Genomic DNA, 71696 nt, shown 5'->3' with positions numbered 1-71696 from the left:
CTCACTCATTCTCATCCAAGAGAGGAGCCCTTCTGTGGTAGTAAAGAATAAACCCAAGTTACCAAGAAATGTTAACACCAACAGAGGGCAGATGGACAGATATACAAAGCATCGTGGTGGCACTGAGTCCCTGGTCTCTGGTGCATGCAGCAACTCCTTCAATTCCATAAACCACTTCGATCTAGCTTTGTTTTGGGATGCTTTGGGTAGGTTTGGTCACCTGTAACCGAAGGAGATGCAACCAGTCGGATGAGCCATAGGGGACGCTAATGGAAGCCTTGCTGAATGCTCACTATGTCCCAGGCACTGTCAGTCGTGTTTCCTGCGCACACTCCAGGCACTGTTCTAGGCACTTCAAAGTAGGCCAATTTTTAGGGTCAGCTTCACACTTCCCCTGCGCTGAGTTAACCTTCACCCCTGCCTGTGAGTCAACTATTAACGCCCCGTGTCTAAATTAGGAAACGGAAGCTCAGAGAGGTTAAGTCATATGCAGCCTTAGTTGGGTCTCCCCCAGAAGCAGACATGAAGCAAGGATTCAAGTACAAGTAGTTGATTAGGGAGGTGCAGAAGATACCTGTAGAGAAGTAGAGACGAGACCTAGGGAAGAGAGGCAGCCAACTAAAGCCTATTCTCGAGACACCTCCGGTTGTGGGCCCTGCCGCTTCACGGTGTTGGGAAACACGGTATGTCAGCAAGAAACACATGTCTCAGAGTCCTTCCAGCCATGAGGCAAGGGAGCCAGGTGTTTACCCACCTGTCAGTCATGGGCTGGGGGATGCTCTCAGGAACAGTAATTCCCAGATCCTGCCAGCCCGCCTTCTGCAAGGACAGAGTTGCATTCCGGAGCTTGGCAGGAAGCCCTCAGACGAGGAGGAGCAGATATACAGCCCCTGGAAGTTGACCAACCCTTATTGATGTAGCAAGGCTCGAGCAGGAGCGTGGTGGTCAATGTATAACAACGGGTTCCCCAGGGGCGCCTGGGTGGCTCAGTCAGTTGGGCGTCTGCCTTCGGCTCAGGTCATGATCCCGGGGTCCTGGGATCGAGCCCCGCATCAGGCTCCCTGCTCAGCAGAGAGTCTGCTTCTACCTCTGCCCGTCCCCACCAAACACTCATGCTCTCTCTCTCACTCTCTGTTTGAAATAAATGAGTAAAATCTTAAAAAAAAAAAAAAAAAAAAAACTGATTCTCCAGATTGGGGAGGAGGAAGAGTCCTGATTTGTAATGTTTGCTGATTCCTACGGTATAAATACTCCCAGGATGGCCAATTTCAAGCTACCAACATGATGTCCATTGGCCTGCAACATTCCTGAAAATGTTTACAAAACTCCTGAAAACTTACCAGTTGACTCTTGGGAGCCAGTACTCGCCTGCTCCAGAGCACAGAGAAGCCAGAGGGATGTGCGTAGAGTCACACAGCTATTGAGAGGACACCTGGGATACTTCAACACAGTAGGGTATGACCCCAAATCCATGGTCTTTACATTGTACCATGGCGGGTATTGTTCATCCTTATTCCCTTTCAGCCTGAGGCTGGGCATAGATGGTGGTGATGAACAAGCATTGGGGAAGATAAGGGAGTAGCTTGTGCTAAAAAGAGAGGGCCAGAGCTATATATTAATACAGAGAGGGAATATCTGAATCATCCAGTCTGACCCCACATTGAATGCTGGGCTCTTCCTGATAGCATCCCTGCTCAGTGATCATCCAGCCTCTACTTGCACAACTCCAACAACGGGGAGCTCACCACTCCTCCAGCAGAAGACCAGCCTTTGAAGAGTCCCACGTCACCAGCCCCAGATGGAATTCAAGCAGCCTGTTAAGGAGAAGTCATTTCACTGTGTCCAAGGCAATGGATGGACTTGGCGCTGGAGGAAGGCACTTGAAGAATGAGCAAGCTCCTGGATCAGACACATACAACAGATGAAGTGCCTGGTCCCCGACCAACTTAAGCAATGGCTCCTTTTGTCAAAGCCACTCACCAAAAGGGAGACTATTACATGATAAATGCTGGCCTGGGCCAGACCAATGAAGCATCACACGCAGGGTTCTCTCTCTGACAGGGCTCCGTGACTTCCCCCAGGCTGAGAAATGAAGGCAATGCTCCAACTTGCCTATACATGAGAATCACCAGGAAGCTTCCTGGGCCCCACCCCCAGAGATTCTGGCTCAGGAGGTCTGGGGCAGGGCCCGAGAGTCTGCATTTGTCTCAGGCTCCCAGGTGGTGCTGGTGCAGCATCCCCCTGCACCTTGACAGCACTGGCTAGAGCAGGGGCCGGGAGCCATCGCTGGCCTGCCACCTCAGGGAGCCCTGGAGCCCGAGCCCACACCATGCCCGAATGCCGTGGGGTACGGAAAAGAAAAAGCAAAGATCCCAAGCTTCAAGCAAACAAGCTTCTCCTAAGTGTTAATGTGAATGTGGTTCAAACACTTCCGCTGACATTTACGGAGCCCCTACTGTGCGCCAGGCACTGGACTAGGCGCTGGGAAGGGGGAAAATACAATGGTCACTGAGCTCGTGAGGGCTTCCCTTGGGGAGTTCACAGCGAATGGAGGATCTTACATTCAGCCCCTGTGTGGCCTGGCAGTGTGCTAAGGGCCGGGCATGCCGTGTTGAACAAAAGACCAGGCTCTGCTCTGGGACCGCTCAAACCCTTGGGAATGAGGAAGACTCCTCCACCCCCAACCAAGACTTGGAAATAAGGCTGAACTAGTTAACAGTAAGAAAGGACAGCCAATGGATCAGACAGAACAGAGATGTTCAAAAGTCACAGAAAGGCCCTTTAAAAGTATAAGATAGCAAGATGGTGCTGCAGGCTCAGAAGGAGTGACATCTTTGAAGGGAACATCAACAGAAGACTTTTTAGTATCAAGTGCCACCTGCCATCTTGTGAGTGAGTCCTAAGGCTGGATGCTTACCCAGTCCTCCCGACAACACCAGAGGTGGGGCTCTTGGCTGACCTTGGTTTACAGTTAAGAAAATTGAGGCCCAGAGCTAAGGGTGACCTGCCCAAGATTACATTACCAGGAAGTAGTAGGGTTTAGGGCTGTGTGGCCCCCAAATCATGCAGAGGCTGCACCCCTGCTGGCAGACAGCCTGGAGAGAACCCCAAGCATCAGCTGTAGGTCAGACAGGGTGAGAGTCCTCCCCAGAGCTGGGAGGTGGGGTAGAGCATCATAGCTTGTGACTGAAGTCAAATTCCTAGCCTTGTCACCCCTTAGCTTGACTCAGACAAATTACTGGGTCTTCAGGGGTGGAGTAACCACATTTCAAGCACCCAATTAGCCCCCTCCAAAGACTGTAATGTTAAAACTTTCTGTACTTTCCTGACTTTTCTCCAGAGTCATCTGTGAAGAACAGAAGGGTCCCATGGGCAGAGCAGTTCATGTCAATTCAACTTCCACAGCACATCCCATATCCATCTGCTTCTCTGCATTTCTATTTCCACCACTCTGGTCCAAGCTGCCATCATGTCTCCTCTGGTTTAATCCAGTGACCTCCTGGCTGGTCCCCCTGCCTGGGCTCTTAATCCTCTGCAGCAGAGATCAGCCAACCATGGCCCTTGGGTCAAATCTGGCCAGCCACCTGTGTTTGTAAATACATTTTTTTATTTTGGAACAAAACCACATCCATTCATGTATGTACCATCTAGGGCTGTTTTCCCACCACAATGGCAAAGCTGAGCAGTTGCCATAGAGACCAGATGTGGGGCATGAGGCCTAAAGTATGTGTGTGCTAGCCTTTGGCGGGAAAAGTTTTCCAATGTCTACCCTGCAGTCCTTTCTCCCACAGTCATCTTTCTGAAATGGCAATCAGATCATTTTCCTCCTGTGCTTATAGTCCTCCAGTGGTTTCCAGGGGACATTAGAAAAATCTCGGTTCTCTATCCCATCTGCAAAGTCATAGGTGATCTCATCCCTATTGATGTCACAGGTCTTGTCTTTCCTCACTCGTGCCCACCAGACTGTCCCAACTGCTATTTCTTGACCACCTCCCCCTTCTTATTCCTACCCTGGGGCCTCTGCATGTGCTGTCCCCTCAGTCTGGAATGTTCTTCCCTCCACTCTTTAGATGGCTGGCTCCTTCTCATCACATAGGGCTCAGGTTTGAATGCCACCTTCTCAGAAAGGCCTTCTCTGAATACTGGCCCCAATCTAGAATAGCCCCAGTCAGCATCCCATCACCCAGTCCTGTTTTCCTCTGGGCACGTCTCACTAACTAAAATGGTTTCATTTATCTGTGTGTTACTTGACCAATGTCGGTCTTCCTACTAGAATATAAAGTTCCACAAGGGTGAGGTCTTTGTCTTTTTTTGATTCGCCATATGCCCGTGGCCTAGACAACTGCCCAGCACATAACAGGTGCTCCCTAAGTTTTTGTTCATCGAGTAAATGGTCTTGTCATTCCCAAAGACAAAAGAAAGGGCTAAACTTACAGGAGGAATGACTTAGGTCAAATACACACACACAATAATTCCTACCCAATGGTTCAGACCTGGAAAAGGCTATCATAATAAACTAAAGAACCATTTCACAACAACTGAATGAGAAAAAAAACTTCTGCACCCAAGGCTGACAACACTACGAGTATCTTTGTAGAAGGCCATGAGTCCTTTGGAAAGCAATAAGGTAATCATATTAAAAGCCATAAAAAAGCTCACTCATTCAACTTGGTATCCCCACTTCTGAGAATTTATAGAAATAATTCAACAGTACCAAAGGTTTTTTTGCATAAAGGTGTTTACTGTTTTATTATCTAAAAAAACCTGGAACAAGTTAACTGTCCAACAATTGGTGTACACAGCCCATAACCATGATCATTAGGAAACTCAGTGGAGCCATACAGAAAAAGGATTATGATAAATGAAAGAAATAAAACTAGAATATATGTTATGGCTCTGAATATGAAAACTACTTATGAACAAGGACAAGAAGAGAACAAGAAAGGATGGTAATACTTATCATGGGCTGCCCATCAGCTTTGGTCCTTCCCTTTCTCTCAGGCATGCAGCTAATCAGATTTCCCAGCAGCCCTTGCACCAAGGGGGAGCCACACAGCAAGCTCGAGTCAATGGAAGGCGAATGGAACCGATGTGCCACTTCCTGTTCTGGTCCGTAAAATTCTACCACGTGTGCTCCACCATGCTGTGTCTCCAAGGTCACCTTAGAAGCCACATGTTGGGGCGCCTGAGTGGCTCAGTCGTTAGGCGTCTGCCTTCAGCTCAGGTCATGATCCCAGGGTCTTGGGATCAAGCCCCATGTCGGGCTCCCTGCTCTGGGAGAGGCCTGCTCCTCCCTCTCCCACTCCCCTTGCTTGTGTCCCCTCTCTCGCTGTGTCTCTCTCTGTCAAATAAATAGAATCTTTAAAAAAAAAAAAAAAAGAAGAAGCCACATGTTGGAGATGGCACGGACACTGTGAGCTTGTGCCCCACACAACTGTGTGTAACACAGACCAAGCCCTCCCTGTTCACCTGCGACCATCCTGAACTGTAACACGCATCAGAAAGAAACTTCTGTCATGTGTGCACCATTCGGTGTTGGGTCTACTTGTTACAGCAGTTTAGCCAACCCTAACTAATACCTTGATACAATGCTTGGTGGCTAATAACTCAGGCTTTGGGGTCAGGGACACCACTTAGGATGATTTGTGTGATCTTGGGAGGTCACCTAACTGCTCTGAAACTCAGTTCCCTCATCAGTGTGAGAATCAAAAGAGAAAAAGACAACAAACTCCTTAGTTCTGTGCCTAAGTAAAGAAGGAGCTCAGTCCTTGGTTCCAAGGGTTCCATCCGGAAGCACAGCTACATCCTGCCCTTCCTTGGATTTTGGAGACATTTGCCTAAGCTAGGTCGAGCTAGGTCTCTAACCCTTGCAAACATGAGGGCTGACTAATACCACACTGCTCCAGACATTCATGTCTTCCCCCAACCCAACCCCTGGGCGGAGGTGGTCCAGACCGGGCAAACCCAGAGAGAGGCTAGCTCTCCCCTAGTCAGGCTTAGGATGGAGCCAGTGGCCAGGAACTGACCCAATCTCCTTTACACCTTAGTGGCAGCATCAGGTCCAGAAACCAGGTTGACCCCAAAGCAGCCTGTCCCAAGACACGGCCCCCTCCCAGTGCTCACTCAGGTCAGGCTGTGCTGTTTTCCTGGATGGAGAAGTCACCAGCAGGCAGTGGTCAGTGGGCTGTGCCCAGGCTGAGAACATTTCCCAGACCAGATGGCATCTCTGGCAGGCCCTCAAAGCCAGCAGAGGCCAAGTGGTGCCCAAGAGGCCAAGAGGCCCAATATGGTGGGGATGGTCAAGAGTCCCGATGAACAAGGCATCCCAGTGCCCTCCTCGTTTGCCAACTGTCCACCACCTGAGAGTCCCGGAGCAGAGACAGGCTGGACCAGCCCAGGCAGATGCCCTGGGCCAGAGCGGGGCTCACACACACACATGCACACACACAGAGCTGCACACGTAAATGCATGTACACACAAATAGTTGCATTCACATATCACACATACAGATACACTCCTTCTAAACTCAGTGCCTTCCAATAGCACAACAGACAACAGGGCCATGGTATGGTGTGGAGGAAATCCTGGAGTCTGATCCCATTTTTTTTTTTTTTTTTTGCATGTTTCCAAGGACAAAGGTATTTGACCAAACCCTTGAGTCACACCCGCCACAGGGTCCCTGCCTGCCTGCAAACCCCACAAAACCAGTTCCATGCAGATGACCCCTCAGACCCTTCCTCACTCGGACTCCAAGGTCCACCACTGTTGTGAAAGATCTAGGTCTGTAACAACAAGACACTGATGGTCTTGAGCCAGATTTCCTAGAAGCAGAGCTGCAAATGGACTTGGGCATTTGTGGGTTTTTAAGGGAGGGCACTCAAGAGAAGGGAAGTGAAAGCCACAAGCAGCAGAAGGGGGAGGAACCGAGAGAACCGGCCTCGCCTTGGTGTGATCCCCCCCGGGAGCCCTTTCTCAGAGACTGCGCCACCGTGAGTCAGGGGCCAGCAACCCCTATTGCTATATCGGTTAGTCACTGGAGCATGGCATCCCCTCCGGGGTGAGGCGGCTCCCACCTGAAGAGGACAATTCTCTGAAACAGGGCCCAGCTGTGAGCTCGTAGCACCCAGCGCTCCCAGCAGCTAGGGAAAGGTGGACAGGTAAAGGGGAGCTGGGTTCTAACTAGGGTCTGCACTCGTGTAGACCAATGAAATTGTCTGAGGATCTGAAAGGAAGAGGAGAATCTGTCTCTCCCCAGGGATGATTTCCCAGATATTGAACATCTGTCATGGCATGGGCACGGACCAATCAGCCCCAATGGCTGGCTGTAAAACATGGTCACAGCTACACCAGCAGATACCAGCCGAATGCCATCCCTCTGTGAAGGAATGATACCATGCTGCAAGCCCCGTATGCAGAACAACCCGTAGCGGTTGTTCTGGAAGCATCACTTGCCCAAATCCTCAGAAGCACCCTGCACTGCAACCATCATCCCCATTTTACTACAGAACAGCCTAAGACTCGGGGACATGAGGTAGCTCAGCCAAAATCAAACAGCCCAGGAAGTAACAGACACAGGACTTGCACTCGCATCTGGCTGGCTCTAAAGCCAGTAAAAATTTCTACCCTGCCTCACTGGCTTGAAAGAGATTTAAAAGGAAAGCAAGCAAAAGGAGCCCTGCTTCCAAGGGACACGAGGGTCCCTCAGAGATGCTGGGATAATGATTTTATTATGTTCAGAGGGGAGTGAAAGGGACAGGAAACAAGCAATGTGTGATCTCCTGTCATGTCAAGAGACGTTCTTTTCAGAGAAATGTACATTTTGCAGAATCAATAGGCTCCGAAGCCTCAGAAAGCCAATGAAGATATACAGCCCCGACCCCTGCACGTGGGAGCTCTGTTACGACAGACAGGAGAAATTAAATTGAATCATCTGGAGCAAGTAGGTTATAAACATTCAATATTAATGATCCATTTCAGTCCCAAAGAACCTTGGGCTTTGCCTAGCTTGTGCACTGTTTTTAAAAGACCGACTTGTCCCGAGATGGGGATTCCTCGCCCTTCCTGCTTAGGGATGATGACAGAACCTGGGTCCCCTCTGCAGGACTAGACAGTAAATATTTTGTGGGCCATCCGATCTCTGTTGCAACGACTCAGTTCTGCAGCTGTCACTCAGAAGTAGCCACAGACAATACAGAAGTGAATGAGCACGGCTGTGTTCCAATAAAACTTTAACAAAAATGGGTGGCCAAGTGGATTTGACCCTCAGGCTATAGCTTGCTGACCCCTGCCTCTCTTCTCCTTGGCATTTTCGGGGACACCAATGCACGCAGTCTTCATGTTGGGCCATTTCCTGACTTTGGTTTTTTGTCTCTTACTTCGGGGCCATTGGCTATGGGAGGGTCAGGTGACAGAGCTTAGATGGCATGATACAAATTCATGCTCACAAACTAAACCAGGTAACACAAGTACTAGGTCCAGCATATGACACTTCTGGTATTCAACCTTTTTTTCTTCAGCTAAGACAGCAGAAGAGATGATGTATTGTATACGTGTTACATTCAGCCACAAATGAAAACAGAATTAGTCCCAAAAGTCACAGGTCCTGGGCAAAGGACCAAAAGGGACTGTTTTAGCATGAGCAAGGTGGGTGTGTCAAAGGTGGTCATTGCTGGGAGCCTGGGTGGCTCAGTTGGTTTAAGTGTCTGACTCTTGATCTCAGCTCAGGTCTTGATCTCAGGGTCAATCAAGCCTCACATTGGGCTCCACGCTGGGCATGGAGCCTACTTGAAAAAAAAAAGGGGGGGTGGTCATTGCCTTCAGATAGTGATGGATGTTGTTGATCCATTGAATCAAGTTCTAGAAAGTAAGCATGCAGTCCAACAATTTGTCCCAGCGTCCCTGCCCCTGGCTTTGCTTATTTCTGCTTCTGTAGCACAAGCTACTGCTTTATTTGAACCTCTGCCTCCTCTTCTTTTTCAATTCAGCCTGTGCAGTCGCTTCTTCCTCCACTTGGCCCTCATGGTGTGGAGGTTTCCAAGAGATGGCGCTAGGCCATCTCTTTTCATTTTACAATGGTTTCAGGAAAATGGTGAAGATTGCACAGAGTTCCCGTGTGCCTCACATATTGATGCATTATTATTATTATTAACTAAAGTGCCTATTTATTCAGACTTTCTTATTTTTTACCTAATGTCCTTTTATTTTCTATGCTAGGATACCACATTGATGACCTTGACACTTTTGGGGAATACTGGTCAGGTGTTCTGTTAGAATGTTCCTCGATTGGGATTTGTCTGATATTCTTCTCATTAGATGAAGACTTGTGTGTTTTGAGGAGAAAGATCCCAGAGGAAGTCTCATTGACATCACTTCGTATCCAAGGTGTGCACTCCCAAGATGCCTTACGGCTGTTGACCTTCACCTTGACCACTTGGCTGAGGTTGTGTCAGTTTTCTTCACTACAAAGTTATTCTTTGTCCCCCTTTTTCACACGGTCCCTTTGGAAGAAGCCATTACAAGAAGTCAACACTTGAGGAGTGGGGGTTATCCTCCATTTCCTGGAGGGTGGAGGAGCTACATAAATTTGGAATTCTATTACAAGATAGATTTGTCTCTTCTGTATCATTTATTTACTTCTTCAATCATTTATTTATATCAATACGGAATCATAGGTACTTTATACTTTGGATTATAATCCAATACTACTTTATCTTGTGTTCAGACTGTTCCAGCTTTGACCATTGGGAGCTTGTTCAGTTGGCTCGTATCCCTGGGACATACCCCCATCAATGTGGCGTTTTGGGGGCGCCTGGGTGGCTCAGTTGGTTAAGTGTCTGCCTTTGGCTCGGGTCATGATCCCAGGGTCCTGGGATCAAGCCCTGCATCAGGCTCCCTGCTCAGCGGGGAGCCTGCTTCTCCCTCTCCCTCTGCCTGCCGCTCCCCCTGCTTGTGCTCTCCCTCTGTCAAAGAAATAAATAAAATCTTAAAAAAAAAAAATGTGGCTTTTTGTTTTGCTTTGTTTAGCACTTCCTTTTATGCTAAAGGAAAACGCAAAAAGTCGGAAAGCACCTACTTTCTAACCCTGCAAGATGCTCCTGGCTCATCTTATGTATTTCCTACCCCCGTCCTAGAATTAGACATTTCCCAAGGAGTCCCCATTCCTTTTATTGGAGAGTGGTGTTTCCTAGAGAATGAAGATCTGGGCACTAGGTGTTGGGTACTACTGGGATGTCATTCCTTCTAGCCTCCCCTCAGCTAAAAGAGCAGGGAACTAACCTATGTGTACGCACATTTCTATGTGCAACCATCTGTGTATATGAAGATAAACGTGAGTTCATACTGTGTCTCCAACTCTGATCCATTCCCACACGGATCATTCTAGCTCTCTCTTTGTAGCCTGTCACCTTCTACTCCAATAGTGAGAAACCTACCTCCCGCCATCCACCAGCCATTTATTTAATTTCAGTATACATGTATGGTGGGTTGGCTATTCAACCATTTTTGACCTAAAAAAATGGCAGTTTCATATGGCTCATCCTGAAGAGAAGACAAGCATGAGTTGCTGACATGGTCTCCATATGAGTCCATGTGGATTGATCATGACCAGTAATATTACTGAGTATTCATTCATTCATCACTAAGTGGATGGAGCACCAACCACTCGCCCGCTACCCTCTCCTGGATTTACCCTCCCTCAGGGGCCACTTCCTCTTGGTTTCTTTGGCAGTTCCTTCCTCCTGCCCATCCTCTAAAGATTAAACTATCCCAGGGCATGGCCTCTTTGCTGTTCCTCAAACTCATGAAGCTCATTTCCTCTTCAGAGCCTTTGCAATTACAGACCCCTGCACCTGAGCAACTCTTCCTGCAGATCGTGGCATACCTGACTCCTTCTCTTCTTCAGAACTCGGCTTAAAGCTCACCTCCTCAGTGGGGCCTTCCCTGATACCAGTCACCCTCTATCACATCACCTGTTCCACTTTAATAACACTTACCATTATCCAAGAAATCTCATTTACTTGTTCATTGCCCCTCCCTTCCATCAGCATTATGCTTCAGGAGAGGTGAGGCCTGGTTGCTCTTTCTCACCCCTAAATCCCCAGTACACAGAGCAGTGCCAAGCCCAGGCTAGACGCTCAGTTAATACATGCTGAACAACTTAATGACTCCCCCTAACGATCAAACTTTACAAAGCACCCACTAGACTAGAGGTCAACAAGCCTTTCCTTGAAAGGACTAGATAGTAAGGATTTTAGGCTTTGTAGGCCATACAATCTTTGCCACAACTACTCACTTCTGCCATTGTAGCCATGGACAATCTGTAAATGAACAGGGATGGCTGTGTTCCCATGACGCTTTATTTGCAAACACAGGTGGAAAACCAGATTTGGCCCCAGGGTTATAGTTTGCAGACCCCTGCACCCAACCAATCCAAGTCTTAGAGCTCATCTTCATATGTGAACAGATCTTTGCCACTATAATTGAGTATGAGTCATCACTTAGGTGAGGCACTCTTGCAAGTGTACAAGGAATGAAGCATTTTTAGTAGGCAGGAAAGTGTTCTTTCTCCCTATTCCTGCCCACCCCAGCCTAGGAAAAGGAGGCAAGAGAGGCCCATCCCAATTTTGACCACTCAGCTGCTGTTGGCCACCTCTTCCTCTCGGCTCAAAGAGCCATCACAGGGTGAAAATGCAGCAGCTGTGGGCCTCCTTCCCCTTGCCAACAGCTCGCCTGCAGAGACCAGACAGGGAGGGGCGGCCAGCAGTCTCCAGAGGCCTGGATTCTGCACAGATCTGGGGACCACTTGTTCTAACGCATTCATCTGTTTTACGAAATCTTCAAATTCCAAAAAGCAAATGCAAGGGAGGGTGCTGTTTTCATCTACACAGTGGAACAGTGAAAAAAATTCATCCATCCAAAAGGATATGAAAACAGGTGGCATCTTAAATGACCCCAGGTGTCTATTATAGCAGGAGTGTATTTAAAATGTTAATGATCAGGGCACCTGGGTGGCTCAGTCATTAAACGTCTGCCTTCGGCTCAGGTCATGATCCCAGGGTCCTGGGATCGAACCCCACACTGGGCTCCCTGCTCCGCGGGAAGCCTGCTTCTCCCTCTCCCACTCCCCCTGCTTGTGTTCCCTCTCTCGCTGTGTCTCTCTGTCAAATACATAAAATCTTTAAAAAAAAATGTTAATGATCTAACCACGATCCCACCATTGTATCATGAAGCATGATACACTGAGAAGCAGGGAGGGAGAGGTCACATCCTACCTTCCCCCACTCCACCAAGTTCCAGGGTTGGAAAGGAGCCTCTTGGCCTAGCACACAGTAAGTCCACAGTTGGATTAATTTCTCCCTCCTCTATGTCATGATAAGGTCTTGGTCATTTTGCTAATGAAAAGATAAAGCCCAAAATCGTGGGTGACTTCAACCAGGCCTTGTCATCAAGTCTTAAAGAAAGTGGAGCTGACTTCTCTTGGTTTTGCTCATGCAACACCTACTTCTCTGGGAAATGCAGCACCCCAGTCACGGTGGCTGCCAATGGCATGATGTAGGCATGGCTCAGGTCTGCCAGGCCCCAGCGATTCTGTAATTCGCCGCTTCCCCAGGACTGACACGTGTTGCCTCAAGATGAAGTTCTCTTTCTGTCGGGCCTACAAATCGGGATGATGTCAGGCCTGACACTCCTGGGTGTCTGTCTTCTATAGAAGCACGACAGATTGGCAGAAACCAAAGGCCAGTTTCCCAGACTCCACTCACAGTTAACTGTTGTCCTGTGCGCCTAGCGCCTGCCCCTGCCCCTGCCTCAGGGAGAGCAGTGACTGAGCAAATGGCCTGGGGCCAGTTTAAACCGTCTGTCAGTTTCCACAAAGTGGTCTCTCAGAGCCCATCGCGGAGTCCTGCTCATACAGCCTTGATGGAGCAAAAAGCAAGGTCAACACAGAAAGGGGAGCAGAGCCAGACAGACCCTGGATCCAGCCATGCATTAAGCCTGGATTCTTCAATTACATCATCAATGACATGGCCCATGTTGCTTAAGCTAGTTGGAGTTGGGTTTCTATTACTTGAAACCAAGAAAGCCTAGACTAACACACAAGCAGAAATGCATCAATCTGCTGGGAGTCTCTCAGTCACCGTGGAACAGTACCGGCTACGTAACACTGCAGAACAAATTACCCCAAAACTTAGAGGCCTAATACAATCATGTACGGTACTCACAGATTCTGTGGGTCAGGATTTGGGAGGAGCTCGGCTGGGCAGCACACATTTGGGGTCTCTGAAGTGGCTGCAGTCAGATGTCGGCTGGGGCTGCATCATCCAAAGGCCTGACTGGGGCTGTAGGGTCACTTCCAAGGTGCCTCACACAGGTGGCTGGGAGGCTGGATGGGCTACTGGCCACAGGGCTCAGCTCCTCTCCACAGGACTGCATGAGGACCCTCACGCAAGGCAGGCAGGCTGGCTGCACCCAGAGCCAAAGTGGGAGGCATGACGCCTTTCCTGACCAAGCCTGAGAAGTCACACATCACCCCCCACTTCTGCCTCATTCCATTGACCACACCAGGCCAGCCCCAATTCAGCACAGGAAGGGACCACATAGGGTCACTGGGGCCCCTCTTGAGGCTGGTACCTGTCCCAAGTGCCTACCACGTGCCGGGGGCTGGAAATGCAGGTGGCTAAGATATGGTTCTCACCCCTCATGCACACTCAGCCTCAGGCTCAACGGAATGCAACCACTTTGTCCCCCAAGTCCTGCCCAACTCTTCCCTTTGGGATGCTTCAGCTTTTAAGGAAAGGGAAATCCTATTAAGGAACTGGGTTTAAGTGTCTAGTCATACAGTTCTTTGTTCCCAGAAACAATGCTGAGGTCCCTCCATGACCCAACCCTCCGTTGCACACACTGCTACATGTCACCAGGCCGACTGACTTTCCCACAGGTACGCCCACCTCTCCCGCACACGGCATTCCTTCTCTAAACCCCTGAACTAGCCCCAGACAACCCAGCATGGAACCACACCGTTGCTTTTGTGTAGCGGGGGAGCAACAACTCTTGGTCCTGGGTTCGACTCCCAGCTCTGCCACTTAGTAGCTGTCAGATCTTCGAGTCTCAGTGTCCTCCTCTGTGAAATGGGACTGAAACACGTACGCTTCACAAGGTCACGAAGATCCAACGATCCATGCACGCGGTGCCCTGCACATGGTGGCCACTCAAGGAAGGCGGGTCTTTCCTGCTGGCGCTCTTCCCCCAGGACGGCAATCACTCACCTTGGCCTACTCTCATGAATCTTCTTTCCTCACAGGAAGACCGTTCAGAGTTAACACAGGACTGCCTCTTCCCTCTGCCCACCTGCGCACCTTCAGCCCTTCCCATCCCCCCATGCCCAACAATCCTCCTCGCTGGTGGCTTGACAACATTCAAAACAAGAAAACCCACAGGAGCCAAGGGAAGCCAGCACCTGAGAATGACACTTCCCTGAAGGTCTTTGGGGGTGTCCTCAGTGAAGTTTTATGGCCGCTTCAATAAGCAAAAATGTGCAAGCAGTGGAAGTGAAAAACCCATCGTTTTGGATACTTAAAAAATTTCCCAGGGTAAAAAAAAAAAAATTTCTCGGGGAACTTTGGTCCCATTCAAAATTCTCTAACACCATTAACCTGTCCACCTCCCAGGGGGAATCAGAGGAATTCTGTCCCGAGGGTGCCCGAATATGAGAAAATTACAGACAAGAGTAAGCCCACCTTTCAAATGGACTGAGAAATGCATCTGCTTTCTCCCCCCACGGGGAGCAGAGCCCTTTAGAAGCGTGGGCACAACCCCGGGTGACCCGCGGCCAGTGGCGGGGGAACACTGCCACTTATCGGCGGTGGCCGGAACTGGCTGGAACATAGTGACATTTAGTAGTATCTTTCACAAGCTCTTAACCTTTACACCATGTCAATAAAAAGCCCCATTAACATTTAAAAGGGATGTTTCTGGGTGTCCACTTGGAATAAGAGTTAGAAAACACTCCAAGAATTGGATTATGTAGCTCATCTGTCCCAGATCTCCGAGGGCTGACTTCCTGCATTGGCAAGTGACACCTAACAAGACCTTGCACCCTCTTTTTCCTCTCTCCATTCCCTATCCTTCCCGACTTAAACATCACGTCCAGGAAGCCCCCTGTAAACACTCAGGGGGACCAGACCCCTGCTCTGCACCCTCGGGCCCCCACGGCCACTTGAGCTTCCTCTGCCAGGAAGCCCTCAGGTCACCACACGGTCCTTGTCCCCTGAGCGACTGGTCTTCCACTCAGTGATGGGTGCGTTCTGTGAAGACAGGCGCCGTGTGCCCACAGATCCGTGCGTGCATGCACTTGTTCACTCCTTACACATGCTCAGTACACGCTAAGAGCTGGGGATACAACAAGAAATGAAGCAGATGTGGTCTCGGCCTGAGTGTCACCGGCTCCCCCCACCTTCACATCCCCAGGGCAGGTCAACTGTGGTGCTCAGCAAATGCTGGGACTTCCTGTGGACCCCTTATGCAAATGCGCAGGCTTCAAGCTTCACCCATCCCACAGATGCATTTTGTTCGGTTTGTGTGGTTTTTTTTAATAAATTGAATTGGTCACGAACATTTAACACTTCGGTTTCACCCAAAATGTTGTCTTTCTGGCTTCGCTCCCCACATTCCAACAGAGCACCGGTGAGCTGGAGCCCAGACGCTCCGGCTCCTTTAGACGGGGTGGGCACACGCCTCATGTTGCCACAAATCCTTCCCTCCCGTTCTCCTACCGCTGAGACCAAAGACGGCTGCCGTGGGCCACCTCCCCCTTGCTAAGGACTTTCTTGGCCCGGCCCTTCCCTCAGGACCTGTGTGACCCCTGCTTTATGCCAACGTCACGGAAGACATACATCCGAGATGTGCTACAACACACATGAATGGGTGACTTTATTGATTTTTACCTCCTCACCAACCCTCCTAGTAGTAGTTACAGGTTGTGCGGTTTCCAGCAGGGGTCACAGACGCAGAGGGAAGTTAAGGGACAAGGCAAATCCGACAGGTCCTTCATGAGCAGACCGAAAACCTGTAGTTTACTGGAATTCTTGCAAACTGAATGCTGAAGATTAAGAGATACATTCTCACACCACTAGCACAGCTTAAATACTTTTTGACCAAAAATAATAATAATAAATTATCTTCAACTCAGAAAATAAATTGTGCTCAGCAGAGTGACAGGAGGGTCTATTCATGGCACTGCACCGAGGGGCTGGGGGCGGGGGGGAAGGCAGGCCCGGGCAGCAAGCGCAGGGCAGAAAGCTCGGGCTGAGCTCAGTCAAATGCACGCTTGACACCAAGGGCGGCTGGTGGCCCCTTGGCGGTGGCCTGTCCTGACTGAGATTCACCTGCCCCTCTTCCTCCTCACGTCCGCCTTGTCTTCTGTTTCTTGGCTTGTCTCTTCGCATCTTCTGGGCCGCTGTTGTCAGAGGCTGTCTGGCCAAGAGCTCGGACGCCCTGCAGTCGACTTGTCAACTGCAACAGCAAGGGAATGAGCTAGAAAGAGAGAGAGAGTGAGAAAAGGGGATGCCAGGAGAACACTTCTGCGCACAGGGACACTGGAGCCTCACATGTCCGTATACCTCCTTCTTCTGCCAGGCCACCACCCAGGTTCAAGACAAAGCCGAGACCTTTGCACTGGGGAGGGTCAGGAGAGAGAGGGCGACTGAGGATTAGGGAAGATGTCACAAGAGGTTAATGGCCTTGAAAGGAGGCCTGGGATTTGACAAAGTACAGCACCCCTTCTTGATAAAAACCCTCAACAAAGTAGGGCTGGAGGGAACATACCGCAACATCATAAAAGCCACATACAAAAGACCCACAGCTGATATCATCCTCACTGGGGAAAAACTGAGAGCTTTTCCTCTACGGGCAGGAACAAGACAGGGACGTGCACTCTCACCACTTTGATTCAACAGAGTCCTGGAACTCTTAGCCACAGCAATCAGACAACAAAAAGAAAAAAAGGCATCCAAATCGGCAAAGAAGAAGTCAAACTTACACTATTCACAGATGACTTGACACTCCATGTAGAAAACCTGAAAGACTCCACCACAAAATTGCTAGAACAGATACACGAATTCAGTAAAGTCAAAGGATACAAAATCAATGTACAGAAATCTGTTGCACTTCTATATGCCAATAATGAAGCAGCAGAAAGAGAAATCAAGGCATCTATTCCATTTACAATTGTACCAAAAACCGTAAGATATCTAGGAATAAACCTAAACAAAAAGATAAAAGACCTGTACCCTGAAAACTATAAAACACTTATAAAAGAAACTGAAGATGACACAAAAAAATGGAAAAACATCCCATGCTCATGGATTAGAAGAAGAACAAATATTGTGAAGATGTCAATGCTACCTAGAGCAATCTACACATTCAATGCAATCCCCATCAAAATACCATCAACTTTTTTCAAAGAAATGGAACAAATAATCCTAAAATTTGTATGGAACCAGAAAAGACCCCGAATAGCCAGAGGAATGTTGAAAAAGAAAAGCAAAGCTGGTGGCATCACAATTCCGGACTTCAAGCTCTATTACAAAGCTGTCATCATCAAGACAGTATGGTACTGGCACAAAAACAGACACATAGATCAATGGAACAGAATAGAGAGCCCAGAAATGGACCCTCAACTCTATGGTCAACTAATCTTTGACAAAGCAGGAAAGAATGTCCAATGGAAAAAGGACAGTCTCTTCAACAAATGGTGTTGGAAAAATTGGACAGCCACATGCAGAAGAATGAAACTGGACCATTTCCTTACACCACACACAAAAATAGACTCCAAATGGATGAAAGACCTAAATGTGAGACAGGAGTCCATCAAAATCCTTGAGAACACAGGTAGCAACCTCTTCGACCTCGGCTGCAGCAATTTCTTGCTAGACACGCCTCCAGAGACAAGGGAAACAAAAGCAAAAATGAGGGCGCCTGGGTGGCTCAGTTGGTTAAGCAACTGCCTTCAGCTCAGGTCATGATCCTGGAGTCCCTGGATCGAGTCCCGCATCAGGCTCCCTGCTCAGCAGGGAGTCTGCTTCTCCCTCCGACCCTCCCCCCTCTCATGTGCTCTCTCCTTCTCTCTCTCAAATAAATAAATAAAATCTTAAAAAAAAAAAAAGGCAAAAATGAACTACTGGGACTTCATCAGGATAAAAAGATTTTGCACAGCAAAGGAAACAGTCAACAAAACTAAAAGCCAGCCTACAGAATGGGAGAAGATATTTGTAAATGACATATCTGCTACAGGGTTAGTATCCAAAAATCCATGAAGAACTTATTAAACTCAACACCCAAAAAACAAATAATTCAGTTAAGAAATGGGAAAAAGACATGACTAGACATTTTTCCAAAGAAGACATACAAATGGCCAACAGACACATAAAAAGATGCTCAACACCACTCATCATCAGGGAAATACAAATCAAAACTACAATGAGATATCACCTCACACCAGACGAATGGCTAAAATTAACACAGGAACCAACAGGTGTTGGCGAGGATGCAGAGAAAGGGGAACCCTCGTGCACTGTTGGTGGGAATGCAAGCTGGTGCAGCCACTCTGGAAAACAGTATGGAGGTTCCTCAAGAAGTTAAAAATAGAACTACCCTACGATCGAGGAATTGCATTACTAGGTATTTACCCAAAGGATAAAAAAAACACTGATTTGAAGGAGTACAAGCACCCCGATGTTTACAGCAGCATTATTAATAGCCAAATTATGGAAGCAGCCCAAGTGTCCATCAACTGATGGATGGATAAAGAAGATGTGGGTTGTGTATATATATCTATATCTATTTATATCTATATACTTATCTATATAGATATATATACACAGCAGAATACTACTCAGCCATCAAAAAGAACGAAATCTTGCCATTTGCAACAACATGGATGGATCTAGAGAATATAAGGCTAAACGAAGTAAATCAGAGAAAGACCAATATCATATGATTTCACTCATATGTGGAATTTAAGAAACAAAACAGATGCACATGGGGGGAAAAAGAGGCAAACCAGGAAACAGACTCTTAACTATGGAGAACACACTGAGGGTTGCTGGAGGGGAGGTGGCTGGAGGGGAGGATGGGTGAAACATGTGATGGGGATTAAGGAAGCACTTGTGATAAGCACTGGGTGTTGTCTCTAAGTGATGAATCACTAAATTCTACACTTGAAACTAATATTACACTACATATTAACTAACTAGAATTTAAATAAAAACCTGAAACATTAAAAAATAATAAAAAGTTAAAAATTTAAAAAAAAAAAAAGGAAGAAAGGAAGGAATCTGGGGGACAGGACTTGAGGCCTTCACAGTCGCTTCTGGCCCTGAAATGTGCTAACTTCTGTAACAGGGGACATGTCCCAGCTGTGCGGACGGCGCCCCCGGCACACGGCACTGTCTCACCAGGCCTCTGGGTTTCCTACCTTATCGTGGTTGTAGCCGGCCAACAGGACAAGCAGCGTCAGAGGTAGGGCGATGTAGGACCCCTGCGCGATGTCTTGCTCAGGCAGTTTCCTCTGTGGACACCAAGAGCACCGCTTTACCGGCTCTCCGCTCCCCGCCGCCCACCACCCTGCCGCCCATCTGGCCCAATCTGGCCCCCCGCGTGACCCAGCCCTTGCTCTCCACGGGCAGCAAGGGCAGTGACCTGGATACATTTTCAGGTGAATCCTCTGCTACCCAAACTCTCCTGGCTTGCTCTCTGCCGCTCTGGGGCAGACCGAGGCTGGTAACCAGGCATGTTTCCTCTCCTACCTGAGGAGAGCAAGAGCTGTGGAGAGCAGGCCCCGTGGCTGAGGAGGGCCTCCTCGGGCCGAGTCCCAGCCACACACAGGGGCTCTTTCCTACAAGGGTGTACCGGGAACCCGCCGTGCTAGGCTCCGGCACACAGTGACCAAGGACATGGTCCCAGAGATCAGCGCCGGTGAGGAGAGGAGGCAGGCTGCTGCTTGTGTCCCAGTGGCCATTTGCCCCTTCTTCCAACAGAACCCCCAACCTTCACCTGGGCCATCAGACTACATGCACTTCCCGGCCTCCCTTGCAGCTGGGACAGCCACGGAATTCTGGCCAAGGCTACACGAACGCAAGTGTTCGGTAACACATCCAGGCTGTTCCCTAAAAGGGCAGTGGTGTGTGTTCCCATCCTGCCGGCCAGGCGTGCCATCTATGAGGAAGGGGGAGATGCTGGGGGATGACAAAGCCCCAAGGGGGGGACTGGGTCCCCGATATCTCGGGGCTTCCATACCATCCTGGACTGCTCAGTCCCCGATGCTGACAGAAGACAGAAACTTCCATCTTCCTAAAGCCCCTGAGATGATGGGTCTCTGTACTAGCCAACAAACCTGCACCCTAGCTCACTCAACCCGCACAAAGGAAACAAATAAATGGAAACTTTCAGAAAATGACAGAACAAGGGGACAGAGCACCGGTTCTCAAAGTATTGTCTGGGAACTCCCTTTCAGGAGATTTTTAAGGTGAAACTATTTTCATGACAATGCTAAGATATCATGTGTCTTTTTCGCTCTCATTCTCTCGTAAGTGAACGGTGGACTTTTCCAGAAGCTACATGTGATGACGTCGTCACTCTAACAGCTAACGGAATATAATAAATAAAGATAGATTACACATATAAACTAAAGCTCTCTCAGACTCTCAACAACTTTGAACAGGGTAACAGGGTCCTGCAACCAAAACATCTGAGAGCATCTGGGCGGGAGAAGGGCTATGGGGCCATTTTACCCAAGACGGTTGAGGCAGAATGGAATGGTCTCTTAAAAATGAAAGAATCAGGGTGGAAACAGATTTCCACCTCCCACTGCCTACATGTCTTGGGTCCCAGCACATTCTCGCCGGAAGTAAATAGTTAATGGGGACGCTGCAGAGGGATGAAGACAATGAGGCTCATGTCTCGGGTCTGGCCACGTGACCTTGGGCAATCACGGGAAGACTCGGTTCATTCACTATTAAGTGGCGCTGATCCGAACGGCACCCACTGCAAGAGAATGTGAGGTTCAACGAGATTAGCTATGTAAAGTGCCAAGCAGCGCATCAAATATGGAGTAAAAAAATCAATGATGTGGTTCTGGGTTTGCATGTCAACAGAAGAGTAAAGTGGAACGCTCATAAATGCACAACGCTGAGCCACCCATCAGGAGGCTGTAGTGTTCTAGAAACCACGTGATGTGAGACAAATCACAGCATTCTGAGTCCTGGCTCCACTGATTAACTGCGGGGAGGTAGCTTATTCTCTCTGAGCTTCCGTCAAGTGCGAGGAACGGCACATCCCCACAAGGTCTGTTGTGGGGATCAGCAGCAGATCCCCTGCATGGCAGGGGTGGGCACGCTCTGTACTTGTCACTTGGCGCCCTGGTCTCACATGCAACGAAGTGACAGACGCATTTCTGGCAGCAGCTATGGGGCGTGGTGGCTGCTTGGCCGCCACCCAGCAGCATGTCTCTTCCCGCCACCAGCTGGGAAGTGTCCCAAGTATCTCCCTGGATCCAGATTGGGGGGGGGGGGGTGAGGGAATGTCGCAGACGGCCACCATTGGTGCCCTTCATGGGGACCCTCTGCTCTCGCTGGGCTGGCAATGTGCCTCCACGCAGGGACAGATGGTCCCTACATGCTCATCTCTTTGGCACCTCTAACCAGGTCTCCACCCTGGGCAACGAGGAAAGTGCTTCCTTCTGGAGTCATCAGAAAAACTCTACTTCAGGTAAGATCGTATTTGCCAAGTCACTGGGCACAAGCTCCTCGTCAGAGACGCCCAGAAAGCAGCAGAAGAGCTGTGTTCAAATCCTAGCTCTGCTGCGCACGAGCTGGTGACCTAGACGGCTGTCTCTCCTTGGGTCTCATCTCTAGATGACGGAAAATAATTCCTACCTACCTCCCATCTAGGATGGTGTTTGAAAAGCACAAAATGGTAACTTGATTGCATGTGGGAAAGATAAATTTGGAACTATTCTTCACACCCTACACCAGGAAGAACCCCAAATGGATAGAGATGGAAATGTACAAAAGGAAACCATACATGTACCGGAGGAAAAAGAAATTCCTCTAAAAACTGGGAGCGGGGGAGACTTTCCGAACTATGACTCAAAATTCAGAAGCAATGAGGAAAAGACTGACACATTTAACATAAAAAGTAAATATTTGCATAATCAAAATGAAAAAACAAATTGGGAAAAATAGGTACAACACATACCACAAGGGGTGAGAATCCCTCATAGACAAAGGGCTTCCAAAATAGATGAAAAAGACCAACAACTAGAAAAAAGTCAACAGTTCCCAGAAAGGGAACACAAAAATGGTTCTTAACTACATGGAAGGATGAGAAACGCAGGGAACAGCTACGTGGAGATGCCATTTCTCATCCACCAGACTGCAAACACTCTTTAATCTGACCACATACTCTGTTGGGGAAAGGGGTGCTCTCATACATTGCTGGTGGGAATGCAAAGAGGACATCCCCTGGAGGGCAAGTGGCCCCGTCCAGCAAGATTCCAGATGCACTGACCCTATGATCCAGCAACTGTACCTCTCAGCGTCTATTCCAAAGATGGACTGACAAGCAAACACACGCATGCATGAGGCCGATCACTAACAGGTTATTTGTAACAGCAGATAACCAGCAATAATGCGAATGTCCATCCAGCAGGGCTAACTGAACATATTATGGAACAGCTACGCAGAGGAGTGCTATATAACACAGCTGTTCAAACATACTCCTCTGCACAGTTATCTTTTTAAAAAAATAGAATTCTGACCCTTCACGCTGAAAAGGCCTACAACAGTGACCAATGCAGTAGCTCGGGGGCCAGGCTTCTGTTTTACTGCAGATCCGTGGGCTCTACTCTCACTACCTACCAAGTTCAGAACCGGCCGGTGTGAGGTTGGGCCCTGGAGCCCATTTTTGTGGCTGCTGTGTGTTTAATCCTCAGGTGATTCTACTGCACGCCAGGTTTGGGAAGCACTGATCTAAATAATCATCTCATGAATGTGTGCCTTGTTTGTTCTGTTGTTTTTAGTCTGTTTGATACAGGATCCAATGAGGTCTACTTATTGCAAGTGGCTGATAAAACGAGCAAGTTTCAGGGCGCCTGGGTGGCTCAGTCGGTTAAGCGTCTGCCTTCGGCTCAGGTCATGATCTCGGGGTCCTGGGATCGAGCCCCGCATCGCGCTCCCTGCTTGGCAGGGAGCCTGCTCCTCCCTCTCGCTCTGCCGCTCCCCCTTCTTGTGCTCTCTCTCTCTCTCTCAAATAAATAAAATCTTTTTTAAAAGAATTTAAAAAATTATAAAAATAATAAAAATTTTTTAAATGAGCAAGTTTCTTTTAATCTACAGGTATCCCACCCTTGTTGTTTTTTTTCTCTCTTGCAATCTGTCAAATAAATCAGGTTCCAGGTTAATGTCCCACAGTTTCCCGCAACCTACACTTTGTTGACTATATCCCTGCAACATCCTTTATATGCTCTTGTGTCCTCTCTATTTCCTGTAAACTGGCACCAGTTTCTAGAAGTTTGGGCAGGTCAGGTGTCCCGTGCCTCCTGCTGAAGGACCACAACACCCCCAATCATGACATAGGGGTGACCCTTCTCCCAAAAAGTCACACCTGAGCCACTGACCTAAACACATCCCCTCCCCTCATTGACAGCTTCCTCCCAACTGAAGGCATCAGCACTCGAAAAAGTAGAAAAGCATCTAGGGAAATCCAGAATGCAAAAGGGACCGGAGTTGGGGGCCCTCAAATAGCTGTCCTCCCTCCACTAATAACCCGCAGCAAAGGTTGTGAGGTTTTCCTTCTCTCACCGCCCTGATCGGCTGTTTCTAAACTCCCCCTTTTCCTTACCGTGGGATTAAAAATCAGGGTGATGTGTTTATGGTAGCCCACTGCCGTGAAAGAAACCTGAGGCAAGACGTAGTCATACTGGGATCTGGGGAGCGTGGAGTCCAACAGCACAACGTAGTTCTGTGCACAAGCAAGAAGAAGTTACTTTTATAAAGGACTTTATGCTTTTAAAGAAATCCCCAGGTTTATGCATGCAAACCAAGGTTGCTAACTTCAGAAGAGGAAGCTCAGTGGGCTGTTCCATCAGGGACAGCCGTGTGTCCCAGCATCTCGGAGAGAGCGTCTTCCGATAAAGCTTTCAAAGTCTGCGGAACTTCTGTATGAGCATATTCAACTGCGACATAATTGTGGTCCTTTGAGGATCCGACTTTTTGAAACACAGAAAGTTATTACGAGCCACTTCTGATGAGGGAGATACATGATCCAACTGAGAAAGACTGCTTTCAATCCAAAATGAGGTTGACTTTTAAGGGAGGATACTTAAGTGGCCCGTTAGCTGGCAAGTTCTAAGAACACAGCATCTTTGGAACCGTCCGGAGCCCCAACGGTGTGCTAGGCACCGTGAGCACTGCACAAGGCAGACACCTGTTCTGCTCTAAGCCATGGGCAAGGTCGGGTTTACTGCTCCCATCTCAGAGCAGGCAGTGAGCCCAGGTGGAGTCTGACCCCAAGCCCATGCTGTTTCTGCAGAGCCGTGCTGCCTACGGCGGCCCCTGCAAAGGGCGTCTCGAGAAATGGGAAGCGACTCCAAACGTCCATCGCAACCTATTTCATTATTTTACAGCCATTTCATGCCCCAAAAGGGCCACAGTTTATCATCCCTGGGGCAGGTGGTAAGAAGCCGGGACAGGGGTGCACTTCTGACAAACGCGTGCCAGGCCCACCAGGAAAGAATCAAATTCTTTGAAAAGTTTGCTCTCACCTTGACAACTACAATAGCCTGCTCTGTCCAAATACAATTGATAATAAACATTCTACAGTCAGGAAAGGATGTCCACCGTTAAGGGCTTGGTTAAATAAAGTATAGCATTTCCTATATTAGAGACTATTGTGCAACCATGAAAAACCATGTTATAAAGGTTTAAGGATGGGGAAAAGATTTCGGATATATTCTTCGTTGAAAAGTACAGGCTATAAAACAATGTACAGAAGAATCCTAGCCTTGTGTTATTAAAATAAATATATGTGTATACTTACATCTACACACACACAAGCACACACAATGAAAAAGACCAAAGGATACCTGTCAGCACGTGAACAGGGGTTATTTCTGGATGATGGGATTATATCTGATTTCCACCCCCCCCCAAAAAAATCTCCTGCCATGGATGTGTATTATTTTTGCAAAGAGATAAAGAACCAATTAAGAAAACATAAACCCTACAGAGCCCAACCTTGATTCAGAGAGCATGTCAACCGTTTCCACAAAGAGGTACTGGGGGTAGGGGGATGAGAAAACTCTTTCCTTAAACTCAGAAGTGGAGTTATTCAGATGAAGACACGGCTAGAAGGCAGCCCTGGGTGTTAGTTACCTGGCCATCTCTGAGCAGGGGCGGAAAATGGAAGAAGAGGGACTGGCCCAGGGAAACCGTCTGGATTGGGTTGTCAAGGTTTTCACTTTTGTAAAGCTTTACCTGGAGAGCAGAAAACAAAGCAGGGCGTGCTTTCGAAATTAAAATACAATAAACATTTCGTTTCAAACACTTCATTTCTTCTTCGGGATGGCTTAGCTCTTGGGGGGGTGGCGGGGGAAGGATCTTTGGGAACACAGATGTTTGAAAGAGAAACAACCCGCCCCCTGCTGGAATACATAACGCATTCCTCCGTCGCCTGAGACTCACAGTTCCATGACCTGCATAGAAATGTTAAGATTTTAAAATCGATTCCAGCAACTTAAGTTAATGCTCAAGATGGTAAGTTAGTATAATGATAATAGTAAAAGGAATAGCTTCTACTACAGCTATGAATGCCAGGCAAGCAACAGGCACTTCGTACATACGTCGTCACCAACCCTGGCTCTGAACAGGCATCATCATTACCCACAGGGAGGCCCCGAGCCTCCACCACCTAAAGTTGCACAGTTTATATGTGGTGGTGCCTGGGGCTCCACCCACGTCACTGAGGGTCTGGCCCCCCTGCCATGGCCTCTCCATATGCTGTACCTTCAACTCCACAAGTATTCCTTAAGCTCAAAACACATTCCCCTTTTGCATTTGGTTGTCCGGGCTGCTTCCAGAAGCAGTTCAGTCTTGTATTTCTAGCCTTTCTCTTCGGCCTGTTCTCATTCTCACTACCACAAGCAGTGGGACAGGCGAAGGAGGTACAGTCCTGGATGCCACAGGAGAAAGCCAGTCGCCCCTCCCCAGGGCCCAAGCTGACACTTGTATATAGAACACGCAAGTCACGAGGCATTTTCCTAAAACAAAAGTCATAGACGGGAGGCCAATGGGCCACATCCAAGACCACACATGCGTTCTTGTGCCGTATACGGTGTTCAGAGCAAATCTGAATTCACTGACCATGTTTAAAAACCAGGTGATTTCAAGTAACTCTACCTTCCAGCTTCTCTGGGAAGTTGGGAAGTGATCCCAACCCTGGGCCAGGATTCCAACAGGACAACAATCACGCGGAGACGAGGAGGGGGCGCCATTCCCTCCCGTCTGCTGCAGGTTGCCCCACAGCCCACCCAGCCCGCTCTGCTCGGGGCCTGCCCGCCCAGCCCCCACAGGCAACAACACGCTTGCAAACCTGGAAGGAAGAGCGAGTTCAGAGGGGAGTTAAACCCTCAGCGCACATTCTCAGCCAAGTCAAATGTGTCATCGTGCATAAAATTACAAGCGCCTCTGAAAAACACATTCCCGTGGCAATTCACGGACATTTTTCAAGGGGGATGCTAGAGCAGGGTATAAACATTTCATTAACTGCAGACAAGGAGATTTGGTTAGAACCTGAAGAGATCTTGAGAGGTCACTGAGTCCCAGCTCCCGTGTTTCCCAGAGGAGGAAACCCCAGTCCGCAAGATGGAGTGACTGCCTGTGGCAGCGGGGTGAGCAGGACACTGGTCAGACTGCCTGACTCCCGGTCCCCTGCCCACCACCTCCACCCTGGACAGAATTTTAAGTTACAAGGCACTCTGCCTTAAAATTACCTTTCCGCTTTAGACTCTAGGTTGTATGGAGCATTCATTAGGCTGCTACCACAACGCTTCCAAAGACTAATTTCTAAGCTAAACAGAGAGTTATATGAAAGTATGAAGCCTTTTCTCTTCCGGGCCGTCAGCAACCACTCTCCCAGATACATGCCGGGATCTCAGCCTCAGCCCTCAGCACTTCCACCATCTGTCCGCGCTCATGCGAGCACCGGGCAGGCCCACATATCCCGCTCCTACTCTCCTCAGAGCTGAAAAGAACACAACACTTTCACCGTAAAAAACTGGCCTTACCCATAATGTAGGGAGATACTCGGAGGAAGTGATCACGTTTCCACTTAAATCAAATTGATTGATCTGCCGGAAAACTATGATGCTTACATCATCGATGTCATTATTGCCGACCTAGAAAGAGACCAGGAACAATGTTGGTGGCGAGGAAGCTGGGAGAAGAGCTTCTGCTCTAGGTGGTGACATCCTAGGCGCTGTTTCATAGCAAACTTCACCTCTTCAGTAGTCCAAGTCCAAGGGCACAAACTGGTGGTAAGGAGGTGGGCACGGCTGGCCCAAGACACGTTTTGTTTGACTAGCACAGAATATTTTTTTTCTAAAATTCCATTATTTGCCAACAATTTAAAGAGAAATTTCACACACACCAAAAGCCAGACTTTCCAGCCTCTCGGGGAAAAAGAGACAGATGTGTTTGCCTGGCAGCCATCAGCAGGGGCTGAGGCAGAGCCACCCCACAGGTGGGTAGGTGCCCTGCCGTTTGTCCCTTTTTCCGTATCTGCCAGGCCGTGGTCCCCAGGACTGTCCGTGACCCTGGCCTTGGCCACCATGGCAGGGAAACATGAGATGGTAAGATGCCACCCTCATTTAAAATGCCAGATGCCATAAAGACATCAAGAAAACCCACTTCTCAGCCAGGTGGTCCTAAATGGCCCACCCCTCTCCTAAACCCTCATTACCTTCATGCCTAATGCCACCTAATCAAGCCACCAAGAGGCAGCACCGCCCATCTCACCCCTCCCCCCGCCGTCCCACCCAAATCCTCCAGTCTAGCCAATGAGTTACTCCGTGGGAGAAAAGCTTCACTTCAAATGATTCCCGGGCTCCTTCCTGTGACCTGGAGGGAGAGCCGCCTCCTTAGAGATCAATTAGCTAAGTCGTGATCCAGAATATCAAGAGACTCCACCCACCAAGTGGAAAAAACAAGGTCATCTGGATATAAGAAAATCGGTTGGCCCTGACACCGATTAAGCCCACGTTGTCTTTATTACCCTCCCATGATCTGAAATGCCACTTAGACCTTGAGATCCTCAACTTGGAGAATAATGATCAGTTTGCTGGGGGGAGGGAGGAGACAACAGCTCGAATTTCTCCTCCGGATTCACGACAGCAATGCTGCTCATTAAAACCCCACAGGAGATGCCGCGTGTGAAGCTGACACTATTCGAAGAGGACCCTTAACTAGGACCCGGAGCCCCCCCCACCCCCACTCCACCTCAGAGGAAAGGCAGCTAGCCAGAGCTAAAGCGTTTCGGATTGGGGAAGCGCTCATACCGCCACCCGTCCACTGCAGTTTCGTGACTTACCGCGATTACCCGGTGGTGGGGGAGGGCCCGCTCGATGTGGTCGTTGCCTTCTGCCTTGAGCTGCACGTGGTACACACATCCCGGCTGCAAGCAAACCCAGGGATCACGCCTCTAGAAAGGGGCTCGCTGCCCGGAACCTCATCCGAGCCTGCTCCGACCACAGGCCCTCACCACGACCACGCTGCCATCCCCACCCCGCCACCGGTCCCAGTCTGCAGCCTGCTAACCTTCTTAAGAGTCCCTTTTAGAAGCACCCTGATGAAGGAACATGTATCTGGAGCTCTGCAGTTCCTTCAATCCCCAAGAAAAATTAGATTTGGCTTCCTGCTTCAAAACTGCTAAGCACAATACGCTTATTCTGATAAAATCGTTCTCCCCTGGCTGTCCACCGCTCCCTTTGCCTGCATATATATGTGGAGTGACATCAGCCATGACTCCCGAATGCTTACAATGGACACGATTTCTGCCAAGTGAGATCTGAGAATTTCCTTCTTAAAAAAAAAAAAATCTGTTCTTTCTCAAGCTTTTTATTCTATTGCTCAATTTTACAGGCATACGTGAAGTTTACCAAACAAATCATTACTCTAAGAAAGCTTTCAGAGCAACCAATTTTTGATCAATAGCACAACTGACCTGCTCACACATTAGGATCTAAAGCATCGGGCCGAGTTCAGAGGGGTCTATATGCAGCTAACGGGGGCCAGCCCTAAGATGTGATCGTTTATTTTTAAACTAGCATGGATAAAAGGCTTCTGGTCTCCTAAAATAATGTGTGCTTTGATAGCTGCAGGGTGTGTTTCTTCCCTTTTAAGATTCTGCTCGTTGGGATATGTTGCTTGAGCTATTTTATAATGAGCACGTGGCACCTTTACAGAGACAATAAAGCTATTGTTTTTTTTGAAAACAGAACAAATTCACGATTGCCAGTAGACACATTCATTGACTTTACAGGTGAGTTAGGACTGGCAGTATCAGGTTCAGCTCAAAAGAGCCATTTGTACCCCAGGGAGGAAGGGATGTGAGCAGTCACTTGGGCAGAAAAGGGGACGGCACTGCCCGCTCGCTCCTGCACCTGGACCACCGGGGAGCCTGTCCAGGCAGCTGCTCCATCCCAACCGGCCCCCTCCTCACTCGGGGCCCAGCCGACTGGCTCAGGGACTCGCCCTCATCCTTTGGCCATGGACTCTAGTGCCGCAGCTTCTTGCCCAAGATGTCCTGACAACAGTGCGGGGAAAGGTGAAATGAATGAACGAGTCCTGCCTGGGGCGGGGATCCTTAGGAAACCTACAACAAAAGATCTTCAGCCTCATGTCCTCTGGGAGACTGGCAAACGAGAATCCCAAGCCCTGGCTGAGGAATGGCTAAGGATGTCCCCCCAGAACTTGTGGCCTGGCACATGAAGGCGTGGGCAGCCCCCAGGGTGACTCTAAAAACTACTGAGAGCACTAATAAATTACCACCTATTAGAAGAAACAGGAACAGGGGGAGGAGGAGGGTGTCTTCAGAGCATCAATTAAAATTGGAAATCTACTGCGCCGGAGAAGGAAACTATCTTCGGTTTAATTACACACAATGTGTTAAGCTGGTGAGATTAGAAGAACACGTCTGGGCCAGCGAGACGATGGGAGAACCAAGAAGGTGATGGAGATTTTGCGTCCCCGCAACCGTAAGAGTGAGGTAGGCCAAGAACACAGAGTCCACCCAGAGGAAGGAAGGCTCCTGCCCTACACAGGCACCCACCCAGATCCCTTCTCAAGCTGCCACCCCAGAAAGCTACAAACCAAAACCTGAGCTGGCAGCTTAGGTGAGGGCCGCCTCGGGGGAAGGTTTTGTTTGTCGACATTGTGCGTGCCACATACACTGACCTATTTAACACCCACAGCCGACCTCCGAGGTGGACGTCACTCTTATCCTACATATGACTAAACAGAGAAAGGATAAACCCCTTGCCTGAACATATACAGCTAAGCGATGACGGAGGCGGGATTCACACCCAGGCAGATGAGAGCAGAAGGTTGTTCGTGCAGCCAACAAAGGACGGAACTGCAAGGGCTAGGCTTGCACGGATCTCGTGAGGCCGAGGAGCTGGCTCCCACAACTGGACACCTCTCCCTGGGCCCTGGCTACAGTGGCATGAGGCCGTGGTGTTCCGCCTGTCTGTTCTCTGTAGAACCACTGTCACAGGAAGGGAGCGGGCCTGCAGGAAGCACATTCCTCAGGGGCAGTCCCCCCCAGCCCCAAGGCGGAGGACAGCGAGAAAGGAGCATCGCGGTAAGACTTGTGCAGACTCCTAAGCACGGCAAGACAACTGTCATCTTGACGACTCTGCTGAGAACATGCCAGACAGAGGGAGTGGTGGGCAGAGCGGGGAGCGCAGAGCCCACCCAGTTGGTATGCATCCAGCTGGACCATCAGAATTCTAGTCCTCAGCACAGCCAGGGAAGACACCCCCAAATCCATCCTCCTCAGCTTGAATACCCCAAGCTCACCAGGCAACCTTCAAACCTGCCTTCCAGGTACCCCAGGATCTGACACTGGGATGCCCTGGACATGAGTATTTTTGTTTTGGGGCAAGAACAGCTTTGCTCCAATGTACCTAAATAAACTGGGAAACTGGCTTACATTTCAGCTCATGTGATCTGGGCAAACATTAGCCTGCTGCGGAGTTATGCGTGCCTGTCTCTGCAGTCAGCTAGGAATATCCTGTGTGTGACTCTGAAAGCCCGGGGACCCAACCCCAGATCCAAGGGGCCCAGTCCAGCAGGTGTTGTCCAACCCACACTCTTGCAGTGACCACACAGTACACAGGCAGTGTCTGCTGAATGAGCAAATGCATGAATGCAAGAATACAAATTGAGGAAGCATCATAAACCCTAAACTGAATGTTGCAGCTGAGCAAAGGACAAATGAGTTGGTTGTTTGGCCCACACAACAAAGTTGTGGGTTTGTGGGGTTTTTTTAATTAGCTGTTGACACCTAAAAGTCAGGAGTTTTCACATGGAAATCTGAACTTCGGACTTGCCTTTTAACAATTCGAACGATCTGGCAGCACTGAGCCTATCTTCCCACGTGGCTACAAGGAGCTGGAATGGAGTGGGAGCTGTGCCCTTTGCATGGGCCCTGCCCTCTAGAGTTCACCACACTCCTCACCACTCCCTAGTGGGCACCCAGCATCCTTCGGCCATTCACACGCCTCTTCTGGCCCCACAGGCATTTGGTCTGAGAGCCCTGGCCTACGCCACAACCGCCTAATGCCGGGCAAAAGCTGCACCAGACCCACTGTTTTCCAACTTCATTTTGCCACAAAACCCCAACCCAATGTGTCAGCTCAATGAAAGGTAAACTGTGCCAGATAAGACAGGGATTAGGAGGGTTCCAGAGCCCTAACCCCCCAGCCCCAAACCCCTTGCTCTGCCCATTCCCACCAGTCTTGGGGGGCACAAGACACCTCTGAATCCAAGGTGAAAAGACCCACTAACAAAAAATGTCCAAAGTCTCACCAGCAATCCACGTAATCTGAACTTCCCCTCTTCATCTGTCACAGTGTCTTCCCCGTAAATACTACAGTCGTTCTGTCCCACTGCCTCCACGGCGACACCCTGCTCTGGTTCCCCATTCAGAGAAGAAACTGTACCATAGCAACTAGAGCAACAAGAGAAGAAACGGAACATGGTAAGTCCCGTGGTTTTCTGGAGCACATGAAGGATTTGTGGTCAAGTGTCCCGCGTTTACCAACAATTTACGGTTCCAAACAGCCCAGGGGAGAACTGTACCCCGATGACCCAGGCAAGTCAGTCCCGGCCGTGTCACTTCCAAATCCGGCCTTCCTGCCTGAAGGCTCGAGCCAGCCGGAAGGCTGTCACCGATTTCTCTTCTTTTACGTTTGAAGGGATGCTCCAGAAAATTAAAAATGGCTAAGCCTTATTTTATTCCATTTTATCTCATTTTCATTAAGCCGTATTTTAAGTAAGGAAGCATCCAATGAAATGAAATCAGTTTCTCTCTCATTCCACATATTCATTTGAAAATGGCCCATTTTTCTAAACTTTCTGATTAATCGATCTTTACCTCAAGTGCTTCCGTGTACTTTTACAAATACCTGTGTGTGGTGTGTGTGTCTATAAATAAACTTACAGTGTATTGTGTATATTAGCACAGCAGCATTTGTGCAAACTGTCTCCGGAACTGCTCTCAAACACTGGAAAACGTGAGCGGCTGGGAGACAAGGAATGGAGGAAAAGCTAACATTTTATCCTCTCTTCAACATTTTGAAGCCTTACTCGAGCGAGTTCATTTCCTCCTTTGTAACATTTAGTTCGTTTCAAGCTCTTGTAAAAATAAAACTTTTAAGCAACTAAACAGGCTCTCTCGGGCCAATTTCAGAATAGGAACTTTGTGACAGAATCACTAATTTGAGGAATCCGAAGAAAAAGGCAGCAGTTAGAACTCTCTGGACTTGCTATCTTATCTCCTCTGGCTCCTGAATGGGGGCGAGGTGGAGTTCCCAGGAAAGAGAGGCCTGAGGGGGACTCCCCAGCCCAGGCCCGGAGGACCGGGGAGCAGGCGGGCTGCGCACCTGTAGGCCGTTCGGTAGCCGGTCACGGTGATCTTCAAGTTCTGCCCCTCTTGAACCTCGATCATTTGTGAGGACGGTTCGAAACGGAATTCCTTCATCATGGGTTTGAAGTAATACTGGCCAGGGCTCTGCCGAGAGACAACCACAAACTGAGCCTCTGCTGCCACCTCCAGGTATGGCTGAACGGGGGGCGACTAAAGTCGTCAGGGACGAGAATGTGGCCACCAGAGCTCTGGGGCTTCCTGCACAGACAGAAACGGTGACTAACTCTCCAGTAAACAGGTGACAGCGACAGCAATGACAACTCTAACAACAGCCAGTGTGAGGTGCCCACAGTACTTTTGTGAGGTAGAAACCTATTTGAATGTTATAAAGAAACTGAGGCTCAGAGAGATCAAGTAAATTCCCAGAGATGACACAGCAAGTAAATAGCGGACGGAAGATTCGAAGCCACTCAGCGTATGATCTTTCAGCTCCGCCTCACTGCCTGCCGGAGACGTCCCCGTAGCCGTCACTTTATTCCCAGGACTCAAAGAACAGCCAAGTAACGTACGCTTCCTGAGTCTCCATTGGTCAGGGCCCCAAACGACATCTTGAGGGAGACGGTGCTGTCCTCCCGCCATGGGGACCACAGTTTGCAGAAGAAACACAAGCTAACCCCCAAATAAGGCTTTGCATTATCAACAACGCGAGACCACGCTCTCGCAGAGGGATGCCTAGGAGAGGAGTCGCTGCGGCCAGGGCCATTAATTACATTGTCGTCGTGACAAGCCGGCGGCCAGAAAACAAGATGTGTCGGCGGAAGGGAACATGAATCAGCAACATTAAGTTCTAGTAAGAGCAATACTCTAATTACATTTGGTCCCCTAAGAAACGTAAAACACTCCACACGGGGCTCTGTTCTCACATTGTCAAGCGCTACCTAAGTCACGCACGCCGTGTCCCCGCGCTCCCAGGGAGGGGGAAGACCGGCGGGCGGTAAATTACAGGACACCTTACCAGATTGGAGAACGTCAGAATGCCATTGTCCTGAGTCAAGAGGTTGGAACGAAACATGCCGCCGCTGAGGGATAACAGGACACCAGGGAGGGGCTGGTCATCCTCGGCCTTTATCTGGGGGTGAGAAAGGAACAGCAGAGCAAGGTAGACTCCTCTTACCCACTGAAGAGAACATTTCAAAGGTCAAGAGGTAACTCTTCTGGGTTGTGTTTTTTTTATTGTGATCCGCTGGGGGACAGAAGGTCTAGCCTTTGTCCCCAGGGGTAACTCATATTAAGAGTTTGGCGGGCAGCCTTCCAGAACTGCCGCTGTGCCCACACGAGCGTATAAGCATCACGGCTAGTGTTGACTGACTTCGCAGTGGGGGGGGGTGAATCAAGCATGGGGCCCCGCCACACGGCCCTGCACCCCTCTGTATCCCCTCAACCACCGGTCCCTGCTTCCCGCTCTGCCAGGCCACACCGCCTGCCATACTGTGTCCTCACACACAGCATCCTAAAGCAGGGGGCGGCCGGCCACGGCACGCACACTGGCCACCTACTTCTGGGACAGAAAAGGTGGGACCATCAAAGCGTCCTGGAACATGTATATCTATGTGCACTCACGGTTTCCTCTATTCTTAGGGAAACGGCTGGGACATCGTGCACTCTGAATTCAAAATGACGCCACCACGCTGCACACCAAAGTAGCTGTGACCACTTACAGTTCTCTGAATCATCCACGCACGGGGCCCTACTCGCTCTTCAAAAAATGGACATTGTCTTAATCACTGCGAATCTAACCTAAAACCCAGTGTTTCTATGGTAACTTCCTTTGCATTCCTCAGTCACTGCTGAAGTTGGGTGTTTCTCCTACATTTATCAGTCACTTGTATGACTTCTGCGAATTGCCTTTTCCTATACTTTGCTGTTCTTTTTTCTATGGGGTTGTCATTTTCTTATCGATTTGAGCAGTTCCTGGTAATCTGGGGTATTACTTATGGTATAAAGAGTTCTTCCCAGTTGGAATGTCTTTTAATTTGCTTTAAAATGCATCCTGCACAAGAGAATTTGAAATCTGTATGTGATGTCATCTGTGCTTCTTTTCCTTGAACCTCTATGTTGAAAATATTCACACTCAAGGACCTCCAGACTTGACTCTGGACATCACACAGCATGCTTCTTCCCAAGAACGATGGCGGGAAGACAGAATGACATCAAATACCACTCTAGGAACATTCTGTCCTTTTACACAGAACACAGTTAAGGATGAGAGTTTAAAACACTCACCAAAAGGTATGCAAACAAGCTAAAGTCAACAGGTCTCCAAATTACGCTGGGTGAAAGGAAGCCCCCTAAAAAGAGTACATCCTGTATGATTCCATTTATGTAAATTCTAGAATATGCAAACTAATCCACGCTGACAGAAAGCAGATCAGATCAGATCAGCAGGGAGGGACGGGGTACAAGGTAACTTAGTGGGGTACCAGATTGTCACTGTTTTCATGGGTGTACCCATATGTTGAAATGATCAAATTATATGGTTTATGTGCAGTTTACTGTATGTCAATTATTATACCGCAATAAAAATGATTTTAAAAACGTGTTACCTCAAAGCTTACGCCGGCCAAAGCATACGCCTTAAAGTCTCCTACGGTTCCTTCCACCGCGGTCAAAACGTAGCCTTCCTTCTGTGAGGACACAGTGTACTCCAGGTCGCTGTGCAGGGGCCCGACACTGGACAAAAAGCAAGCCGATGCTGGAGATGGCTGTGCATCACACCTGCGGGAGGCCTCGCCAGCCCCGTGGAAGCCTGGGCTCCCCGCCTGGTCCCAAGCAAGTGCTTCTTCTGCGGGGCTTACCTATAGGCACCTCTGTCATCAGTGAAGACTGTGATCAGGGGTGAGCTTGCCCCCTTTTCACTGATGACGATCTCAACTCCTTCCAACTCTGGGTGGATCTGGCCTTCCAGAAATAAGCCAGCTTTCCCATGGATCTCAATCAGCTTCCCTGGGCAGCTTTCTACACAGGGAACAAACAGAAGAACAGGACTTAGCTGTCGTGGGAGGGGGCATTCTGGTTGGCGGGCTTCCCACTAACGAGGGGCCTGAAACGGATAAGCTAGGTCCAAATGAGGTTAATACATAACAGAAACTGCAATAATCAGGGAACCCAAGCCTCCATCCCTGAAAGGCCTTGCTCAAGGGCTGGGAATGTGAGCAGATAAATCTAACAAAGGCTGGGTTCGCACTAGCCCTCTCTCTCCATTGTCACAAGGCCTTTCTGGCGGGTAAGAGGCTATGCAGCAGGACCCAAGGCGGAAGCTCACCCCAAACGGGCTGCCTGCCAGAAAGCCACGTTACTCAGTATGCCCTCCTTCCAAACACAGACCACGTAAATGCCCAGGATCTAATGAACCCATAACGCTAGAGGAAATGGTCGGAAGCCAAAAGACACTATTCCACCAGCCGTCACTTCTAATTGTCCGGTCCCAAGAAGACCCTCCCTCACCCCTACCAACAAGTATAAACACCATGAAGAGTTCAGACACACAATGGCTAATGCTCACATTTCAGTAAGTGAGGGCTTTGCTTTTTCACCGGCTTTTTGGTGGCAAACTAAAAATGCAGGGGAAACAGTCGGTAGCCCTTCTCCAAAGAGATGGCCCAAATTCTAATAACTGGAGTTACTTTCATCGACGGAGACCTTCCATTCACTCACTCACTCACTCGCCAAGCAGTGACAGTTCTATGCCAAAGGGCATTTCAGGAGCCTTACTACAGAAACGGCTTCGTGGGAACGACGACACGGAATACGTTTTTAAATGCAGGTAGAGGAACGGTTGCAGAGATGTGTCTGGGGCTCACTGAGTTGACATTTACCTCCGCTGACAGTGGCTTCCATGGACGGGGGGTAGAAGAGCAGCTCTTTAGACGAGGGTGTCACAGTGATTTTCTCTCCGGACCTAAAACGATGGAAATACTTCCATGTGGCTGGTTCGGCCCTCTGCTGGGAAGGCCAGCAGAACGGAGGACAGCACAGAGACAGGGAGCTTACCGTGCCCAGTAGGAGAAGTCATAGGAGAAGGGGCCCTGTAGCTCCTCCACCATCTCCTGGACGGGAGGCTTGGCCCTCCCTCCCCCCGCGTCTTCCCTGCCGCTCTTCTCCCGCTCCTGCTTGCGGCTCTCGATCTCGGCCCACTGCTGCTCCCTCCGCAGCTCCTGCACAGACTTCAGGGGGCCCAGGACCAAGGCGGGTTCACTGTCAATGGACGACCTGGAAGAAAGGAAGGAGCAGCCGAGAGCAGGTGGTCACCTATTCCTGTGGTCGGTGGCAATCCGACATTTCGAAAAGGACTCATCGGTAAGGAAGAAACCAAAGCCCTTATAGCGCCACCACGGCGACACACTGATCGTTTTTTTAAAAAATAAAAACTGAACATCTCTGTGATGGCAGCAGGATCGAGTAGCTCTCAGCTGGGATGAAGTACTTTGTGACTTGAAGAAAACGTCCAATTTCCCGTAGGACGTGGAAGTCTGCACGCCACCATCTTTTTTCATTCAACCCTGAGAACACTCTGCTGGAGAAAAGGTAAGCTGGACAGATGGCATTCCCAAACCAGGTGGAATCCACATTCCAGTGGGAAGAGGCAGACGATTAACAGAAAATGAGGTCAGGTAAGTACAACAGAGAAAAATAAAGCAGCGTGGAAGGAAAGAGTGCTGGGATGGTGGGGGTGCTGTTCTTTACTGGGCTCCCTGGCAGAGGAGTATGGCAGGCAAGGAAACAGCAAGTTCAAAGGCCTTGGAGCCTGGGCGGGAGCTCCCCTGGGGAGAGAGCCAGAAGACTGAGGTGGCCTGGGCAGAGGGACCCAGAGAAGAATGAGATGGGTCACAGGGTCACCGGGCAGCAGGTGTTAGACTAGGGCTTTGCAAGCCTTGGTGTGGACCCTGGATTTCACTCGGAGTGGGATGGAGAGCCACGGGAGTTGCAGGCAAAGGCATGACATGATCTCTACTTCAAAAGGATGAACTCTGCCTTCCGCATGGAAAACAAACTGTCATGAAGCAAGAACCCAAACAGGGAGGCCAGGCAGGATGGCTGTGGCAATGATCCAGGCAAGAGACAGTGGCTCAGACCAGAGTATGGAGGGGAAGTGCTGAGAAGGGACAAGATGGCAAGCATATTTCAACTGTAAAGCCAAAAATCTGCGCATGGACTGGTTGGGTATGGGATGCAGGAGAAGAGTCAAGGACCATCTAGAAAGATGGCTGGAGAGGCCAACAACCAGGAGTCCAGTGTGGGATCCGGTGAGCACGAGATCCCCGGGAGGGATCCAGGCAGCCATGTCCAGCTGGAACATGCGTCTCATACAATCCCCACCATAAGCAAACAAAACAAAAGCCCCTCTGAGGCTACAAAAATGAATTCAATAAAGACTGAAAATAAGGTAATACGGGGTCACGACTGGTAAGAATATGACTTTTTAGTCCCACCAGTAACTGCTATGTTCCAAGCAGAACAGTAAAAGGCATTGTTCCAGTACCAGACATAGTCCCGGGCCCGCAAGAAACACTCCCACGTCCATCTCCTAGACACCTGGCTACCCTGGGGAATGGGGTACCCCTTCAACCCACTCTCCTCAGTGAGAAGTCAAGGGCTGTCCCCGACACTCGTCCCACCTGACCCCACTGGTCAGTGTGTTGCCACATCCTGTCAATTCCATCTGCTCAACAACCCTCCCAGCCACCCAAGGCTCCCCAGCCCACTACCAACCATCTGGCTGAACCCCCATCAACTCCTACCGTCTGGCTGAACCCCCATCAGCTCCTTACTTGATCGTCACAGTGACATCAAGGAATGTCCACCTGTAGGCTTCTTGTACCTGCTCACTCAGCAGCGAGGGGGAGCTTTCTGAAGCAAAAAGTCATCTCTCTACTTAAAACACGTCATAGTGTCCATGTGACAAAGCAAAGACCCTTAACACAGGCTGGTGCTACCGGCCTGCCTCCCTTGCAGGCCCCCCCCAACCCTCACGGGGGCCAATACAAAGCCCTCATCGTAGGTGCGACCTCACAGTTCCGTGTGCAACACCCAGATGAGTGTCCATGTCCCCTGTGAGATTCGAAGTCCCACGAAGGCAGAGGCTGGCCCTGAACACTAAAGACTCTCCACAAACATTTTCGGCACAGGTGGATGAGTTGAAAAGGCAGTGGACAGAAAGATGGAGACACAGCTGAGAAGGTCACTTAAGGTAAGAGGAGGAAAAGTTACTCAAGGTTTCCACTCTCTCTCAGAAAGATGTTCATGTGGCCAAAATTCTTTCATTTCCCGAGAAAATTAGGGTGTCAGATGCACCTCACCACACTGTAAAAATTCCTCTCAAAGGGGACATTCGCATGAACCTGACCCTCAGTGAGGGACTGCCTTTCATATACTTTCTCCCTCACGACCCTGCGTAGATCAGGTGCCATCTCTACTTGCCCAGCCTTCAAGAAAAGGTCTCGAGAAAAATAGGCAATTTTTCTGAATTCGCTAAAACACCTGAAATACAGTGAACAAGGCAGAGATTTTTTTTTTTCCGCCTTTAGCCAAGGCAGGGAGTGTAAAAGGTTCAAACAAAAATGTAAGGCACAGAAACGAGCTGTCAGAAGGCTCTCCCTCAATCCGTAGTTAATTCCGGAATCATAAAAGGAGAGGACCAAGGCTGTGGTGAATTTACGGCTATGTCATGTAAGAGGGAAGGCCGTTTGTATACATACCTAGAGATAAGAAATCAAAAATAATTTCCAGAGTATCTGTTAGAGAAGTCCCCCAGCCTCGTCCACCACCACCCTCGCCCCGCGCCGTGCTCAGATCACCGCGGAGCACGAGCCTTACTTGATCGTAACAGTGACATCCATCATTTTGTCAGTGGTGATAGTTCCAAGGACATGGTGGCGAATGGCTGTCAACGTCAAGATACTAGGTGACGACCTATAAATTAAAGTGGGAAAAAAAACACCAGCAACATCCCCTAGTTGTTCTTAAAGGATCACAAACACACCCTTTATGGGCAACCGTTCTGACCCTGAAATATACTACACGAAACTGCTCTAAGTTTGGGGTGAGCTAACTCCTGACGTACCTATCAGTGTTTTAAAGAATCAACTAATTTTCCGCTCCAAAACTTGACACCTCCAATTCCTGGTGAAACCCTCAAGCGTGTGTAAAAAATGTAAAAATGGGAGGCTGGAGTTTGAGAAACTCCCACCACTGAGGGCTGGAAGATTTAACCAAAATGATATTTACACCACTTGAAAACCTCAGACTTCCATCTTGGGTTACAGAATTCTGGGGAAAGATCCCAGCTCCATTTCCTCAGTAATTTATCCAAGTGCTGGGGTGCCTGGGTGGCTCAGTCGGTTAAGTGCCCAACTCTTGATTTCAGCTCAGGGTCGTGAGATCGAGCCCCGTGTCGGGCTCCGCGCTGGGCATGGAGTCTGCTTAGGATTCTCTCTCTCTCCCACTGCCCCTCCCCACCCTCCACTCACGCTCTCACTCTCTTTCTAATAATAATAATAATGTATCCAAGTGTCTTAAAATCCTTACATGGAAATTCTTTTTTATACCTAACTTTACCTCTTCCAGAAAAGAACTTTCCTTTGTTTATCAGAAATAACTGAAGAAGAGGTGTGCGCCCTCTACTCCAGAGGAGGCTCACACACGCCACGGGGCGGTGAACACCCAGCTTACGTGTCATAGGTGTAGAACGCTTGCTCAAACCGGTGGCAGGAGCGAGGGGTCACCTTGTACACACCTGCGGCCAGGAAATCAGAAGTCATTTTCAGAGGAGGGTTTCTACCACACTGAGCACCTCCAGCCCTGAAAATCTACCGGCAGCGCCTCTCACTCGGACACACACACAGCAGATGCGCAATAATGGAACCCAAGATGCCTTCTCCGCTGCCTATGGCAGCTTCTTCCCAACAACCCGCTCCATCTCATGGCCCCTCACAAGCTCAGGATTTCATTTTCCGTAACTGAACAACTCACACTAGTTTCATCTGCACAGATCAAGCTAACAGGGACGTGCACACGAAGAACAGGAAGTACATTTCTACCACAAATGAGATCGAGAATTTTCCACTAAACAGATTCTATTAAAGATCCAAAAGATAACCACAGCCTGACCTCCTTCCTAGAAATATTCCTAAAACGGAGCACGGAGCAGAGGAAGGCCCCGAAATTTATGGAACGATTGCAGAGGACACTTTTATGCCACAAGCCTACGTAGGGTAATGATTAGGCGCCTAAGTCGTTTGCTGGAGGAATACAGTCAGTTTCAGGAAGGAGTGAAGCCTAATGATTTATTCCCCCAAACGGTCACTAACCCACCTTTAGGCCATGCTTCCTACAAAAACCTGAAATGAGTTCTAACTATCTCTGCTGTTTTCAGCCCACCGAGGAAGCCCTTATGCAACTACTGGCAGGCAAAAGACTTGGGCTTCTCCGTTCACTTTGTTCTTTCATCCTACAAATGTTGACAGAGCACCAGCACCCACTACAGGCCAGTTATCATGCCGGGAACAGCTACACGGTGGGGAAGAGCGTGTATTCTATCTCGAGAACCAAGAGAAGTCACTGAATTATTCACCAAGAAAATGCAAAATAAAACCACCGTGAGTTGCCACTTTACGCCCACCGGGACGGCTAAAATCAAAAAGACTGTAACGGATGTTGTGAGGAACGGGAACCCTTGTGCGCTGCTGGTGGGGACACCCACGGGCACACACGGCCCCTTCAGAAAACTGTTGGGCAGTTTCTTAAAAAATGACACATAAATTTACCCTATGACCCAGCAGCTCCATTCCTGGGTATCTAACCCAAAAGAAATGAAAACAGATGTCCACACACAGACTTGGATGCAAACGTTCACAGCAACATTATTTGTAAGAGCCAAAAACCGGGAAATGTCCATCAACCGGTAAGTGGACACACAAAATACTATCTATCCACATGAGCGTATTCAGTAACGACAAGGAACAGACCACTAATACCTACCCCAACATGAACTTCAAAACGTTATGAGAAACTTCAAAAATGTGCTAAAGGAGACAGACAAAATACCACTATAGTAGGATTTCACGTATATGAAATGTCCAAAAAAGGCCAATCCATAGAGACAGAAAATAGATTAGTGGCTGCCTGGGGCTGGGAGCAGAGATTCACTGTAAACATGCATGAAGAATATCACCAGGGGGATGAAAATGCTCTAAACCAGATTATGGTTATGGTCGCATAAATTGTGTAGGTTTACTAAAAATCCCTGTATGTTGTAAATGGGTGAATTTTATGGTCTGCAAACTGCACCTCAACAAAGTTGTTCTAAGGGGAGAGAAGCCACTGAAGGATTTTAAGCAAGGGGGCAGATGGTCCAATTTTTATCTTCAGAAGATCACTTTTAAGGAGAGGTCACTGGCCCGTGGTATAGTATTTTTCAAGGGGAATGGGCCCAGCCGTCTCTACCCAACTCAAACCCGGAGACCAGGAACGCTCTCCAGCCACCCCGCCCCGCCCCGGCTCTAATTCTCTGGGTCGAAACACCACTCCCTCCAGCGGAAAGAGACAGAAAAACCAGCGTACGCTAACCACAACCGAAATTGATAGCCTGACGCAAAGAGAATCCAGGGAGGAAAAAAAGGCCTTTACCACAATCCTCGGTGCCTTTCCATTCTCTAACTCAGAGCCCATCAATCCTTTCAGACTCACCAGGCTTGGACAGGCAGAATCGGTTGACTCCTTTGGAGAGGTTATAAATCCCCACGTTCTCAGGTCCATTTCCATCCTGATAAAATTCCTAAGGAACCAAAGCCAATACAATGACTTACTAGGGGAGACGGAGACACCAAGATGATTAATAATATTTCTGTTTCTGAACCAGTCATGTGTTTTACCCATTAATCATTTGAGCAGTTGGGTGCCACAGGAAAATTAAAAACCTTCAAAAACTTCCCACAAAAACATGCTCTTTTTCATTCAATCAACTAATATTTATTGAGCACCTGCTATGACAGACCCAGGGCTGGGCCCTGGTGGCTGATGTGGCTCCTGCACTCAAGGGGCTTACGTTCTAATATGGAAAGACAGAAAATCAATGTGGTCAACAAAGAAATGAGATTTTAGCTAAAAAGTAACAGCGCAGTGGGCTGAACAGCCAAGGAGGCAGGACAGAGTGGGAGCGCGGCAGGAGCATCTCGGCTGGCCGGGCTCAGGGCAGGACCTCTCCTGAGTAGACAACATTGGGGCTGCAGCCTGAATGATGAGAGAAAACCAAGCACACGCACCGCCGGGAAAGATGACTGAGGGAAGCGCATGTGCGAAGGCCCAGAGGAGGGAACGAGCCTGGTGTGGAGGTGAAGAGAAGGCTGGTGTGCCGGGGCCCAGGCAGCAAGGTGGAGAGAGCGGTAGAAGGCTGGGGGGGAGGAGAGGGCCTTGCTGGCCACTGTTCTGGAATGGGGATCTCGTCCGAAGGGAAACAGAAACCCGCTGAACAGCTGAAGGAAAGGAACAATCTCCTAAATGTCTACCACTTACTCTCAACTGGGTACCAACTAACCCATCTCCTGGAACCACATGGCTTGTGCAGTATTTGTCATGAAGCAGTTAGGGCAGTCGACTGGCACTGGAAACAGGCTGCCAGCCCTCCAAGGGTCTAACATGAGCGGTGGCTTAACTGCCGCTTGCCTCAGTTTCTCCACCGGAACCTGACAATGACATCTGCCATCACCAGAAGCCAAAAAGTTCTACAAAACTCATGAATGGACCGAGACGGGCCCACACACCTGTTCTCTTTCCTGAAACCCAAGGGGCACACTGCCTGTCAGGGAGATTCCATCGACAAGACAGTAAGATCCGAGCCGCTCTGTCCTCTGCCCCGGAATAAATATACCAGAGAAAGTGACTCGGTGGCACCTATTAATAATAATAGCAGTGTTCACCGGGGAAACCAAGTACAGAAGAGGTTTCCTTAAGCTTCACTACAACCCCAAGAAGTGGAAATTATGATTCCAGGGCTACAAAAAACCAATGTGCTCCACACGACAGCTGTCCCAAGTCACTCATCAAAGTTAGAATTTCATGCGGGGCCAGGACAAGAAAATCTCCCAAAGGCATCTTTCCACTAAGCGGTTTTAAAAAGCTCCCTGTGCTTTCCTGAATCGGGGGATGAGTGGAGGGCAGAAAAGGATATTTGACTTAACGATAGTTAAAATCTTCTTGGCATGCTAGCACCTTCCCGCTTTCCAAATAAGAGAACCCACACGAGGCAGGCATACCAGAGTGATTGCGTGAGAAAGGGAACATCGCAGCATGTAGCCCGTCTGCCTAAACTCAATCGTTGACACGTCGTCCTCCAGAACCTCCACCTCCAGACTCTTGTTTTTCCAGCACCAATCTTCATGCATGATGCTTACTGGAAAAGCCACAATTACAGACACACATGGGCACAGAGCACATCACCTCCCTGAGTAAAAATTACAAGGACTTAATTATTTTTAACGTGTATGCGCATATATGCGCACGCACACACACACGTAACTGGTAACGCTCAGGACAAGTAAATACTAAAGAGAAAAATGAAACCCATGCTCATTAACATCAGCAAGAAAGAAATTCGATGGCGTCTCAACAGCACGCTCACAAGTAAGATATTTAAGGGGCAGCAAACTTTTCCTGTAAAAGGCCAGAGAGTAAATATTTCCAAGTCTGCAGGTTGTGCAATATTCAACTCTGCCTTCATAGCACATAAGCAGCTGTCGATAATACATAAGCAAATGGGTGTGGCTGTGTGTGAATAAAACTTTATTTATAAACACAGGCAGTTGGGCCCCCTGCCATCGTTTGCCAACACCTGATAGAACAGAAAATATAACTTCCCAGATAAAACAGCCTACTTTATAAGCTATTCACTGCCAAGAGGCTCTAAACTGAGCTTTGAAAAAGCAGAAATACAGCCAACGGGTGGCTTCGAGAAGAGCAGGGAAAAGGGAAGCAACACTGGCCAGCACCTACTGCTTCCAGACGCTGTACACACTGCATTTCATTTGGTTTTGCACTCTCCAGAGAGGCCGTAACACTCCTATTTGAGAAGACGAAACGGAGTCTCAGGGACATCACACAGCTACTAAGGGGGAGGACACGTCAGTGCCATTTCATGCTCTCTATTCGGGCACTTAGACATAAAATGGCACGAATGAGGGCACCCTCCCCAAACAGCAGACGCGCGTGGGTTGTCCTGACAACGTGGCAGTGAGGGGCAGGAACAGCCATTCCTCCATTATCCCCCACTGCTAAATAATGCACGTTCAAGGTCAAGGGGCAAGGAAGACGAGTAAAAGGTATGCAGGTGCGGTGCAATTCGAGAGCTGGGTTTGGGAAAGTTCTGAAAGACAGGAAGTACGTGAGAGCCGCGAGATGCCGCCTTTGGGTCTTACTTTTGTATTTTCCAGGGAGCACGTTGTCAAAGGTGAACGTCATTGAGTTGACCTTGCCGGAGAGCTGGAGGCTCCGCTTCTCGCCCTGGCGGCTCACGGACTGCAGCGTCACCAGCAGGTCGCCGCAGGTGTCTGCAGAGCGGAGACAGGAGGGCCTCGGATGGCTGCCCTCGCCAGCCACAGCCCAGCCTCGAACCCTCCACCCCAGGGTGCTGCTTTCCACCGCTTATGTCCCGAAGGGCAGTGACAGCAGGCTTCCTTTCCAGCCAACATGCATCTGCTCGGCCCTAAGACGCCTCCCCTGTGCAGGTCATCAGTGCCAGACAACGGAGCCACCGATGGTGAAAGCCACCCCATCATCTGTTGCACAGCCCCGTGCGAGCACAGAAGACAGGAGAGGGAAAACAGTATTTCAGAGTGCCTGCTAAGTCAGATGGAAGGTGAAACGGGGGAAGGAAAGTATTTATGGAGCACCAGAAGCCAGAGAAAAAGAGAGAAAGAGGACAGGCACGCTGCCTGACCTGACCGTGTTAAAGCCTCACTAAGACCTTCTGAGAGCCGTAGTATTCCCATTCTACAGAAGAGAAAACTGAGGCTGAGCTTACTGTCTCACAGCTGGAAAGTGACCGAGCTGGGAAAAAAGCCACCTATTGTTCTTTTAGGAGCCAAAGCAAAAATACTGCAAGGGAGGGACACCTGGGTGGCTCAATTGGTTAAGTGTCTGCCTTCAGCTCAAGTCATGATCCCAGGGTCCTGGGATCGAGCCCCACATAAGGCTCTCTGCTCAGCAGGGAGTCTGCTTCTCCCTCTCCCTCTGCCTGCTGCTCCCCCTGCTGTGCTCTCTTGCTCTCTCTGGCAAATAAATAAATAAAATCTTAAAAAGAAAAAAATACTGCAAAGGAAACATTTCTAGTGACTTGCCATGTGGCGCTTACTCAGAAAGAACCGTACGCAATACGGATTTGAAAACCACTTCCAGGCGCGGTTTTGGCATTCACCTTGAACGCCACCTGACAGGGAAAAGCTCACCAAAATCCCACTTCCAAGAAACTATCTATTTTCGCTTTCACCTGACACCTTACCCAAACAAGAGACTTTCCCAGAAACTGATGCCAAGAACTGCACAAAGGCCACGTCCATCACAGGCCTATCGGTCACAGCAAGGGGGAACATCTGCGGCTTCAAGGTCAGCCCCGCTCTGGTCTCCGCCTCAGGAACCATCACCTGCAGGGCAGGGACACACAGGACGTCAGTATCTGCGTCAAGGCCGTGGCTCCCCCTGCCTACAGGGCACCAGAACATTCACCCAGGCCCAAGGCTAAATATTTGAAGGACAGAGGTTCACTTCTAGGCCTAGTTTTATAATCACAACAAATCCTCAAACAGGCCATGGGAAGAAAACGTGTTTCTCGAACTAGCCTTCAGCCCTGCCACAAAGCCCATGAAAGTCTATCTGGCATAACCCCACAGAGGCACATGGCTGTCATCGGTCACCTGTACCCTGGGTGGAAACCACACTAAGCCCCAGAAACTTCTCCTGGCTGAGGTCACTCACGACGTAAGCTATGAACCTGTCAACGCTATGTGGATGTCCCCCCTGGCTGACTCAGGCCACTTTCTTCTTCTTTTTCTTCTGTGTCCTTTCTTAGGCTAAGAGGGACTGGGGAAGAGGACAGAGATCACCTATGTCCTCCCTAGTAAAGATTACACCCCAAAGTTGCCCTTCCTTGGAAAAGTCCCTTATACTTTGAAAGGGCTTCCAAAGGCTTGTCAGCGTGGCCAACTTCACAAGAGCTGGCTGCCTGGTAAAGAGCTATGAGCTCACACACCGCACTGTTGGGTGGAAGCAGGGAAACCAATCTCCTCGCACCCCATCTCCTCACGGGGGGATCCCACCTGCTCTAGAGGAGAGCACAGTCTCGGGGGGGCCCTTCCCAGCCCTCTCTGTCCCCTCACCTGCCCTTTGTCAGGGAGGAAGAGCAGCTGACTGGACATGTGGGGGCCTGAGCTCCCAAGTCACAGTCTTCCCTGTGGGCAGGGCCATCACTGAGGCACAGTGGGCTGACCTCTGGCTCTCTCTCCTCTCTTGCCTGCCACCCCCACCTGTGCTCAGGCCTTCACCCTCACAGTGAGACCACAGGTACAGGGTCCCCCCAGCTTCTCCGCCTGCCTCAGTGGAGAAGTCAGATGGTGCCGGACCAGCCATCTTCAATTCAGGGCGAGGTGGAGAACCACCAGCTCTACCCTGGCCTCGGGCGCCGAAAGCCATGCACTGTGGGCTTGCCATTAATAAAGGGTTAATTTGGGGACTTATGGATAGTCTATAGTAGCCAGAAGCCTGAGAAGGTGCAGGTGTGATTGGCAGCCTGGAGCAAACTCCTAATAAACATCGGGCCTGGGAAAAAAAGAGGCCTGTGTATCATTTCCAAACTGGGTGCCCGTCTGCTCTACAGTGACATGCAGGAATCTAAAGACCTCAAAATAAGAAACTGGGAGTAGAAATGCTCCGTCACCCCAATCTGGCTAATAATAACCCTTTAAAAAATCATTGCCTCTTTTTTCAAATATCTTAAATAGAACAAAACTCATCATACCTGGACTTTGTAGGTCCCTGGTTTTGCTTTAAAACAAAATGATCCATGAGCATCCGTCTCCACGGTGACCAAAGACTTGTCCTTGTCTTGAGATGACAGGACAACTTTGTATTTACTCATCTGCTTGACGGTGTCAGGGAAGCGAATGATTGATATCTGGCCACAGACACTGAACCTGCAACGAGGGGCCCATTCATTCCAGCATGAGAACTCAATTACCACAGGAAAGGCACTTACCAACCCAAACAACGCATCCCTCTTCCTGCCCCGGTCCCAGGACTAGTTTAACCCTGATGAAGAGGTCGAAAAGCAACCCAAATGACTCCAGCTTCAAAAAGCAACCTTTGGAAGGAAGATTGAACCTCTCTCTGTATAAGGGACAAGGCACAGCGGAGGCCCATGGCGGGGTGGTTTGTGTGTTCCGGGTGACATCCGCAATGCCCCAGTTGCGGAAGCAATTTTCAGAAAAATCTGTCGATGATAAAAATGCTTCAGGTAAATTGGATCGTTGATGGTGCAGCAGAAGCCTTTAAGCAGCCTAAAAACCCGTGGCATTGCCCAGGCGGAACGGGGCAGGGGCATCAAAGACACCTTCCTCGCCTGTGATTATATGTAATTCGTGGATAAAAGCAATCAGGAAGACGGGAACAGAAAAGGTAATTAAGTTTAAAATAATTACAAAGCCAAAACTGAACTCCTTACGAGCGAGGAGCCACAGAAGCGACCTAGACTGAGAGGCCCCATTCAGGTAATGACTCGGGTCGGAGACTCTCGATGAGCAGTGTGCACGCTGTTCCAAAGGGCACACAGAGCAGCACGTGAGAGGTGCATGCCCAAGCTGGGAAAGGGCAACAGAGACCGTCAGCCTCAAGTGATGTTCTTCACTTCTGAGCTCCGGACTTGTTAAAGTGTAATAAGGCACCACGGCTGGAGGCCGTCACTGCATCCTCAGCTGACGAAAGGTTGTATTTTCCAATCTTAAAGAATCATTCTGGATAAAAATCAGTTGTTCCTTGTGACAGAAAGATGATAAGGAAAGGAGGCTTTGATGTGGGATAATTAGGGGGTACTCTCAACGCTGGAACACCCACCCTGCTGCAAATAAAAAGGGGTGGGAGACTGTGTGTGTGAAATCTGAGAATGAGGACAAGCCAGTCATCTCTTTAGAGCGAAGTGACTAGCCTGCCACCATGAGCTCAGAATCCTGAGCAGGGGGCAAGGAACGAGGGCCCACATGCCCAGGCCAGCCAGCCACCTGTTTCTGTATGGACTGTGAGCTAGGAATGCTATTCCTACTTTTACTTCCACCTTTTTTTTTTTTTTTTTGGAAAGAGGCAGGTTGGCAGAGGGAGAGAGAGAATCTTAAGCAGACTCCCTGCTCAGTGATGAGACTGATGCAAGGCTCGATCTCATGCCCCTGAGATCACGACCTAGGCCGAAATCAAGAGTCGGATGCTCAACCGAATGAGCCACCCAGGCACCCCTAATTCCATACTTCTCAAGGGTTAAGAGGGACAGAAAATCAAAGATTAATAATATCCTGACACATAAAAACCATATGAAATTCTCATCTCAGGGTTCTAAATAAAGATTAATGGGAACACAGCCGTGCCCATCCATTTATGACTTGGCTGTGCCGGGTTTTGTCACAGGGGCCGTATGGCCAGTGGGAAGCCTACAATATTTATTCTCAAGCCCTCTACAGAGAAAGTGTGCAGGCCTCTGATCTAGATTTGAAGGCACACATTTTGGTTCTCACTTCCCCCTTTCTGGGCACTTTCAGAGTAAAAGGACAGAAAGGGAATAGTGATGAGTTATCCTTAAGAACCTTTCATATTCTCTCTTGATTTGTATACGTATCACAGGGAATGTCACCTTATTTGTCCCAAGCTGAACCTCTCTGCTTCTCTAATATTTTAACCATCCGGCCTGTTTTAGCTCATATTCTCAAAGAGAAGTGTCCAGCTACCCCAAACCTCGAATGTATATTGGTTTTAGTTTAAAAAAACTAAACTAAAAAGCCGGCAGGACAGTGTTTTGTTATGCTGAATCCCTTAAAAAGTGATTTGTGTCAACAAATTCCTCCATCGGGGTTTAATACATTTATGGATGGAAATTCCTAATTCTGGTGTATTGCGAGATTATTCTCATAACCATTTGGACAGAAGTCAAAGCATTTCCTTCTCAAATAAATGGGGATTTTTTTTTTAAGAAAGAAATATGAATGAATTAAAAGGCAAATGTGTTATGTTGGCCCAAAAGGGAGATGAATTTTCCCAAAGATGCTCAACAAGTATCGTTTTTCTTTCATTGACCCAAATATTCCGCTTTAAGGAAAAAAATAAATACAAATACATTTCCCCATCTCCGTGAATAGCACCTCCTCCATGTACACAGTTATTCAAATAAGAAATCTGGGACCCCCACAGCACAAGGCCTGCTGACTCCCTCCCCACATTATCTGTCAAATCCATCTACTTCTCTCGCCCTCCCCTGACGGCCTCAGAACATGCTGTTCCTGCTGCCTGGGAAGTGCCTCACTTAGCTAACTGTGAGTCCCTTTGGCTCAGTGACCCAGTGAAGGTCCTCCCAGGGCCCCGGCCCTCTTTCCTGCACATGTACTGGAACTTATCATCCCAAGTTACTCAGCTCGAGTCTGTCTCCCCAGGAAGACAAAAGCCCCGTCTCTATCACGCTAGTTGGATTCACTGCTACACCCCAGTCTTTGTCACAGCGCCTCACCCAGAGCAGTTGCTCAAAAACGTTTACGAAGGAAAAGGAGGCAGGGTGTGAATCCAAAATGATTTTCTGAGCTCTATCGCGACAGAGACAAAGTACCAGGTTCCACCGGTGATGTACTTCCTAATCACCCAGCCGTCACAGAATCCCTGACCTTGACCCCCACCTGTCTACAGAAAATGTCACCAACGCCTCCTCAGTAACCAAGCCAATGGAGCTCAGCTCCTGGGCCTCCCTGACCATCAGGCACGCCCTCATACCTTAAACCCGCTGCCTGGATCCTCCTGAGGCCACCCCTCAAACGCCAGCCTGCTGTTCTAATTCTGCCTGCTCTAACACATCTAAGGTTCTGGCTGCCACCTGGCCCCGTCTCCCCGAGTCACAGTCTGTCCGGGCATCTGTCGAAGAGCGCCACCCAGTGGTCCTGCTGAACCCTGGGCACCCAGCGGGCTCCTCTCCCTGCCCATCGCCCAGCGCCACAGCCATGTTGCTCCTCAAACTGGAAACCCCTAAATACTTCTCCAACCCACCCCTGATTTCTCTACCAGGAGAGCCCTCATCAAGTCTGTTTTCACGCCCCCTGTACCCCAGTCTTATCCCCTTCGGAGTTCATCCCCCACCACGGCTGCCAGGGAGCCTCGCTGCAAACAAAAAAAAATCTAACCATGTCACCTCCATGTTCAAATCGATCGCTGGCCCCCTGACCCCCGGGGGAGAAAGCCCCATTCTTCCAATGGGGTGGGACGAGGTCCTCTGAGCCCTGCCCCTCCAGCCCCGTCACGCTCCCTGGCCTGCCCCGCGACACCAAGTCGTATGCTCCATCCACAGACGCTGTGGGGCTCTGGACCGCATGCCTTTGCTCATGCCGCCTCTCCCCAGGGAGGCCCCGCCCTGCCCCGTTCAAGTTAGAGTTCAGTGAGCATCCAGCGCCGTCTCAGAGAGAGACGGCGTCACCCCCATGCTAGAGGTGACTTAACACGCAGCTGAGAGAAGGATCCAAGATCCGATGCCGAGGCCCGGGTCCTCTACACCACGCGGTATCCCCGTAGGATAAAACCACCCAGATTCAACCACCGGATGTGCCCTCACGTCCTCACAGTATGTACAGCAAAGCCAGAAGAGCTGCCACAAGAACTGGAAGCACCTTACAACAAACTCTCTCTCAGGCACCTGTACTATCTTCCAAAGTCCTCAAGAGTTAAGCCGTGCAAGGTCTTACAGATGTGAAGTCAGACAGCAGTCCTCCTCTAACTCAGACCCATGTTACCTTGGAAGCAAGACCACACTCCCTAAGCAGCCACGTGTAAGTACCTTCCGTTGGTAAGACTTAGCACTAATCTTTCTCAGGGGGCCAGCCTGAATTTCTCACAGGCGTCTAAAGCCCGATGTGGATCCTTAGCAGAAAGACAGTCAGATCGAAGGTAATTTTGTCCTCCAGCGTCCACACTGGCACTTCCACACCCGGACACGAGGACCTCACCCTGTTGCAATGATGTCAGCCAGCTGAGGCGTGTTCGGTGCAATTTTGATGGTGACAGTCTCAAAGTAGAGGTGTTCTTTCTGAGCGTGGATGGTGTACGTCCCAGTCGTGATGTTCTCCAGGCGGAAGGAGCCATCGGCTTTTGTTTTGACTATAAAACAAAAAGATGCCAACGAAAGATGAGCCAAACACAACCGTACATCCCCTCCATTGACACAAGAATGCTTGAGACAAAAAACTGGCATATTTTCACAGAATCATTAAGACTGTTTCCTTTCCATTTCTCTCCGTGATCAAAAACGAGCATTGGAAACAGTTTCCGGGGGCCAATGCGGCTGCCCACCTTTGATCTGGTTATTCAGAGTGACTACTGCCTCTGGAACACCTTCTCCTTCGGGCCCATTCAAGACCCTCCCGGTGACAGAGAATCCCATGACGTGGAACACGGGCTGGAAGATGAAGAACAGGAAGAAGGTTCACACGTGCCTGAGTGCAAAAGCCTTCCTTATTCACTCACGCCGCTGCTCGTGCATGCCACCGCCCGGCTCAGCCGCCCACGCCGGAGCCCCGTAGGCCAGCCAGACCACCCCGTAGGCCAGCCAGACCTCGTGCTGCTCCCACACCACTATGCTGTTCTCGGACTCTGTCTGCGTTTTTAAACTCCCAACCCGTGGATATGTGTCAAATAACTGAATAAAAAAGATCTATAGGCTTACCCCCCCCCCCCGCCCAGTTAAAAATCACAGAGTCAAAATTGAGAGGGCAGCCCCCCTACCCTTGTTCCCATCCTGCCTCCTCCCCTCCAGATGCCTCCATTCTGGTAAACGCACCACCCTCCCGTCTCCCGATCTCAAACCCCAGCGTCACCTGGGACCCCTCCCCACACTCCGACCTCAATCCCATGCATCCCACCCCACCCCCGCAAGGGGTCCCGTCTGTTCCCACCACAACCCAAATTCAAGTCCTTGTTCACTCAGCCTAGGCCACCTTCCTCACTCACCACGGCACTCTGGGCCGGGTTTACCCGTGTCTGTGCCCCCGCTCGTGAGCACCATGGCTCTGTTCTCCCCAGAGTCGCTGTGGTCCAGCCACCCTGATCTCTGGGTCCTCGAGCTGACCAAATGCGTGCACCACAGGCACTCCTCACATGGGCATTTTACACCAGCTGCCCTCTCGGCCTGGATCATTCTCTCCCACATCTGGAGAAGTTCGGGGAGGGGGCCACTCCTTCTTATCATTCAGGTTTCAGCTCACACCATTGCTACCTCCAAGAAGCCTTCCCTGACTATCCACCCCATCTCAGGGGCTCCTGGCCCTGCCTCCCACCTCGGCCATTCACTATCACACTAGCCTATCTTATCAGCTTCGTCAAACTCTGCCCAATATCTGAAATGTCCTTGATTGATTTCTTGTTTGTCGACCTTCTATTAGTATACAAGCTCCATGAACATAGTGACCTTTCCTGTCTTAGTCAGCTGGTATACAGTAGGCATTCAATAAATCACTCATTCAGTCACTCACTCACAGATGAATGAATGAATGCATGCATACACACAAGAGCGTTTGAGAGAATTTCTAAAAAATTAAATGGCTTTTTAAAAATCCAGATAGCCCTTCTTGATCCTTCTAAAAAGATGCGGTTTATCCACGTACTGATTCCTCTATTCACTCAACGACTACTTTTACGAGACACCTACTCTGTGCCAGGCGCTAAGTCACATCAGGAACACGTGAAGAACGAGGCATAACCAATGCACCTGACCTCATGCAGCTTACAGGCTGCTCCCTGAAATTTCATTCATGTCTCTGCTTAGAAACTGGTATTTGGTTGAGATCTGGGAATGCCCCTCCCCGCTCCCCTGCCCCCACCCTTCTGTGCAAGCCCCCTGAAGGAAGCAAGGACACCTTCTCACCCCTAGCCACCTCCAGTGTGCACAAAACCGTCAAGAGCTTTAGGGAATCTTAAAAAGCCATCAGAACCCCACTGAGCATGTGACCTAAAAGCTTGCTCCTACCAATTGCAGCTACTTCAACACAGTACTGCAACATTAAAAGAAAGTGATTAAAATCTAATTTTTTCAATAACTGGAACACTGGGAGGTCCATTTATGAAAGACTGTTATTTTCTTTGGGGGATTTGCTCTATCTGGCAAATTTTCTACAGTAACCATTATCTGTTTCTGTAATTAAAGATATAAATGCGATGGAAAACACATCTGCTATCTATTCTAGGATCTAGGGAGTTTGTCGGGCCATGCACCAGCCCATCCATCACCCCACCTCTCACTCCCCATCCCTGCAGCCCAAGCTCTCAGTTCCCCCCTGGTTTCTGGCCACAGCCTCCCAACTGGTCCCTCGCTTGCACCTTGCCCCCCGCCAACTTCTTCCCAACATGGCAGCCAGAGGATCACACCTCTCCCGCTCAGACACCCAGAGTGGCCCACCGGGTCCTGTACAGTCTGCCCCATCATCTCTCCCTGCCTCACTCCCTCCAGGCCAGCCACTCTGGCCTCCTTGGGGTCCCCCATGCCCTCTAGGCACACTCTGGCCCCAGGACCTTTGCACCTGTCACTCTCTCCGTCTTAAACACTCTTCCCACAGATGTCAGTGAGGCACCCGCCTCTCCCCTTCCCCCTGCAGCTGGTTGCTCAAACATCACCTTCACAGCGAGGACTTCCGGAGAGCACCTGGGAGGACTGTAACCCATCTCAACCTGGGAAGTGTGTCACCTCCTTTCTTGCTTTATTTTTCTACAGAACACCTTCTAATATACCTAATTTACCTATTTATAAGCGTATTGTCTCTTTCTGCCATGGTGTGCCAGAAAAACAGAAATGTGTGCCTTTTGGGGTCCCCATTGTCCACCCACCCCTAGAACAGTACTTGAATCGTCTGAGACCGGCACTCAATAAATACATTTCGTTGAACAAAGTAGCTATAACTGGACTCCACTTTCTCCACGTGAAGAAATTACGTGAGAGTGGATCCCAGGCTACAGTGGAACTGAGGACGAGATTCTGTTTTTTTCCAGCAGCCCAGCCCTTCTAGACAAAATAGTAGTTGTTTTCTTCTCAAACATGTTTGCGACACCTGTGCCCAGGGATGGGAAACTCAAACACCTGTCCCTCCAGAAGGCAGGGAGGTCTTACCTCAATTTTCAGGCTGTCGTGTTCCACCGTAAAGTCGCGTCTGGAAGGAGCAACATCAAAGGTAATCCGCTCTCCTCTATAGAAGGGAATCTAGAAGGAAGGGTCTGTGCATTACTAAGAGCCAACAACATGAGTCAATATTAATAACTGACCCAGCAGGTCATAAGTGACAAGGGGTTCCAGGCAAGCCCAGAGAAACTATTAATCCTAACTGCTGCTGATCTTAAAAGAGGAAAGCCCACACTTTTTGCAGCCATTACTGAAGGGTCAGTCTTGTCCTAAATAATTACACTAAATAAAATGGTCATGAAACTGTAAGGCAATCATTTACTCCCCTTAACGCCCCAAACGGCATCGACTCTCACGGTGTCTTAAGAGTCTAAAACATACAGAGAACACAAATCTCCTCCACTCACCACAGTATAGTCCCCACTTGGCAAGGAATAGAAGGAGAAGGAGCCATCTTCTTTGGAGACCGCATAGCACAAATACACCAGACTCTCATCTTGGGGCTGGAAGCCAGGCACTGGTGAGATGCTGCAGCCCAGGACATCCTATGCCAGGGGAGGGGGGGAGAAAATGACGTCCTTTTCCCCTCATATGTTCTGATTATCATCAAACAGCCACACTATAGGAAAATTCTTCCAAGTTTTATGTCACAAAATACGTATTTCTGAACAGGGCATAGTAGTGGAGATAAAACGAACAACTTTTACACTCAAGTTTTGAGAAGTTAAAAACTGGCACAGTCTTCTTGGGGAAAAAAAAATGACGTGATTGTCCTTCCCTACAACGGGTCACCATTCTGCAGACAAGAAAATGGAGCCAGGAAGGGCAAGTGGCTGGCCCACACAGCGAGCAAGAGGCAGAGCTGCGATGTGTCCGCACCTGGGTCTGACTGTGCTCTTTCCACCCCAGTCCACTCCCACCACAGACATCCAATTTCTTGTGAGTCAACCAAGAAACGCAATGCTCTTAAATGTTCAGACTCTACATCCACCCTGACCCACCCAATCTCGTCTGTTCTCCGCTTTTCCTTACTTACCTCTTTGGAAACCACCGATGAAAAGAGAAGAAACTTCACCCCTTTCATGGGCTCCCCGTCACTGCGGACAGAGCCAGACACATTGTAGCCGGCCACTATGAGGGGGCTGACGGCGTTGGCATTAGAACTGGTTACTCGCACGGTGGTGCTCGCCTGCAGAAGAAGGGGACTTTACCTTCCCAGACAACAAACCCTCACACATTGTGGAACAACCACAAAGACGTGCTTAAGCTAAAATATTAATGGGTGGGGTTCCCGGGTGGCTCAGTCGGTTAAGCATCTGCCTTCGGCTCAGGTCATGATCTGAGAGGGTCCTGGGATTGAACCCCACGTCGGGCTCCCTGCTCAGCGGAGAGCCTGCTTCTCCCTCTCCCTCTGCCTGCTGCTCTGCCTACTTGTGCTCTCTGTCAAATAAATAAATAAAATATTAAAGAAAATATTAATGGGGGGGAAAGGAACATGGAAAATTGGGAACATAGTAGGATCACAACCACATGTTTGAGAGTAAGATGAACTGAAAGGAAATGTGGCAAAATGTCAATCACCAGGATGATTTCCTTTGCACGGTTAACACTTTACCTCTTTGACACTTTTCCACCTTCCAAATTTTCCACCTGTGTTATCACTCTTTTACGCTGTTCGATCTGCTGCGATTTTTGAAAATGAGCGTGCTCTACTTTTTTCCATGTTTAATGGTATATGTGCATGGAATTTTAAAGCTGTCAAAGCACAGTTTACACAGAAAAAAGTGCACAGTCTACGGCCATCCCACCCTGAGCGCGCCCGATCTCGTCTGAAAAAAGTGCAGAGTCTAGGGGTACAGAGCAGTGATCTTCACAAACTGAACACGCCCTGTAACCAGCACCCAGAAGCCCCCTCACGCTCATTTCCAGGTACTAGCCGCCAAGGGCAATCGTTATCCTGACTTTCAACAGCGTGCTTTACTTTGAAACACAATCTTATGTTAATAGACTCAAATTCCTTTATACATACGACTTACAATATAAGCCTTAAAATTTCTTCGAATCGTAATATATAAGCAATGAGTTTTAAATAAAACACTTTTAACCCCCTGAAAACCTGCAGTCATAAATAGTATACAGGTAAGTCAAGGTGTGAAACCATACCATCAATTATAAGGGCTTAAAACCTACACAGGAAAAACTGAAATAACAATTCTAATAGTTCCTTAGCAAAAACAAAACACAGCCTCAAAACTAATATAAAAGTTAATGTGTCGGAATGTCCTTTAAACCTTACTTCAATTTGTTTTCCTGTAGTGATTACAAAACCTCACCTGGTCTGTTTCTTCCTTTTTTGATCTTTTATCGTAAACTATTTCCACCAAATACTACTCGGAAGAACACCTATACACATTCTAATTGGCTAAAGAAAGAAAAGCAGAAGTACAATTTGGGAGCCCTGTGTACCTCCACACCCCTTCCTGCCTCCCTCTAGAGATGTCAATTTCATAATGAATATGGTGTTTGCCACTCCCATGCATGTCCTCGTACTTTTTTTTTTACAAAGGACTCTATCCATAAGTGCAACTACCCTGAGTCTTTTTAATTACTTTATAAACAACATCGTGTTTCCTTACCCTCAGCAACTTGCCTTTTTCCCTCAACTTTGTTTTCAAATGGACTCCTACTGATGTATGTAGCTCCGGTTCACTCATTCTTGCTGCCCTACAGGAATCTGGGTGACGAAACCCCACTCTGCTCTCCACCTAATGGACGTTTAGGTTGTTTGCGATATTTTGCCAGTACAAACAAAACTGCAATAGACATTCTTTTACGTTCTCCTTGGGCACACATACAACAGTTTCTGGACTGTTAAGTATATTTATAGATTGCTGTTTCAGACAGGAAAAAGAACAACAAATAAATCTCACTGGGTCCTTCTGGTGTTGATTCAGCTTAAAATAGCTACAGTTAATAACAGACCTATTTCACAGCAGGAAGACAATATTGTCACCTAAAACCAAAAACAACAGAAGGAACATCTGCTACAGTGAGTTTTATCTTATAAATACCACCGAACCAATCAGCAGCGCTTTTTCTCATCTACTTCCAGAAAAACCATAAGCCCATTTCGCACCCTAAACAGGACCCTCTCTGCTTGTCCCCAAACCTGAACACTGTTGGCACAGCGATCGACACAACTGAAATACTCACCTCTTTCAATGCCCAGGTTGGATGAGTTGCAAGAATTTCATAATCTCCGGGAAGAACTTTAAAAAACGCAAACCTAAGAAATACAAAATACCAATTAACTTTCTCTCAAACAGCCCGAGTATTCTAATTTATGGCTAATCCTGGAAGCATTAGAAAATAATGTTTGGATTATCACAAACTTGCCATTAGCTGGTTAAATGAGCATAAACAAAATTCAATCCTTCACTGTACAAATCCACATTGGAGAGCACTTATTGAGTACCTACTGTGTACCAGAACAGGTGTTCTGTGCACTGACAGGAAGGAGACTTTATGTTTCCCTTAACCCCAAGGATTTCTGACCTTAAAAACCAGTCACTGTGGTTCAGCAGGGATCAGTCATAGAACATTCAAGTGCATTTTGGCAGAGGTGATAGGCATGAATAGGCAAAGAGAAGGGAAGGAAGTGTCCAGAGGAACAGAGGTGGGAAGGAAAGTGTCCCATGTGAAGAAGAGAGAACAGATCTGATAGGCTGAGGCCTAAGCTAAGACGATGCTGATGACATGGGCAGGGCAAATGATAATAAGCTCTGAATCCTATGCAGGGGAGTTTAGATCTTTTATGAGAAACAAATACAGTGTGAGCCATTCTGGGCTCTTGCACAAACTACAAGACCAAACCAGACTCCGATGAAGACCGGTTAAGTAACTATGGGCAAATCAAGACCAGAGTGACAGGAGTGCTGAGGCTGGAAACACTGGCACCAGGATTCTGACACACTTAACCCTTCAAATGTGCAAAGCACCAGACAACGAGAGGGCTAATTCTAGTGAAATGGACTACCAAAAAATCCATCTAATTTCTTCTCCTGTGGTGGTATTTTACTGTATCAAATACTGTCTGTCATAACTGGACACGTCTTGGAAATCACTTTGCTACAATAAAATTGAAATTACTATTGGATTCTGGCCTTCATGAGATTTAGCCTCTACTCCTGCAAGTTACAATCATTGTTTTAGTCAGTGCGGATGAAGGAGATTCAACAAGTTCAAGTCCCTTTGCCCAGCAAGGTCAAGAGCAAACTACCCTAGAGAAGATGGGAGCCCCATGTTCCTCCTGCAGGCATCCATCAAGTAGAAATAAATGTTATCCCCACACTGAAAAAGAATTTCAACAATCCTCATTGAAAAACTGGATAGACAGCTTACTGACAGACTCATTATAAACTTCTAATCTGCAGTTAAGTCGGCGTTGTATATTGAAGGAGTAATGATTCGAATGCTTTCAAAATTATCAGTTGGAGGGCGCCTGGGTGGCTCAGTTGGTTAAGCGACTGCCTTCGGCTCAGGTCATGATCCTGGAGTCCCAGGATCGAGTCCCGCGTCGGGCTCCCTGCTCAGCAGGGAGTCTGCTTCTCCCTCTGACCCTCCCCCCTCTCATGCTCTCTCTATCTCATTCTCTCTCTCTCAAATAAATAAATAAAATATTTAAAAAAAAAAAAAAAAAAAATTATCAGTTGGAACTATTCTGAATTAATCTTGGCACATCTGTTAACACTTACAACTCAACGATATAAATCCATTAAATACATAAAATCTGACTCAACAAGGTTAATTAAATAGTTGTCAGTTCCCACTACAAAATAATTTTGATGTAATAGTGATAATATGATTTTTAAAAATCGTAACTGAGGGGCACTCAGTTGGTTAAGTGTCTGACTCTTGATCTCAGGTCTTGATCTCAGGGTCGTGAGATCGAGCCCCGAATTGGGCTCTGTGCTGGGCATGGAACCCACTTGGGATTCTCTCTCTCCCTCTGCCCCTCCCCCTCCCGCACGCACGCTCTAAAAAAAATTTAAAAATTAAAGAAAAAATAATAATTGAGCAAATCTATATTGAGCTAACACTTAAGCACGTACTCCATGACAGACAGTTTGAAATAACGTTAATTTAATCTTCCTATTAACCTTAGGGGCTGGGTTCCACCATCATGACCATTTATAAAGAAGAAAACTAAGGCCCAAAGGCGTTAAGTAACTTGCCCCAGGTCAAACCCAGTAGGTGGCGGAACCAGGATTCAAACCCAGGTTTTCAGGCTCCAGAGCCAGTCCCAACTGTTAAATGAAGGCCTACTATGTGCCAGGCTCTGTAGTAAGTGCTGTACAGACATTAACTCATGTTTAACCATCCCGTCTACATAGAGGCGACAGGACAGATGAAGAGCTTGAGGCCCTGAGAGGCATGAACTTGTCTGCAGTTAAGAGGCCAAATAAGGATTGGAACCCAGGTCTCCCAGGCTGAACCCAGGTCACAGGCTCCCTCCCTCCCCTCAGCTGTGAGGCAGCATGACATGGGCACCACTCACTTTCCACCAGGCTGTGTCACTGTGGACTGGATCTTCGCTTCGGTCCCCGTGTTTCTCAGGGACACCTGAACTCCTGCAGGGCCCAGGGGCTGCCCTTTGCTGAGAACCTGCCAAGGAGAAGGAGGTCAAGACCCAAACCAGCAGCAAAGTTCTCCTTTTAGCAGGACTGTCCATTGTGTTCCTGCTCCCTGCAGGGAGCTTATACCCTTCTTCAGGTCAAGACTCCTTTGCAAAGAGTAGACAGATTATGGATACCCTTCCTGGGGATTGCTGAGGGGCTGAGTGGGGGAATGATACTTTGTTTCACCAAATCTAAGACACCATCAGCTAAAGATGCACCATTATTTTATAATCGACGGAGAAAGAAAAATAACCCATGATCCTCCATGCTAGCAAGCAACTCACACATGAAGGCAGGACCACCTCGCCTCACCAAGAGTGGGCGCCTCACTCTCAGTGTGAAGGCAGAGGAGAAATGAACCTGCCATGAAGAAAAGGACAGCAAGGCAATTTGCACGCGTCAACCTTGGTGCCGGATGGAGGGAAGGATGATAACTCTCCTGAGAATCTGAACTTGGAGCTGCCATTCACATAGGTGAGCCCTCTACATTCACACCATCGATGGGGCCCAAAAAACTCTCAGAGAATCTAGTTTACTGCGACAGCTCCTGGGGGAGTGGCCAAAGCAAATGCAAATCCTGTCTGCAAGAGGCCGGCTTCGTCTACCCACAGTGATGACAAGTGGCCTCGAGTCTAGGGGCCTGCGCTCTTCCTATCCTGCACCCCTATACAAGGCCATCCCTGGCAGTTATCCACCCGGACTTCACAGGGAATGACGAGTAAGCTAGATCTGACCCCAAGAAACACCCACACCCTTCTACACAAAATTTTGCCCATTCTCAGACCCTCTTGAAGCTTATCTATGGGTCCCTTGTGGGCTCAGAGTCCCCATGTTAAAGAGTCCTACTTTTTTAAAGGTAAGAGAAGACTCAGTACATAATACAGAGCAAACATTAAAAATAACAATGTTCTGAAGCCAAACCTTTCCGTTCACAGAGAACCCCGTGAACACAAAGTTGATGTCCCCGCCCTTTGTGCAGATATCATGGACTCCATCCACGTAGAGCTCCACGTTCGTCGGCTCTGAGAAACGAAGGCGGGAGGGGAGGGAATGGGACGAGACACAAGAACCAGGTCAGTTCTGAGATAAGGTGAACGGGTCGAGGCAAAACGCCTTTTCTTGGTTAACTTTCATTTTCTTTATTTTTGAGCACTTAATACACTCACATGGTTTAAAATCCAAAGGTACCAAGAGGTATGCAGGGAAGTCTCCCTCCCATCTCTTCCCCACCCCAGAGTGAAACAGTGTGTGGAGGATAATATGCTTTTATAACAGTCTTTTGGCTGAGCTGTAGCTCAGAGTCCCACTGAAAATGCGGTAAGCACCAAATTGTTTCATCTACTGGATGCTTACCATGGACCAGACATGGGCTAAGAGCATGTGCTCCTCACAGCTACTTTAACAGGTAGATAATGACATCTACAACTGACTGAGGATTAAACTGACACATGGAAAAGTTAAAGGAGCCCCCCAAAGTCACAGAGCTTGTGAGTGACAGAGCCCCAGTGCAACCTCCAAAAGTCTGGCTCCAAAAGGCCCCCTGACCCAAGTGCAGGAGCTCAGCCACATTAAACCAGGACCATAAACTCCAATGTCCACAGGAACCAAGTAGGGGGACAGGCCACATGGGGACTACGGTGAACGGGAAAGGGGAAGCCACTACTCAGCTTTTGCCAAACATCAACCTTTTGAAGAAAACACAGACATCTGGATTTTATGTGCCATCTCCTGATTTTTCAATACCAGCAACTAATTCATTTTGTCTAAAAAACTGAAGAGGTCATCGTAATAAGGGTTAAAGTTTTTAAAAGGTTAGGAGTGTAGAGTGATTAAGTAGAGAAAAAAATGGGAAAATAAAGAGAATTCCAGGTAAAATGAAGAATTACACACATAAACACACACACACACACGAAGATGCCAACAAAAAAACACACACAAGACTTGGACACCTCACAAAAGAGGCTATCCAAATGGCCAGTACACATATTAAAAAAAGCATTCAATCTCATTGACCATCGAGCAAATGCAAATCAAAACCACAATGAGATACCACTGTGTTACCAAGGGCTGGTGAGACTGTGGGGCACCTAGAACCCTTCCACGCTGCTGGGAGAGCAGAATCTGCTACAACCGCCTTGGATATTTAACACTGTCTACTAGAGCTGGGCATGTAAATGCTCTCTCACCGAGCAATTTCCCTCCTGGTATAGACCCAACAGAAATGCAAACACACAAAACCATGTACTGAAAGGTATGAACAAGGAAATTCGTAGGAGCACCATACTTAGCGGCCAACGTCGAGAAGCGGCCCAAATGTCCATCAACACAAGGGGGAAATCACTTTATACTCACACAGTAATTGAATGAGCTAACTAAAGCCACACATGTAATACAGATGAATGACATTAACAATGTTGAGAGAAAGAAGCCAGACACAAAAATGTACCCCTTTAGAATCCTAAAGGGATTTGGAATAGACAAAAGTCATCCAGAACTTTAGGAGGTGGGGGCAGTGGTCACCTGCGGGGTGGGGTAGAGCAGTTAGAGAGTGCCTGGGATGGGGCCCTACTGGGTACTGGTTCTACCTTGTGATCTGGGTAGAGGTTACATGGGTGCGTTTACTTAGGGAACATTCAAGTAATACCCTTATGACGAGTACACTTTTCTGAAAGTATAATTCAATAAAAAAGCTCCTCCAAAGAAAAAGCACTGGCAGGAGGGGAGGGGGCTCAAACAAAACACTCCCACAGGCCGTGGATGATCTGCAACCTCTGCTTTAGCGCTGTGTTGGGTTTCCTTCCCCTCTGGCTTTCTGGAATGCACGGGTCAGGTGCCCCCTACAATGAACCGAAAGAGAACTTCTCTCACAGAGCCAAATGAGCTGTCGGCTGACCTGAGCTTCACTTGGCCCTTCATGATGGCAGGGACTAAATTCTTCCTCCTCTAACTCACAAGCAAGCCTGACACAGACAACCATGCCCTCCCACCCCCCTCCCCGAGCTACAGAACTGGGATCAGGCACATCTATTCTTCGGAAACGTAAGCCGTGACAGAGCAGAACCCTCTCTTCTTATCTCAACCCATTCCCACATCTCCGGCTCTGCTAAACGCCAAATACATCAGGAAAGTTTTAAGCTTTCTGTTTGTATGGGTGCAGAACGCTTTTAAGTATTTATCATTGCTAATTATGTGCTGTAAATACACTGGCCCATTCACCCTCCAGGTTAGGCTGTGAGGCAGCTACCACCACTCTCCCGACACCCTAGCAAGAAGGCTGCACACCGACCCAGGAGCAAGTAACTTGTCCAAGGTCGTCGCAGAACCAGTAATGCCCAAGGTCGCCAGACCTTCTGATCTCTTTTGAGAAGTAGATCTGGATTTTCATGTGAAATTTCACAATGTTGAATACTGCAGTCCTAAAAAGCACCAAGGGGGCAAAGAGACCATCCTTGGACAGGAAAAATGTTCCCACTCCTGACCTCTAGACACAGTTTGGGGAACTCCCTGGGGAATGGAACTACAAAAACAGAGCTTCCTGAGAAAGGTTCGGGAAAAGACGCCTATTCCAAGAAAGATGACAGTAAACCTTAGAGTAGGTCCAAGATAAATCCAATCTACTCTAAAGTAACGAGGAGGAAAAAAAGCCCTGTTCCACACTAGAAACGAATCCTTAATATTTTAAAGGTGTCTGCACTACGCCAATGTAAATTAACATTCGGCATATAATCTAATCCTATACAGAGTATGTCTGGTTATTCAGTTAACTTACCAAAACTCCACCCTAGGGGAGGCTCGATCTTCAGAATGAAATCTCCCTAAGAGGGGGGAAGAAAGATACAGGGATGAAAACTGATGACCTCTCAACTAGTTTAATACACTTCCGTGCTACTGTTTAATCTAGCATTTTTACACCTGCAATAAAATTCTAAGCACATGTTGTGTTCTAAGCAGCTGTGGGCTTCCTGATTGCCTTGAGATGTCGAAAGCTGAGGCTGGGTGCCCTGAAGTCCCCATCCAACCAATCGGAAGATACCAAGTTAACACCCATGGAAAAGTTCTAAAGGCATTATATTCAGCCACTTGTTTTTTGATACCAGACGTACTACTAATGGAGTCTCCTATCAACCCCTCCTACGCCCAAGGTTGCCAGCGTCCTTAGAAACGAAAAGCCATTTCTTAAAACTGGATGTTACTCACACACCCTGGTTTCTTGAGATTGATAGGGTTTAAAAAAAAACAACAACAACATATTTTAAGAACCACCTGTAGAAGTCAGCCCTATGTATTGTGCCTAAAGATTTAAGGTCAGGAATATTTAGCGCTGTGTTGTCAGTAATAATTTTTTAAATTGGGAAAAGCCTCTATGCCTACCAACAGAGAAGTGGCTACATAAATTACGGTTTTGATTTGATTCTGACGTGTTGTGCAGCCACGAAAAAGAAGGCAACAGATCCAAACGTGCTGATGTTGCAAGCGTATCAAGATGTTATCATAGGGGAAAAAGTCAAATTGCAGAGTAATTCCTATTGTTTGATTCCAATTGATATTAAAAAAAACCCCAAATCAAAATTGTGTGTGCATATAGATTATTTCTGCAACATGCTACAAATCTGTGCTTCCAAATAAAGAGTTGAAGTGGGGAGGGGAAACGGGGGTGGGGGGTGCAGGGAGGGGAAGGCATGGACACACATCTTTCCACATGTGCACCTATGTGGGCATCTTTATAATCATAGAACACAGAGAAAGCAGTCTTTCGGGATACACACCGAACTTGTATCAGTAGTTATCACTACAGAGGGATGAGAAATTGGGGGGTAAAGGTTAAATTTACTTCATAGACTTCTAAGGACCTTGTTTTGTGGTTTTCCACATAGCTCATAAATTCATGTATCACCTGTATCATTTTTTTAAACAATATTTTAAGCTGCTTGCAAACTTAACCCTATTAAATCAGGGTTTCTCAATGTTGGCACTGCTGACATTTGGTCCGTCCTGTGCAGCATGATAGGTAGTCCAGCTTCATTTCTGGCCTCTACTCACTAGATACTGCAGCACTCCCCCAACCCCAAGCAGTAGTAACAACCAAAAATGTCTCTACACACTGCCAAATGTCCCTGGAGACACTGAGAACCACTGTATTCAATCAAACCAGTTTATAAATTGTCCCCCTCAAACTTTGGCCGGAATTGTCAAATTCCACTTATAATTTATAAAAGAGACCAGCTCTCAGGGCGCCTGGGTGGCTGAGTCGTTAAGCGTCTGCCTTCGGCTCAGGTCATAGTCCCAGGGTCCTGGGATCGAGCCCCGCATCGGGCTCCCTGCTTGGCGGGGAGCCTGCTTCTCCCTCTCCCACTCCCCCTGCTTGTGTTCCCTCTCTCGCTGTGTCTCTCTCTCTGTCAAATAAATAAATAAAATCTTTAAAAAAAAAGAGACCAGCTCTTGCTCATGTGGTTAATCAAGGCTGCTCTGGTTAGTGCAGTCCTGTGGGCCACACTAACTCCTTCCCATCATAAACCACTAGAGTAGTCTCTCTTACCTTATCATACAAGGGGATCATAAAGTAACCATTATTAGGGGCACAGTCTGTCTGGTATTTCAAAGTCCCATGCTTGGTATACAGCTTTATCTAGAAAGCAAGGAAAGAAGAGAAGTCATAAGAGAATTAGCTACGTACATTACGCCAGAATGCATTCAGTTAGTATGTGTTTGCTGAGGACCTACCACATGCTGCTATTAACACCAGGCATTAGGGACAGAGAGAAAGACAAAGTATCCCCAAAATAATGTGATTAGATACTTTTCTGGTTAGAAACCATCTAAAGACTACCCCCAAAAGTCATATTTTTCAGGTTATTTTTGGTGGCTGTCTCTACGTTGTTTCTATCTATAACAAATTTTCAAATTCGCTGTTAATAAGGTGCTTATTCAAATGCAATCCCTAGCCCCACTTCTGTTTCTAAACTAGAAGGTTGGGGTGAGGGCCAAGGATCTGCATTATTAACCCCAAATGATTCCCAATACTTGGGAGTAACACTCATCCAGAAACTTTCAATTTTCTCTTCTACTTTCATTCCTGGGCAAAAAACAAATCAAAAGACATTTCACAAGGATCTCTAAAGCTCTTGCATCCTGGACATTTCCAAACACAATCCCTTAACCTTTTAAGATGTTCAAGCAAAGTCTGGGTCTTCCATGTACTGTGCAACCTTGGGCAAGTCATTTAACCTGAGATCCAGTTTCTTCAGGGGTAAGAAAAGAGAAATTCCCTTTCCTGGTGATTATACAGATTCTATGCATATTAAGCACCTGGCGGAGAGCACAACTCAAAAAAAAAAAAAGAAAAAAAATAGTATTCTTATTATTTTACTATATTACTATATTACTGTGTTGCGTTACTAACATCTCTCTGCCTTTACTTTTCTCCCCAGGAAACTACAAGTTGCAAAAAGCCTTGCAAGTCACCTTCTGAAACCTCCTGTGCCCACACACTAAGAGACAATCTAGAAGGTGACAGGGGCACCCCAGCAGAACCTAGGGACCTTGCCACTGCCAGTGGGTAGATTCACTAAACACATGACTTAAGATAAAAAACGGCAGAGAAGCCACAGACGGGTCTTGAAGGTGATAATTATCTTCCTTAGGAAATACACCGTACCGGGTTCTGCTGCTTCTGTCTCAACCCCATCCCACAGGAACAAAAATTGGGATCTGGAACAAGGCCAGGTGAAAGACCTAGTGGGGTGTGGAACCGATGTTCAACCAGATTTGCTGAGAACCTCAGCAACCAGATTTGTAGAACATACTGGTTTAATCCTTCACTGCAGCCCTTGAACTGCCAGAACTGGCGAGGCTCAAATGTGCTTTCAGTCAGCCTTTGGGGGTCTTAGTCCCCCCACAGTCCCTTCTCTTTGGCATCTCCTAGCCTCTTCCTTTTTTTCTCTTTCAAATCCCCTCCTCCTGCCCCATCATCAGTACCCTCCTAAAACAGAGGTCAGCCCTCCGTCAGGTCCCTTCCCATCTATGCTGACAAGTGACCATCCTCTTCACAAAAGCTTTCTGGGTCACAGTCCCACTGGGTTGATAATCACGTAACTGCATGGGGCTTTACAACTTAATAAAAAAGACTTCTGCACAAATCTCTAGCATAATTCCAATAACTACCCAGTAAGGCAATCAGGGCAGCTGACAACTCTACCTTCACAAAGGAAAAAGGAGTCCCCAAGGGAGGAATGGGGGAGATTAAAAACACAGTTTCCCAGCCCCAGAAATGCCAATAGAGATGAACTGGGTCAGGATCTCTGGGATGAGAATCAACGCCCTCTAAAAGCATCCCTGGGGGGGGGGGGGGTTTGAAGAGGAGTGGATTAGAACCTTTGGGGGCTCTGAGTTGTGGGGCTAGGGGATAAGACTTGCAGTCTCTAGGTTCTGGAATACGGCTTTCAGGAAATCTAAGTTTCAGGGGGTCTGAGTTTTGAGGATCTGGGGTCTGGGTCCTGTTGAGAGTGGGTTTTTATTTAATTTTTTTAATTTTATTTATTAGAGAGAGACACAGCCAGAGAGTGGGTTTTAAGAGATCTGGGGCCTGGATTCTAGGGACGGTCAGAGTCCCCTATCATCTTGGGATGTGGATTCTGGGTTTCTGGAGTTCGAGTTCTGAAGAACCTGGGGTCCTGATTTGGGGGATCCTTCGTTTTGAGTGACCTGATAAAAGTTATGAACCACCAACATCGTCACCAAAAATGTCCCTCACGCCCCCGGCGCGCACACCTCTAGGCCCCCAACCCCACTCCGCAGCTGACCCCACGACAGGAACCTCTACCCTAGCGCGACACGGAGGGGACGGGATGGTGGAGAGCCCGCGGAAAGCGGAGCCTTCGAGGAGGCAAGGACTCCTAGAATGTGGAGCTAGTGGCAACCGCCTGGCGGATGAGGCGAGGCCACCGCAGCCCGCACAGGTTGAGCGACTGGCCCAGGGTCACACGACGAGCTCCGGCCCGGGCCGCGGGGTTGGGCGCTCACCTCGATGAGCGAGTAGTTGATCTCCACGTCCGACTTGACGAAGCCCCCGCAGCCCACCACGATGTCCTCGGAGCCGCGCGCCGGATCCACGCCGCTCAGCAGCAGCACCACAGCGGCGGCCACCGCCACCGGCCCCGGCGGCCCCAAGCCCCCGCACGCCCGCATGGCCCGGCTTCTGCCGCCCGACCCGCCACAGGCCTCCCGGTCCCGCCCCTCGCTCCGCGCGCAGCCCGCGGCTTCCTCTTCTGCCGGCGGCTGACAGCCCAGGCCCCGCCCCCCGCCGCCGCGCGTGCGCGCTCCGGCCTCAAGCCCACCGCCCCAGACAAGTTAACCACGGCGCATGCTCAGCCACAAAAAACGAGATCATTTGTGCCCTCTGGAGGCCTGGAGGACTCCGCGCACCGTCTGGCGGGTGCAGTTGCAAGGTACCCAGTACAGGCACAAACTCCAAAGTTAAATTATACTTTGAAAGTCAATATTGCCGAAACTGGAAATGACGAAAGACTGTTGATCGAAGTATCCAACAACTTTCCCGAATCTTTTTGGCATGTATATTTCACAGACGATATATAATCTCAAAAACCCTTTAGGAATTTAAGTTGGTGCATTTTTCTGTGGTAAATGATCAATACTTTTTATTTTTTTAAGATTCTATTTATTTATTTGAGAGAGAGAGAGAAGGAGCAGGGGGAGGGGCAGAGGGAGAGGGAGAAGCAGACTCCCCGTTGGGGCGCCTGGGTGGCTCAGTTGGCTAAGCATCTACATTGGGCTCAGGTCATGATCTCAGGGTCCTGGGATGGATCCCCACATGGGGCTCCCTGCTCAGTGATCAATACTTTTTAAAAATCAATACATAGGTCATTTAAGTCAGCATAATGTTAAAAAAAGGACATTTAAAACTTATTTATTTTATTTTTTTAATATTTTATTTATTTATTTGACAAAGAGAGAGCACAAGTAGGCAGAGCGGCAGGTAGAGGGAGAGGGAGAAGCAGGCTCTCCGCTGAACAGGGAACCTGATGTGGGGCTCGATCCCAGGACCCTGGAATCATGACCTGAACCGAAGGCAGACGCTTAACTGACTGAGCCACCCAGGCACCCCTAAAACTCACTTTAATCTCAGCTCTAATAACATTTGTATAGAAACACATTTGGGGGTTTTCCTCCCATAGGCAAGAAATCAAGCAGTTAATTTACTTTGCATTGTCTGGGACCAGAAGCATGAGTTGTCGGAAAATAAGTTCAAATCTCAGCATGTTGTGTTTTGTCCCAAGACTGAATGTATACTATGACCAAAACTGAATTTAACTGCCAGTCACCACATCAAAATGCATAAAAATTGCTTTTCTGACCTGATACTGGAATTCTTCTCTTTTGTCCTAAGAAAGAAACAAGTGCTTTGATAGTTTTTGTATTTTGTTTCTACATGACCAGGTAAGAGAGAAAATTTCCCACTAGAATTTGCCGTTGTGACTAAGACTTCAGCAATATACAACTACGAATCACAGCAAACTTAAACTATGCAACAGTCAAAACTTTCATAATGGCTACAATGGAATGATACATCCACTGAGGATCTCAATTGTGAGCACATCTGATTTCAGTTTCTCAGTCTGCATTCTCAAAATACAGTGGCATTCTCAACAAAGAGAAACAAGTTAAATTATTTTATTTATTGGGGTTATTTACTTATTTATTTATTTTAGGGAGGGGAGAGGCAGAGGGAGAAGGAGAGGGAGACTCTCAAGCAGACTCCGTGCTCAGCGTGGAGCCCAATGTGGGGCTTGATCTCATAACCCTGAGATCATGACCTGAGCTGAAATCAAGAATCAGACACTTAACCGACTGAGCCACCCAGGCACCTCTGGGGTTTACTATTCATAACTACAGTTGAAACAGATCCCCTTTCTTCTCCCTAGCATGAATCCCTGGTTTGTCTTGGCAAATCCCCAGGGGGTTGAAAGCCACCAATTAGGAAATGCTGGCCTGTGGAAACTTCTTACCTTACAGAATAGGAAACCGAGGAAGGGGGTGTGTGTGAAGGGACTTGTCTAGTGCTCTGCACGCAGCCATTACTATTCAGAGGACTGGAAAGTAGGCTTTGGTGTGCCTGAGTTCTGTTCTTGGCTCACCCAACTGATTTCCTCTGTGTTCTTCCTCACTTCCTGAACATTCCCCCTCAAATTTCCACCATTTCCCTCAAATTCATCTTCAAATATACAATAAAATAAAGCACTATGAGTGTGGCAATGCCATTTGGAGGCGGGATCCCAGAGAGAGAGGGCTCAAGCCTCCTCCTAATTTCCATCAGCCTCCACCAAAATCACCTCAAATAAACAGACTTAACTTATAAATGTAAACAGCAG

The 71696-nt window shown here is 48.4% G+C and overlaps 1 protein-coding gene across 1 annotated transcript; it reads right to left on the bottom strand.

Moving 5' to 3' along the window:
* Positions 1-15895: 15895 nt before the first annotated feature.
* Positions 15896-69574, bottom strand: LOC116624370 (nodal modulator 1). Its single transcript, XM_032392199.1, has 31 exons — positions 69331-69574; positions 66848-66937; positions 65081-65126; positions 62233-62333; positions 61191-61297; positions 58847-58919; positions 56670-56822; positions 56041-56178; positions 55625-55714; positions 52819-52924; positions 52476-52626; positions 48257-48431; positions 46745-46886; positions 45663-45794; positions 44505-44641; positions 42940-43027; positions 40924-40987; positions 40069-40164; positions 37246-37464; positions 37071-37153; positions 36051-36210; positions 35799-35925; positions 34211-34324; positions 33212-33339; positions 32136-32277; positions 28636-28719; positions 27335-27445; positions 25425-25526; positions 23893-24012; positions 19469-19561; positions 15896-16527 (listed from the first exon to the last, which is right to left on the bottom strand). Exons 1-31 carry the CDS (start codon positions 69493-69495, stop codon positions 16396-16398), a joined length of 3669 nt encoding a protein of 1222 aa, XP_032248090.1. The 5' UTR covers positions 69496-69574; the 3' UTR covers positions 15896-16395.
* Between the last annotated feature and the right edge of the window lie 2122 nt (positions 69575-71696).

This window comes from Phoca vitulina, unplaced genomic scaffold (assembly GCF_004348235.1).
Source record: "Phoca vitulina isolate PV1807 unplaced genomic scaffold, GSC_HSeal_1.0 scaffold66, whole genome shotgun sequence".
NCBI lineage: Eukaryota > Metazoa > Chordata > Mammalia > Carnivora > Phocidae > Phoca > Phoca vitulina.
Note: the sequence above shows the minus strand (reverse complement) of the source record. Positions and strands in the feature narration are given on the sequence as shown.

What these genes read in the sequence shown, in the direction of transcription:
- LOC116624370 (XM_032392199.1), bottom strand. Translation starts at nt 69,495, where the DNA reads ATGCGGGCGTGCGGGGGCTTGGGGCCGCCGGGGCCGGTGGCGGTGGCC. An exon ending in CAAGTGGGGACTATACTGTG is followed by an intron (nt 55,715 to 56,040) that starts GTGAGTGGAGGA and finishes CCTTCCTTCTAG; the next exon opens with ATTCCCTTCTATAGAGGAGA. An exon ending in TTCTGACGTTCTCCAATCTG is followed by an intron (nt 33,340 to 34,210) that starts GTAAGGTGTCCT and finishes GTCTCTCGGCAG; the next exon opens with AGCCCTGGCCAGTATTACTT.